This window comes from Chrysemys picta, chromosome 22 (genome assembly GCF_011386835.1).
Source record: "Chrysemys picta bellii isolate R12L10 chromosome 22, ASM1138683v2, whole genome shotgun sequence".
NCBI classification, from domain to species: Eukaryota; Metazoa; Chordata; order Testudines; family Emydidae; genus Chrysemys; species Chrysemys picta.
In genome coordinates this window covers 11,041,527-11,094,710 of record NC_088812.1, presented here as the reverse complement: position 1 = coordinate 11,094,710, position 53,184 = coordinate 11,041,527, and the positions used below count along the sequence as shown (strand labels likewise).

The 53,184-nt window shown below is 43.9% G+C and overlaps 3 protein-coding genes across 3 annotated transcripts; all 3 read left to right on the top strand.

Annotated features, from left to right (window-relative positions):
• Positions 1-23,933: 23,933 nt before the first annotated feature.
• On the top strand, positions 23,934-28,692 carry LOC101931820 (thiol S-methyltransferase TMT1A-like). The gene is made up of 2 exons (XM_008173850.4): positions 23,934-24,559; positions 27,709-28,692. Exons 1-2 carry the CDS (start codon positions 24,065-24,067, stop codon positions 27,943-27,945), a joined length of 732 nt encoding a protein of 243 aa, XP_008172072.4. The 5' UTR covers positions 23,934-24,064; the 3' UTR covers positions 27,946-28,692.
• Positions 28,693-34,979: 6,287 nt separating this feature from the next.
• Positions 34,980-40,114, top strand: LOC101943261 (thiol S-methyltransferase TMT1A-like). The gene is made up of 2 exons (XM_005308382.5): positions 34,980-35,800; positions 37,087-40,114. The coding sequence occupies exons 1-2, from the start codon at positions 35,297-35,299 to the stop codon at positions 37,321-37,323; spliced, it is 741 nt and encodes a 246-aa protein (XP_005308439.1). The 5' UTR covers positions 34,980-35,296; the 3' UTR covers positions 37,324-40,114.
• Positions 40,115-40,661: 547 nt separating this feature from the next.
• On the top strand, positions 40,662-51,952 carry TMPRSS12 (transmembrane serine protease 12). Its single transcript, XM_042857399.2, has 5 exons — positions 40,662-40,779; positions 43,449-43,647; positions 44,968-45,239; positions 47,215-47,357; positions 51,523-51,952. The coding sequence occupies exons 1-5, from the start codon at positions 40,698-40,700 to the stop codon at positions 51,805-51,807; spliced, it is 981 nt and encodes a 326-aa protein (XP_042713333.2). The 5' UTR covers positions 40,662-40,697; the 3' UTR covers positions 51,808-51,952.
• The last annotated feature ends 1,232 nt before the right edge of the window (positions 51,953-53,184 follow it).

Here is a 53,184-nt window from a genome sequence, read left to right as displayed (position 1 = left end):
AAGGCAGGGGACTGGACTCGATTACCTTTCGGGGTCCCTTCCAATTCTATGAGATAGATATATCTATCTATCTCTACCTATATCTATATCTATTATCCCTCGGCCCGCACCGCTTCCCGCAGCTCCCATTGGCCTGGAGCGGCAAACCATGGCCACTGGTAGCTGCGATCTGCCGAAGCGGCAGGTAAACAAACCAGCCCGGCCCACCAGGGGCTTTCCCTGAACAAGCGACGGCCCTAGTTTGAGAACCACTGGTTTAAGTTACTCTCTAAAATTAAAGAGTTAATTTTTCCAAAGCTCCCACATGACTTTTGACCTTATATCCTATTGTATTTCCATTAGACTAAACTTTGAACCTACTAACTTATAAACTGCCATACGTATCACTGTCTATTAACTAGCTACATATATACAGACATCTCTCGTCTATAGAGCAATCTCATAACCAGTAGTGGTGATGGCAATTACGGTCAGTTGGGGAGGATGTTTTTGTGATATTTTTAGTATTACTTAACATTTATATTTGTCTGGAGATGTACTAAATTCATTTTGTTTTGTTCAAGAAAAGAACCAATCCATTCACTAGTATTAGTATTATTATTAAAGATTTCTATAGTGGCGGCACCCAGAAGATGCAGTCAGGAGCTGGGCTCCGTTGTGCTAGGCACTGCACAGACAGAAGTAGACATGATCTCTGCCCTGAAGAGCTTAAAGTTTTCTTTTTTATTATTATTAAACTGCAACTTGATGACAATCTTAAAAGGGAGTCACAAAATATCTAAGGTAATTTGGCACATTAATGATTTGCCATTTTCCCCTCAATTCCACCATAATCCACAAAGAATAACTTTTAGCATCAGTCCTTCAAGATAATTGGATCTAATCAACACCACTGTTGGTCCCAGTGGAGATACCCAAAACTGAATAGACCTGGATGCTAAAATCCCCCACCCACTCCACATACCCCATGGAGATGATTCCAGTTTCAAATCCAGTCCTTTTGCCTCAAGTACATAGAAATTGCAGAGGCTAGCACCAGATGCTTCACAGGAAGGTGCAAGAAACCCCACAGTAGGCATGTGGGATAATCTGCCTCCCAGGAAGGTCTCAGCTTTCCCACCCACCAGAATTTTCAAGATTTCAGCCAAAAAAATTCCCATCCCAAATTGAGATGAAAAGTCAAAATCTCAAAAATTTTCATGAACCTAAAATCTGAAAACATTTTGGATTGGGTCAATCTATAGAATACATATATATACATTGTGTGTTTACTATAAATTAACAAATTTTGAAATGAAGTCAGTTTGAAGAAGGAAAAAATATTTTTAAAGTGTTGAAACAGGATCTTTTGATGATTTCAAAATTTTTGAAAAATTTTTTTGAAATGGGAAATTTGTCAAAATTGCCCCTTTCCCACAGTTTCTGTTTTGACAAATTAGTATTTTCCAACAGAAAATGCATTTCACTGAAAAATTCCTGACCATCTCTAAACCCAATCCTAATAGGTATAAAATTAAATTAAATGGAGACACAGGTGCTAAACTGTTTTTTAAAGGCCTGTTTTTAAAAGGTCCACAATGCACAGGAATGTGGGGTGGCAGGAGAGGAGGGGTTTCTCTAAAAGGTACCAGCATGTCTTTGTCTCTCAGACACAATACCTCTCTGAATCCCAGCCAGTTTAGAGAGAGAAAAATAAACATTGACAATTGTATTATAAAAGTAATGAATCAAAGGGGAACTCCCAACGTGTGAAAGACACCTCTCACCAGCGCTAATAAGTACTGCCAGCTGCCACTGCCAAGCACCCTCAGGCCCTGTCCTGCAAACGCTAGCCTGCTTATCACTGAATTCCATAGGACTACTCATGCGAGTGAAGTTAAGCATGGGCATTTGCAGGGGCAGGGCTTAGGCACCCAAGTCCCCTTTTGAAGGAGGTCCCCAAGTTCAGATACTTCCTGACTAAGAGATCAAGGGTGAAATCCTGGCTCTATTGAAGACTGGCAAAATTCCCATTGACTTAGTAGGGCTAGGATTTCACCTCAAACCTCTAAGGTGTTGAGCACCCACTGACTTCATTGTGAGTTGAAGGGACTCAGCCCCAATAAGGAGGTTCTCAGCACTTGGCAGGATTTGACCCCAAGTCCTCTGGTAGGTTTGTACCTATTCTCGTTGGCCTGTCATCTTAGTGCCAACTTCTCAATCTTGGGTTTGCCTCAAATGAGAGGAGTGGGATCAACAGATTTGGGATTTGTAAGCTTCTACTCCCAATGTGGCCAATGAGATTTTGACTCATTAACTGAGCTTCTCTGTGACTCACTTTGCCCAGTTATAAAACTGACACAATCCTTCCCTCTTCACAGACCTAAGGCAGTTCAGTGTTTACAAGACACCCAGATCCTTGGACGAAAGGTATAAAGCATAGTATATACTGTGATCCAAGGACAAGCTTTCACTCACTAGGATTCTAAGAGTTATGGAATGTATTTGTCTATGTATAATTCAGTGAGTCTTCAAAATAGATTCCACAACCCAATTTCCAACCCAATATATTATTTATGGACATGCCTTTCCAGTGAAGCCCAGTTTCCAAGTATGGCCACAGACACACCAAGCTGTCATCCAGAGAACTACTTCACTACACAGTAATGTCCATCTCAAGGGCATAAGCTTGTGTTAACAGGAGAGGGGTAGAAATTTAGTTGCAAGTACAGCGGTCATCACCAATGGAGCCTTTTTTGTTGTTGTTAACTAGCAAAAACACAATAAATATACTGAAAAAGAAATAAATTATCACACACACACCCATCTGTTTCAGTTATTGGAATCTTAGGTTTTACTTGTAACAGCACATCATACCTATTCAGAAAAGTTTGATTTTAATCTTTTTTCCCCTCCCCACCCTTTGTTGGTCTATTTAGAATATAGTTCTTAAGGACATGGATTATCTCTCATTACATTTCTGTGCAGCACCCAACACAATGGGGCCATGATCTCAGCTGGCACCTGTAGGTGCTGCTGCTGCAATACAAATGTTGTATTGAAAAGTCCAACTCATTGAACATTATTTTAAAGATGTTCTACCTGGTAGTGAAATGGAGACAAGAGGCCTTTCTTTCAGGAAGCAATGCAATGTTTGGGACATGTCTCTAGCCACGGGCTAGCAGCAAAGCCAGAAATAGTAGCACCAACAGGTCAGATTTCAAATCCAGGGGTTGGCTTATTGCTCCTGAGTCCAAGCACAATCCCCAAGAAGCTCAAAAGCGGCCATTGCCAGCAGATCAGACTGAGCATTGATGGGACTCCCAAGAGAGCCTTTTACAAGGTCCTCCAGCAAGGGTTGGGGCAGGAAACGAGAGTGAATTCACTTTTATAAGGCAGTATGGGATTAAAATGCATTCATAAATGCCTGTCGGACTGATGGAGGGATCTGATGGCCTGGCACAGTTCACCATGCTTGAGACAGCGGCCAGGCAGCATGTTTTATGGAGAGGAAATGTGGTCAAGAGGACAAAAAACACTGGCCTGGGAAGCAGGAGCTTTGGGCTCTATTTCTAGCTCTGCTGTGTGACCTTGGACAAATAAATTTCCCTCTTTGTGCTTCTCTTTCCCTCTCCCATCCTTTGTCTCTCTATTTAGATTGAAAGCTCCTCAGGGCAGGGGCCACCTCTTAATATGTGCACGGGCAGTGCCTAGCACAATGGGACCCTGATCTCAATTGCTGCATATAGACACTAATGTGATAGAAATAATTAAAGAATATGTTCAATGAGAGTTATTAGTTTATCCACATGGTGTACTTAACTAATTCTGCATAAAAACTTCATCTATGCCTAGTGTTTCCTTCCTTGACCATGGATGCCACACCATTTCCCTCTCCAACTTCATTTTCCTCCTCAGTACCAACCCTCTTCCTGCAAAGCATCATCCAGGAGTCAATCCCTGCCCCAGAGAATCTGCAATCCAAAAGAATGAGAGAAAACTTGGACTAGGGGATAGAGCACTGAATGGAGAATTGGAAGTCCTGGATTCTGTTCCCAGCTCTGTTATTGACTTGCTGTGTAAATTTGGGCAAGTTGCTTCACTTGCTGTCCCTCTATTCCCCCTCCCATCTTTTATCTGTCTTGTCTATTTTGATTGTAAGTTCTTTGCAGCAGGGACAGTCTCTCACTATGTGTCTGTGCAGAGCCCAGCACAATGGGGCCCTGAGCTTAGACAAGGCCTCTAGGGCCTACTGTAATACAAACAACAAAATACATGCAGTGACTACTTGGAGCTTCATGCAGAGTAAAGACAGAATTTGGATCCTCTTGCTACCAACTCACAGACTCCTGCCACTCAAGCTTATGAAGGATCACCATTACCTGACAGCAGAATAGGGCCTATGACTCATATCTGAGCAACGCTGATTCTACCCACACAACTAGCCAATTCATTACAATACTGATCACATAACACCAGCTTTTTTCCCGCTCCACTATAAAGGGACAGAAGAAAGAGCTACAGCCCGATTAGAAAGAAAGCTAGAACTTTTGTTTTGGACGGGGGCTGGGTGCATGCACAGTGCGGAGGGATTTAAAAAGGGAACATCTTGAAAAGCACAGTAAGATCCAAGATGGCAAAGGTGTATTTATGAGCCGTTCTTCCCAAAATTGCCAATTCAGCATGGACGAGGGACAGATGGCAGCAAGATTTATTGAAGTTTTCAAAGAGCTGTTCTGGGGAAGACAGGTGGGCCCAGCAGAGGAGGTGCAGCCTAGATAGTGGCAGCATGTGAGCAGCATGCTTCCCCCACCAGGTGTGTAGAAAGGAGAACCCTCTCCCTTGGCACAGATAAGTAGGTGCCACAGCTATGCAAGAGCATGCCCACTACACTGAACTTCATTCCTTTATGGCTCACTGAATCCTCATAAACACCTCTGCTCTTGTGGAGTTCAGTCAGCTGCCCAGACTAAGCACATTTCCACAATAAACCCCCATCCAGTTTCTTTTGTCTGCCAGATTAGGTATCTGCAAAGCCCAACAGGCAACATTTTAAGCAAACACCTTCATGCTTTCTCCCATGCTGCCCCTCACACTTTTGAGAAGCTCCCCATTAACACACACAAAGCTACTCAATTGTCCTCCCTCAAATTCCTTCTGAAAACTCTCCTTTGTCATGATGTCTACAAAACACTTTACAAGGGCTAGGCAACTGGCGTGCTGAGACTGCAGTCTACCATGCTGACCAACAGGGTCTCTGTTTCCTTGTGCACCCCCATCTGTCTGTCTGTCTGCACTTTTCCCCTGGCTTATAGTTAGATTGGAAGCTCTTTAGTGCAGAGCCCATCTTTTTGTGTTGGGTTTGTACAGCACCTAGCACAATGGGGTTCTGGTCCATGTTACCTCAATACAGATAATAACTTAGGGGGGTTATGGTAACCCTCCTGACCTGCCCTCCTTGCCTGCTCCATGGGTAGGGAGAGGACATCTGTCTCCAGTGACATCAGCCTGGCACCCTTCCTGGGTGGTGATAAAAAAGAAACCCCTCCATCACATGGGGAAAAATCACTTTGGTAGATTTGTAACCATGCCAGCTGCTAGGCATTTTCTCTCATTCCCTTTTTGAGTATCTAATTAATCAAGGGGCAGAGTGTTTCCTCTTGCTGAAAGTGTGAAGTTCCCATTAGGATTATTGCAAGTGTTATATGCAAGTATCAAGGGAAGAATAAAATCCAAGTATTTGCTAGTGCCTGTTTCTCTGCTGTTAAAATACTTGGCTGCTGCTGATCATTTTGCTGTCTACATATTATACCAGCCACCTAACTTCTCACATCAAATCCCAGCAACATAGTAAATGGATCACCAGAACCACTGCAGGTTTAATCACAAACAAGGACAGCCACTGCTAGTTGTAGAATAATTAAAAAAGACATAAATAAGTAAGCAAGCAAGAAGGTTAGTGGAAGAGAATGTAGGCTGCACATACATATAAATACTAGATTAAAGAAAGTGAATTCAGTAAAGCCTGAGAGAGCTTTTATACATTCCAGAATCTAGTTTCCTCAAGAAAAGTGAACTATAAATGATCTTCAGAAAATATTAATGTTAGCAAGTTTACCACATGCCTTTCAAGTAATGAGGGCTCACTGCCTGAAACGGGAAGCCACGAGCACTGTATATCAGAGATATTTATCCAAGTCTTTTAACTCTGGCACAACGTGTAGCCAGCACAACAGTTTACCACCAGCATTGGTGAGCTGAGTAAAGTGCTTTAGAAGTACTCAACTATTCAGAGGTTTCATGATTCTCTGTAAGGAGTCAAGAACCTTTTTTAAGGAAGGCTGCTAAACCTAGTCAAATATGATACTGAAGACAGTATTACAATGCCAGGTTGCCGTAAGTAATAAAATACTTAAGACAGACACATGAAGAGAACGTGTTAAAAATGCTCAGCAGAGATAGGTCAGTATCATCACCACATTACAGATGGAGAAACTGAGGCAGGGTGGGGTTTCTCAACTCAAATTATACAGGGAGGCAGGGCAGAACTGGGAATAGAACCCAGGACTTCCAGCTCCCATGACCCTATTCAGTGGACCAAATTTAGAGATGGAGAAAAGTCCTCTTTGATCATCAAATAATAATAATAGGGTCCATGGGTTCTCAAACTTAGGGTTGCAATCTCCCTCCCTTTCTTTACTGGATAGGAATGGTGGTGGGGGGAATGATTCTGAAACTTTGGGTTGTAACATGGGGTCACAGTCTGAAAATGTTGAAATCCACTAATATTCCCTATTCACCTGGAAATGCAGGACTGTTTGCTGACGAAAAGCTGCAAGGACAGTGCTTTGTCCAGACGTGAGGATTTTTTTTTTAAATATGCTGATCCAACAAGCTCCCAATGCCAGTACAAAGATGAGAGACAATAGTCAGCTTATTATGTTAAGCTAAATTGACTGTCCATCCCAAAACAGACTCAAAATTATTCCCCCAGCTGAACACAATTAAAGGTGAATGCCTGAATTAATAGACCATGCCACGCAGGCCAAATTGACTTGGAGATTGCTTTCTACACTACAGATACTACTGTATTGGGAGACCCGGTTGTTTCCAGACATTGATAAAAACTTTAATTAATTCCTTCACTGTCAAAAGGACATTACCTTGTTTCAACCATTCCAGTCCAGTATTTATGGTGCCCCCATTACAACGGTATCTGAGTATCATGAACACTGCTGAGGGCCTGAACACGGTTGCACTGCTATAGCCATGAATCCAATGACAAGAGGTTACGTCTTCACTGACATTTTTTTTTTGAACAGCAAGACAGCTAATGGGCATTAGTTAAATCCTACTGAAGATAAGGCACAGGTAGTTTTTATTATGATGTAGCTAGGCAAGGTCAACACTACAACCCGCATCTGAGATTGAGGCCACTTTGTTACATCACGGTAAAAATTACCTGAGCCTTGTCTCCACTAGGATTTTACAGTAAGATAGCTAACATGTTTGCTATCTCACTATAAAGTCTCACCTCTTTTTAGCAGTGAAAACATAAGCACAAGGTCTACGCCTGTTTCTGAAAGGTGTTAAGAGCTTGTCCCCACTGCAAAGTTAACTCTAGTTATAACCTGAATCCTGTCCATACGCAAAAACCCTTAATCTGAGTGTAGTGATGCTTTCCCTTGAGTTGGCTGGTCAATGAGGGGGTACAGGCTACAGCCTGAGTTAGCACAACTCGTCATCTGCTAACACAACTGCTCTGTGTTGCTTGAGTGTTATTTCACAGTACAGAGACTCTCATTTGAGTGAGGCTAACTTAAGAGGAGTTGACTTAAGTGCAGATAACTTGAGCTAGCACATGTCTTAACTGAGGAGCTGAGTTCCCCCAGAATATCAGGAAACCTTAACATTAAATTCTCTAGCTGGAAATATCCTCTTCTTAGAATGGCGTATGCAGCTTTAGGGATGACAGGAATCAGAGTCTTAGTTTAGAAGGTGGAGTAGATTACATTGGGATATGTAACCAAGGGTATGTCTACACTACGGGATTAATCCGAATTTATATAATTCGAATTTTGGAAACAGATTGTATAAAGTCGAATGTATGCGGCCACACTAAGCACATTAATTTGGCGGTGTGCGTCCATGTACCGGGGCTAGCGTCTATTTCCAGAGCGTTGCACTGTGGGTAGCTATCCCATAGTTCCCGCAGTCTCCTCCGCCCATTGGAATTCTGGGTTGAGATCCCAATCCCTGATGGGTCCAAAAACATTGTCGCGGGTGGTTCTGGGTACATCCTCCCCCCTCTCCAGGGAAGCAACGGCAGACAACCATTTCACGCCTTTTTCCTGGGTGAACAGTGCAGACGCCATACCACAGCAAGCATGGAGCCCGCTCAGCTCAAGACAGCAGTCATGAATATTGTAAATACCTAGCGCATTATCATGCAGTTTATGCTGAACCAGAACCTGCCAAACCAGGTGGTGAGGAGTAGGCTACAGCAGCGAGAGTGATGAGGACATGGACATGGAATTCTATCAAATCAGGAGCCCCGGTGCTTTGGAGATCATGCTGTTAATGGGGCAGGTTATAACCGTGGAACGCCGATTCTAGGCAAGGGAAACAAGCACAGACTGGTGGGACCGCATAGTGTTGCAGGTGTGGGACGATTACCTGTGGCTGCGAAACTTTCGCATGCGTAAGGGCACTTTCATGGAACTTTGTGACTTGCTTTCCCCTGCCCTGAAGCGCCAGAATACCAAGATGAGAGCAGCCCTCACAGTTGAGAAGCGAGTGGCGATAGCCCTGTGGAAGCTTGCAACGCCAGACAGCTACCGGTCAGTCAGGAATCAATTTGGAGTGGGCAAATCTACTGTGGGGACTGCTGTGATGCAAGCCAAAGCAATCACTGAGCTGCTGCTACCAAAGGTAGTGACTCTGGGAAATGTGCAGGTCATAGTGGATGGCTTTGCTGCAATGGGATTCCTTAACTGTGGTGGGGCGATAGATGGTGTGACAATGCGGTTCTGGCGGAACCCAACTGAGAGCGCCAACTCAGGACAAATTGCTCAAACAGGGCAGTTACAGCCCAAGGCTGGGGTTTTTCCACCTCTAAGGCAAACCAAACCAGCCAGACTAGGAGGACTTCGGTCTCATCCCACTGGCTAAATGCAAGTCTCACAAGCAATCTCCTTAGACACTCCAGTTTCCCAGTATTACCACCAGTGCCACACGTTATGGGGACAAATGGTTATGAAAACCAATACCCCAGTAAAAGAAAAAAGTTCTCCTGATCCCAAAGGACCAAGCCCCAGACTCAGGTCAATATACAAGTCAGATCTTACCCACAAATCACGCTGCTGCCAATCCTTTAGAATCTAAAATCTAAAGGTTTATTCATAAAAGGAAAAAGATAGAGATGAGAGTTAGAATTGGTTACATGGAATCAATTACATACAGTAATGGCACAGTTCTTGGTTTAGGCTTACAGCAGCGATGGAATAAACTGCAGGTTCAAATCAAGTCTCTGGAATACATCCCCAGCTGGGATGGGTCCTCAGTCCTTTGTTCAGAGCTTCAGCTTGTAGCAGAGTTCCTCCAGAGGTATGAAGCAGGATTGAAGACCAGATGGAGATGAGGCATTAGCCTTATATAGTCTTTTCCAGGTGTAAGAACACCTCTTTGTTCTTACTGTGGAAAATTACAGCAAAATGGAGTCTGGAGTCACATGGGCCAGTCCCTGCATACTTTGCTGAGTTACAAGGCGTACCTGCCTTCTCTCAATGGGTCCATTGTATAGCTGATGGTCCTTAATGGGCCATCAAGCATGCTAGGCAGAGCTAATCTCAGCTTGTCTGGGATGTCACCCAGAAGCATAGCATAAGTTTGCCATACAGACAGTATAGAGCCAACACTCATAACTTCAACCACAAAACTGATACACACACACAGACAGCACAATCATAACCAGTAAACCATAACCTTGTCCTAGACACCCCATTTGACTCCCTTTACACAAGATTTGGGTGCCACTACAGGACCTTGGTTGCAACAATGATCTATACGGTCCCAGTTTATGTCAATAACGTCACAGATGGAACCCATATCCCTATCTTGGCACCGGAGCACCAGGGTACCCAGTACATAAACCGCAAGGGGTACTTTTCAATGGTGCTGCAAGCACTTGTGGATCACAAGGGACATTTCACCAACATCAACGTGGGCTGGCCGGGAAGGGTTCATGACGCTCGCGTCTTCAGGAACACTAGTCTGTTTAAACGGCTGCAGCAAGGGACTTACTTCCCGGACCAGAAAATAACCGTTGGGGATGTTGAAATGCCTATAGTTATCCTTGGGAACCCAGCCTACCCCTTAATGCCATGGCTCATGAAGCCATACGCAGGCAGCCTGGACAGGAGTCAGGAGCTGTTCAACTACAGGCTGAGCAAGTGCAGAATGGTGGTAGAATGTGCATTTGGCCGTTTAAAAGGTCGCTGGCGCTCGGTCAGACCTCAGCCAAACCAATATCCCCATTGTTATTGCTGCTTGCTGTGTGCGCCACAATCTCTGTGAGAGTAAGGGGGAGACCTTTATGGTGGGGTGGGAGGTTGAGGCAAATCGCCTGGCTGCTGATTATGCGTAGCCAGACACCAAGGCAATTAGAAGATCACACCAGGAAGCGCTGCACATCAGAGAAGCTTTGAAAACCAGTTTCATGACTGGCCAGGCTACGGTGTGAAAGTTCTGTTTGTTGAAAACCTGCCCCCTTGATTGACTCATTCCCTGTAAACAAACCACTCTCCCCCCTTAAATCACAGCTTGCTTTTAAAGGAAATAAAGTCACTATCATTTAAAAATCATGTATTCTTTATTAATTGATTATAAACATAGGGAGAGAACCGACAAGGTAACCTGGGTGAGGTTTGGGAGGAGGATAGGAGGGAAGTAAAAGGCCACTGAAAAAATTCAATATAATGACAGACTTTTGGTTAGGCTGTCCACTGGGGCGGAGTGTGAGGGTGCACGGAGCCGGCCCCCCCCCCCCCCGCGTTCTTACACGTCTGGGTGAGGAGGATATGGAACATGGTGAAGGGGGAGGGAGGTTATACAGCAGCTGCAGCGGCAGTCTGTTATCCTGCTGCCGTTCCTGAAGCTCCACCAGATGCCGGAGCATGTCCGTTTGATCACGCAGCAGCCCCAGCATTGCAGCCTGCCACCTCTCATCTCGAGCGTCCCTCATGACCTCACGTTCACTGGCATCTTTCCTGTATTTAGATACCGTGTCCTTCCACTCATTCAAATGAGCTCTTTCATTGCGGGTGCATTCCATTATTTCCAAGAACATCTCATCTCACGTCCTCTTTCTCCACCGCCTTATCTGAGATAGCCTTCGGGACGGAGGAGGGAGGCTTGAAAAATTTGCAACTGCTGAAGGGAGGGTTGAAAAAAAAGGAGAGAAGTTTTTAAAATGATACATTTTACAGAACAATGCTTATACTCTTTCATGGTGAACAACACTATTCACATTACATATCACATGTGATTTCAGTACAAGGTTGCATTTTCCATCTTAATATTGAGTGCCTGTGGCTTTGGTGATAGAGATCACAGACGCAGGTCTGAGCAACAGAATTCAGCTTGCATGCAGCCATGGTAAGCCATTGTCTTTCGGCTTCTGCGCCCTCCTTTCCCACATACCAAGCAAAGCCCGTTGACTGCTGCAGTTTTCCTGTTAACCTTCAGCAGCAGAAAACAAACTAACCCCCCCGCCCCATCCAATTCTCTGGGATGATCGCTTTATCTCCCCCCCCCCCCCCCCCCCGCGTGGCTAGTATCAGGGAAGATCCCTGCAGAAACCAAATTAACTCCTCGCCATGAATTATCTGGGATGATCGCTGTACCCCTCCCCGCACCGCGTGGCTGGTATCAGGGAAGATCCCTGCTAGCCAAAGGCGAAAACCTCAGTGCCAATTCCCTCCCTGCCGCACTTGGCTAACTGCAGGCACAGGCAAACAGCCCAGTAGGAACGGCCACCTCTGTCTCCTTAATTAAATTCCCATATTTCAACCAGGTTACCATGAGCGATATCACACTCCTGAGGATTACACAGCGAGATAAAGAACAGATGTTGCTTGAATGCCAGCAAACACCAGGACCATACGCTACCAGGCTTTGTCATGCAATGATACCAGATTACTTGCTACTAGCATGGCGTGGTCAAGTGTCCTACCATGGAGGACAGAATAAGGCTGCACTGCCCAGAAACCTTCTGCAAAGACTTTTGGAGTACCTCCAGGAGAGCTTCATGGAGATGTCCCTGGAGGATTTCCGCTCCATCCTCAGACATGTTAACAGACTTTTCCAGTAGCTGTACTGGCCACGAATGCATCCCAAGTCCTCAGGGCAAATTAATCATTAAAAAACGCTTGCTTTTAAACCATGTTTTATATTTTAAAAGGTAAACTCACCTGAGGTCCCTTCCATGGGCTCATGGTCTTGGGTACTGGCTTAGGAGTGTACTTCAGTCAGGCTGAGAAAAAGATCCTGGCTGTTGGGGAGAACGGAGTGCTGTGTGCTCTCCGCAAGCTCGTCCTCCTCCTCCTCTTCCCCGTCCACAGAATCCTCAGGTGTGGCTGATGAGATTACCCCCACCTCGGAATCCATGGTCAGAGGTGCGATAGTGGTGGCGGCCCCCACTAGAATTGCATGCAGCTCAGCGTAGAAGCGGCATGTCTGCGGCTCTGACCCGGAGCGACCGTTTGCCTCCTTTGTTTTCTGATAGGCTTGTCTGAGCTCCTTGACTTTGACGCGGCACTGCTCTGAGTCCCTATTGTGGCCTCTCTCCATCATGCCCTTGGAGATTTTTTCAAAAGTTTTGGCATTTCATCTTTTCGAATGAAGTTCTGCTAGCACTGAATCCTCTCCCCATATAGCGATCAGATCCAGTACTTCCTGTACGGTCCATGCTGGTGCTGTTTTTCGATTATCGGCCTGCATGGTTATCTGTGCTGATGAGCTCTCTGTGGTCACCTATGCTCTCCTGTGCTGGGCAAACAGGAAATGAAATTCAAATGTTCACGGGGCTTTTCCTGTCTACCTGGCCAGTGCATCCGAGTTCAGATTGCTGTCCAGAGCGGTCACAATGGTGTACTGTGGGATAGCTCCCAGAGGCCAAAACCATTGAATTGCGGCCAAACTAACCCTAATTCTAAATGACAATATCGATTTTGGCGCTACTCCGCTCGTCAGGGAGGAGTACAGAAACCGATTTTAAGATTTCTTTATTTCAAAATAAACGGCTTCCTTGTGTGGACGGGTGCAGGGTTAATTCGATTTAATGCTGCTAAATTCAAATCGAACTCATAGTGTAGACCAGGCCCAAGGGGCCAGTGCAGAGGCAGAGATCTGATGCCAGTATCAGGATAAAAGAGGTCATCTTGTATTTCTTTCTGTGCCAAAGCTCATTAAGTTTTCTGCCTGACTTTAGCTAACTTGATACACCACAAAAAAATTATGAGGACAACAGCAATGAGCAAAACCAGTCTTGTCCCTAGGAGAGTTCTCCAGCCAGCCATGTTGCTGGTGACCTTTGCTGTGATCCATGCTGAGGATGGCTTTGTTAAAACCTCTCAGAAGAGTTGCCCATCTCTCTGGAGCTTACTCAAGATGCTCTCTGTATAAGTACACTCCATCATAGAACAAGAAATGTCTGACAAAAAACAGAGCTCTTCAACCCCTGGCAGGAGTTCACTGGCCCTTCCTGGGACCCAGCAGTGGTGGATATCAGATATGATGCTGGCGCCAACTTCCAGTTCTCCTCACCAAGCTGCAGAATCACACACATCCATGCTGATCCCAACTTTGAGAAGCTCCCCCACAGGGGCATTACTGCAAATCAGCACCTCCAATTTGAGTGCTTCATGGTAACCTCAGGAAAGAACATACACTAGGATGCAGTCATTGGGGTTTGCACTGTGCAGAAAACAGAGAAAGCTGTGACAGAAAGGCTCAGGCCAGTGAGTATTTTGGAAGAGAAATGAGGAAATGTTTTCAATTCCTGTGCTGTCTATGAGAATTATGTTTTCCCCACAAGATGAGAAAGATACTTTACCCAAATCATGAAAAATCTTTTTACTTATGTGATGGCTAAAGTTCCCTTTGAAATTAACAACAATTTATTACTTGTGAGAAAATAAATCCACCATCCAGAAGTTCTCAAGCTTTGCAGAAAAGCAGCTGAGAAGTTTAGGGAAACTAGGGGCTCAGAGTTCAACTATCAGTGTGAGCTGCAAGCAATGGAGTTTTCAAGCTGCCCCCACTGAGAGCTGCTGAGTGCTGAGAACTTCTCAAATCAAGCCCCAGAAGTTCATCACATGGACTATGATCTAACTCAGGGTTTTGTACTGGGGCCATCACTACCATATACCTCCAGGTGCAGAACTGCATTTCCAAATCAAATAAATGAACCTGAAACAAAGTATCAGAGGGGTAGCCATGTTAGTCTGGATCTGTAAAAAGCAACAGAGAGTCCTGTGGCACCTTTAAGACTAACAGATGTATTGGAGCATAAGCTTTCGTGGGTGAATGCCCACTTTGTCGGAATGCATTCCGACAAAGTGGGCATTCACCCACGAAAGCTTATGCTCCAATACATCCGTTAGTCTTAAAGGTGCCACAGGACTCCCTGAAACAAAGTGAGAGTAATAGTAATTGATCCAAGTTACCCATCTCTATTAAAGAACGTTTTACTCCGATTATTTGAGTTTTTAGCCTAAACCTTAAGATTTTTTGACTTGTGTAAATCCTCAACAGGATTGTGTCTATGGAAAGTACCTGCTGAGACGACAACTTGAAATACCCTTTTATATTACTATTTTTAATATAAAAGTATTATATTACACCTCGCAAAAGTGTCCTCTCCTCAGGATTTTGAATCCTTGTCCTCTGGCTGCAGCTTTAGGAAATCTAGGTGCTGAGCAGACAAGCCACTGGGTCACAGAGTATTACACGTGAAGGCTCATTTATCTTGCTTTGAAACAGACACATGAACTAAATCTGCCATCATGTTACACTGCCGACTTCTGTGGGGCTGCCCTATTGTAACGTAAGGGGAGATTTGGCCTCTAGAATTTAGATGCTTCACTGCAGAAGTATACACCCTCACACTCATTTTAAATAAGCAGTCACCCAAACTAACACCCTGAATGGGAAATGCCCAGATGTTGAGAAAGTTTGAGCTTTTGGAGTTTGGGTCTCTCTCGAGCTTAAATTGTGGGATTTGAAATAAGAGGAAAGGAAGATAGAAAAATATTGATTTAAATGGTTGTAACCTGCCACTCAGTAACAGGCAACAGCTCCCAGAGAAATTTAAAAATTCCCCAAATCAAAGTTTAAACCATCAAATCCTAATGCTGAACAAACAGCCTCTCTGCATTGATAGCAGTGTCCATGACCCTAAATGGTTTGGTATTGTAACCGCCCATTGCAGAGTGGTGCAGCGACTGCTGTGGAGCACCAACCCCATGGCACACCAGTCCTCAGTGGGTATGGTAGTGGGCTGGATGTACCACAGGCTCGGAGGCTAGGGCTGTAGGTGCTTCAAGCACTAAGCCCTTCATGTTCCCCAAAACACTACTCACACACTTTGTGTGACGGAGGATTCCTGTATACGGGCTGCCAGAAACAAATAGTGCAAACACTCTCACAGCACACTAACAGTCACAATCATTCCAGGGACTTGAAATACCAGTGACACCCCTCTGTACAGTCCTCCTGCCTGCAGAATGCCATCTCATGTGCTCCAGCTGCAGCTAGTACTGGCTCCCTGCAGCTACAGGGCATATCATCGTCCTGCTCTCAAGCTCTCCTTTCCACTATGACCTGATACTCCTGACCTCACACAGCCTCTGGCTTCCTCCTGAACCTGGTCCTCTCTGAACCCTGACAGCACTTCCCTCTGCTGTGCTGGAGGGATAATGGAGCCATCTTACCACTGCATGTTGCACTGGGTGGAAAAAGCACCCAGTGATGAGCAAGCATGTCCAGTACAAATCCAATTCTTTCCTAGGGTGGTGCCTCTCTCTTTCTTGGAGCTTGTGGATGCAGATCATAGCCACTGGGACAACTTTTGGCAGTAAGTCTATCATCTGACCAGCAGATGATTGGGAGCTAGGTGCTGCCTGATCAGAGAGGCCTTGAGGAAGCAGAGTTAGGGTACATCGAGAATCAGTTACGCTGAATCCTGTGTGACCTCACAGAAGCATGATTAATTCACTGTCCAGCCCAGCTCAGCTATGACTCCTGACAAGGCCAGTCACTTCATATGCACTTGCCAGCTCTGACGGCAGGCACATATCATCAGTCTAGGTTTTGTATGGGCTACCTATTATCACAGAGGTCGGAAAAAAAACTACCTTGGTAAAATTACGTAGGAAACAGAACAAAGCTAATGCTGTCATTATTGATCTGGTGTAGTAACTGGCTGACGATGCATCATCTCTTTAAGGAACACACAGCTGGGCAGTGCAAACAAATATGCGCAATAGCCCTAACAAACATCTCTTCTGATCTCATTGTTATAACCCTAATTTCCCTTTCCCACACCCTTTGTCCTCTTATGTGGAGTTAAGTCTAATTTAGTTTATGATTTCCTGGAGGCAGGGACATGTCATTTATACCATATGCCTATGGTACTGTAGGAATAATCAGTGTCCAGGTCATAATGATTTGTGACCTTCCTACAAGGAGGACTTGTGGTTAATGAACTGGGCTGGGACTCAGGAGATCTGGGTTCAATTCCTGGCTGAGCCACAGACTCCCTGTGCCACAGTTCCACATCTGCAAAACTGGGATAGTTGCTCTTCCTTTCTGTCAGGTCTACTTAAATTGTAAGGACAGGTACGGTCCTTCACTATATGTACGTACAGCACCCAGAACAACAGGGCCCTGAACTCAGCTGGGGACTCCAGGTACCACTGGAATACAAGTCTTCTCTCTATCCCCAGAATAGGTGTAATGTTGACAGCAGCACTGCAGCCTCCTTCATGTGACCCTGTCATTACTCATATTTTATATTTGTATTATGGTAGGGCCTAGAGGGCTCCTTTGTAATCAATAGGGAACACTCCTCTAGTTAGAGACCGTTTCTGTCACTAAGAGTTTAAAGAGACAAAGCGTGGAAGGGGAAGTAACTTGCTAAAGGTCACATAGCAGGAAGAGATGTGAGTCCCAGACCAGTGCCCTATATAGTGGGCCAAACTGCTGTCCACCTTCTCTAGAGGCAAGTATAGCCCTGGAAGATCATTCCTGAGCCTCCCTGCATGCACAACCATAGAGCAGGGGTGTCAGTATAACGCAGAGTTTAATTTCTTTAGCATCAAGAACCTTTTCAAGAAAGTCATCAGCAGTTAATGATGCCCATTGGAAATGACTGGAGGTCAGGTTTGCATGACCAGGAGATCAACTAAGGAGTACAGTTCTACATGAGAAATCCTTGCTGGAGCTGAATGGAAGTTCACCCTGGCAAAGGAGATCACAGTTGCTCACATTTCTGCATAGGGTCTGAGCGTTACTAGATTCTGACACCTTAAGAAGTTTATGATGACAGCACTCAGCAGGAACCTGCCTCATCATTGGAATCATTCTAACGTGAGCAACTCCTGCAGTACAAGCTGATGGGGGCCATAACCTTCCTCCTTGGAGCATGTATCCAAGTCCCCAGCTGGCCCATATACTTATTGTCTTACCGGGGCTTGTGGGACTCAATACGCAAGAAAACATTAATCTGCTTCATGCAAAGACTAGCCACAAATGGCCCACAAGAAATGGGAGCTCTTCAGTAGCCTGCAGGAGTTGGCAGGTCTCTGGGGGCAGTTAGCGCTGCTGGAGATTGGCTCCAGTACTACAGCCAACCTCCAGTTCTACCTGCTGATGAGCAGGTAGAACTGACCCCAACCTGAACTTTGAAAAGTTTCTTATCAGAAGTATTGCTGAGACTTGGCTCCTCAAGTTCAAGCACTTCTGAGTGATCTGTGCCATGTAGCCAATGGCTCTGTGGTTGCCGTGGTTTGCATCCTGGTGCTGTCCTCAGTGCCAGTGTAGTGAAGGTGCTGAAAGAAATTTTACGAACGCTCAGGCCAGTCAATGTCTTCTTGGAGATAGGTTGTGAGGAGGGGAATATTCTCAGTTCCTCTCTATTCAACCTTGAAAAGTTATTTTAGGGGGATGATAATTCATCTAAAATGGCCAAAAATTTTGCATTTAAGGGCCAGCATTTCCAGACGAGCTCAGCACTCAGCAGCTCCATTCAGAACATGGGAGAGTTCAATGATAACTTAAAACTACCTTTGAAATTCATGGGAATGATTCTGAACAAAAATTTTAGAAGTGACTAGTGATTTGAGGTGCTTCAGTTTTTGGTTGCCCAACTTAAGACACCCTTAATGGCCCAATTTTCAGAATGACAGGTGCTCATTGCTGTCTGCAAAAATCAGGCTCTGGTAAGGTGCCTCTGGCTAAGCAGCCAAAACCCGACACACACACACACACACACACACACACCCCACTTTTGCAAGTTTAAGCCTTCGCCTGTTACAACGAAAGTGCCACAAATGATGCAGACTCAAAACACTGGAACCACATCTCCTGATCACCTGATCAGTATTTTGGCTCCAAAACCAACATCAAAAAGGAAGCCATTCCCTTCAGGGGAGAAAAATATCATCCTGCCTGAGATTCACACATCCCTGTTTAATTTTATTTATTCTAATACATGAAGAATAATGTACTTGTGCTACTTTGTAAGTCTCAATCACAAACTCTAGATCACCTGCACTGAAGGAGTCATGTAACTTTTTGTGTGCAATTATAAAATTTAGCATGAACTACTACAGCTTGAGCTAACCAGCTGACACTCTCTAGCCTGAAATCCAGCCAAATGGGTACCTGTGATATATATTCACCAATGGGTTACAGATGCTCATGGTGACAAGGGTGCCGATGAAGATGAGACGTTAAAGGTACAGCATTGCCAGCCCTGGAGAATGTACTGTAAGTCTTTTCCTTATCCATAACACAAGTCCAATTAGCATATCCAATCTTTGGCCACCAGCAAGGATGCCAGTTTCTTTTAGAGAGAGATGTGGTCTGAGCACAAGCCTGATTCATTGCCCATTGAAATTAAAGGAAATCTTTCCACCAATTTCAGGTCTCAGGAGTACAGAACTTCTGAGTTTCCATGATCGTTCTGACACAGACTCCATTTGTGATCTCTGGCGAGGTACTTCACTTCTGTCTGTTTTCATAGCTTTAAAAATGGAATAACGGTTTCCTGCTTAGCTCTGATGGCTAAACATCACTGTTAAATATTACATATTACTAAGGTCACGTCCCATGACAAATTCTTATATAGTGCATTCACAAGTATGTTGCTCTCATGTACTGCAACTTCCTTGGCCTAAACAGCTTTCTGTCAGGACCAAAAGTGGATTTTGCCATTTTTTTCTGTTTTCTTTTAGATTCCCTTGGGCACGTTTTATATGGTGATGCTACAGACACACAAAATGTGCTTATAAAGTTGGGGGACATAATCAGCACTGCTGCATCATGTGTGTTGTTTTCTCCATTTCCCACGTGGGGGCGCATTTTCCTCAGTTTTTATACTAATGTTCCCTCTAGCAATACAAGCCTGAGTCTAGTTCCTACAAGCTACATTTGTTTAATTCCATAGTTAACCAGGAGGGTGACCTTTACTGCTTTGAGTCTCATTTATGGGAGAACATCAACACATTATCTCTCATCATTTCGAAACTCCTCACTATTGTTATGATTTGTCAAGGGATGGCCGATACCAAACTGTGTTCTTGGAAGGTTAGACATCTCTCCTGCATTACCCCTAAAGATATGAGAGATGTTGAGAAATATGGGGGCACAAACTGAACATCTGATTTTTCTCCACGGGAAGAATGGACACATCAAATTTATACTAATTTACAGCGCTGCAACTTTCTCACTCAGGGGTGTGAAAAAACACAGCCCTGAGCACTGCACGCTTCAGTCCTGTAATGTGCCAGTATAGACAGTGCACCAGTGGAAGTCTGTTCCAGAGCTTTACTACCCTTATAGTTAAAAACTTTTTCTTAATATCTAACCTAGTGAGGAGGGCTTTAAACTAGTTTCACAGGGGGAAGGAGACCAAAGCCCTGAGGTAAGTGAGGAAGTGGGATACCAGGAGGAAGCATGAGCAGGAGAGCGCAAGAGGGGAGGACTCCTGCCTCATACTGAGAAAGCAGGACCATCAGCAAGTTATCTTAAGTGCCTATACACAAATGCAAGAAGCCTGGGAAACAAGCAGGGGGAACTGGAAGTTTTTGGAAAGTGTAGGGGACAATTTCCTGGTGCAAGTGCTGGAGGAACCAACTAGGGTCAGAGCTCTTCTTGACCTGCTGCTCACAAACAGGGAAGAATTAGTAGGGGAAACAAAAGTGGATGGGAACCTGGGAGGCAGTGACCATGAGATGTCAGGATCCTGAACTCGACCAAGGAAAAAAGGAGAGCAGCAGAATATGGACCCTGAACTTCAGAAAAGCAGACTTTGACTCCCTTAGGGAATGAATGGGCAGGATCCCCTGGAGAATAACATGAGGGGGAAAGGAGTCCAGGAGAGCTGGCTGTATTTTAAATAATCCTTATTGAGGTTGCAGGAACAAACCATTCCAATGTGTAGAAAGAATAGTAAATATGGCAGACGACCAGCTTGGCTTAACAGTGAAATCCTTGCTGATCTTAAACACAAAAAAGCAGCTTACAAGAAGTGGAAGATTGGACAAATGACCAGAGAGGAGTATAAAAATATTGCTCAGGCATGCAGGAGTGAAATCAGGAAGGCCAAATCACACTTGGAGTTGCAGTTAGCAAGGGATGTTAAGAGTAACAAGAAGGGATTCTTCAGGTATGTTAGCTACAAGAAGATGATCAAGGAAAGTGTGGGCCCCTTACTGAATGGGGGAGGCAACCTAGTGACAGATGATGTGGAAAAAGCTAATGTACTCAATGCTTTTTTTGCCTCTGTCTTCACAATCAAGGTCAACTCCCAGACTACTGCACTGGGCAGCACAGTATGGGGAGGTGACGACCAGCCCTCTGTGGAGAAAGAAGTGGTTCAGGACTATTTAGAAAAGCTAAACGATCACAAGTCCATGGGGCCGGATGCGCTGCATCTGAGGGTGCTAAAGGAGTTGGCGGATGCGATTGCAGAGCCATTGGCTATTATCTTTGAAAACTCCTGGCGATCAGGGGAGGACCCAAATGACTGGAAAAAGGCTAGTGCCCATCTTTAAAAAAGTAAAGATGTAGTGCCCATCTTTAAAAAAGGGAAGGAGGAGGATCCGGGGAACTACAGGCCAGTCAGCCTCACCTCAGTCCCTGGAAAAATCATGGAGCAGGTCCTCAAGGAATCAATTCTGAAACACTTAGAGAAGAGGAAAGTGATCAGGAACAGTCAGCATGGATTCACCATGGGCAAGTCATGCCTGACTAACCTAATTGCCTTCTATGATAAGGGGGGATATGATTGCTCTCTTTAAATATATCAGAGGGATAAATACCAGGGAGGGAGAGGAATTATTCCAGCTCAGTACTAATGTGGACACGAGAACGAATGGATATAAACTGGCCGTGGGCAAGTTTAGGCTTGAAATTAGACGAAGGTTTCTGACCGTCAGGGGGGTGAAATATTGGAACAGCCTTCCGAGGGAAACGGTGGGGGCGAAGGACCTGTCTGGTTTTAAAATTAAGCTAGATAAGTTTATGGAGGGAATGGTCTAATGGGATAACATGATTTTAGTCACAGGAACAGCGTGCCATCGCTGGTAAATAGTATAATGGCTGATAAGGGTAAGGCTGGAGAATCTTGCCTACGTGCTCGGGGTTTTACTGATCGCCATATTTGGGGTCGGGAAGGAATTTTCCTCCAGGGTAGATTGGCAGAGGCCCTGGAGGTTTTTCGCCTTCCTCCGCAGCATGGGGCATGGATCGCTAGCTGGAGGATTATCTGCTAATTGAAGTCTCTAAACCACAGGATTTGGGGACTTCAACAGCAGAGTCAAGGGTAAGGGTAGGGACAGCTTTGTGGCCTGCATCATGCAGGAGGTCAGACCAGATGATCATAATGGTCCCTTCTGACCTTAAAGTCTATGAGTCTATAAGATAACAGGCTCTGTGGATGGGGGGAAAGCAGTGGACGGGTTATTCCTTGACTTTAGCAAAGCTTTTGATACGGTCTCCCACAGTATTCTTGCCAGCAAGTTAAAGAAGTATGGGCTGGATGAATGGACTATAAGGTGGATAGAAAGCTGGCTAGATCATCAGGCTCAACGGCTCCATGTCTAGCTGGCAGCTGATATCAAGTGGAGTGCCGAAAGGGTCAGTCCTGGGGCCGGTTTTGTTCAATATCTTCATTAATGATCTGGAGGATGGCGTGGATTGCACCTTCAGCAAGTTTGCGATGACACTAAATTGGGGGGAGTGGTAGATACGCTGGAGGGTAGGAATAGGATACAGAGGGACCTAGACAAATTAGAGGATAGCTAGGGGGAGGGATAGCTCAGTGGTTTGAGCATTGGCCTGCTAAACACAGGGTTGTGAACTCAATCCTTGAGGGGGCCACTTAGGAATTTGGGGCAAAATCAGTACTTGGTCCTGCTAGTGAAGGCAGGGGGCTGGACTCAATGACCTTTCAAGGTCCCTTCCAGTTCTAGGAGATGGGATATCTCCATTAATTTAATTTATTTTTAGGATTGGGCCAAAAGAAATCTGATGAGGTTCAACAAGGACAAGTGCAGAGTCCTGCACTTAGGATGGAAGAATCCCATGCACGGCTACAGATTAGGGACCAAGTGGCTAGGCAGCAGTTCTGCAGAAAAGGACCTAGGGGTTACAGTGGATGAGAAGCTGGATATGAGTCAACAGTGTGCCCTTGTTGCCAAGAAGGCTAACAGCATTTTGGGATGTATAAGTAGGAACATTGACAGTAGATCGAGGGATGTGGTCATTCCCCTCTAGATGAGGCATTGGTGAGGCCTCATCTGGAATACTGTGTCCTGTTTTGGGCCCTACACTACAAGAAGGATGTGGAAAAATTGGGAAGAGTCCAGCGGAGGGCAACGAAAATGATTAGGGGGCTGGAGCACATGACTGATGAGGAGAAGCTGAGGGAACTGGGATTATTTAGTCTGCAGAAGAATGAGGGGGGATTTGACTGCTTTCACATACCTGAAAGGAGGTTCCAAAGAGGATGGATCTAGACTGTTCTCAGTGGTACCAGATGAAAACAAGGAGTAATGGTCTCAAGTTGCAGTCCAGGAGGTTTAGGTTGGATATTAGGAAAAACTTTTTCACTAGGAGGATGGCGAAGCACTGGAATGGGTTGCCTAGGTAGGTGGTGGAATCTCCTTCCTTAGGTTTTTAAGGCCCGGCTTGACAAAGTAGAGGACACTATGTTCTCATGCCACAGGGTATCCAATATAATGGTGCTCTAAAAGTAGGCAGTGTTATGACAATACAGCACCCTCCATACAGGCTTGTCCAGAATGTGCTTGAGGTCTGGAATTGCTGCTTCTTAGTGACAATGGGCTCAGTCCTGCAAGCGGTGAGTGCTCTGGCCCACTTGAGCAAAGCACTTAAACCTGTGCTTAGCTTTGAACTCGTGAGTAGTACCATTAGCTTCAATAGAACGACTCCTGTGTTAAAGTTAAGCACATAATTAAGTGCTTTGCTCCACCAAGCCACAGCATCCAGGACCTTGAAGGATTGAGCCCAACATTACGTAAGCAAACAAATCAATTTCTATCCCCGTTGCATCCCACTTCAGTTGTGCTTGTAGAATTATGACTAAACAGTGCTCTGTCTCTTTAAGACAGAATTAGGAAGGCAGCCAGCTGGAGAAACCGGACATAACCAGTTCAGCGTGAGCCAGTTGGCCAGGAGAGCGAGAAGGAAATGCTCAGTGAAGTTGGAACACAGCAGCAGGTTTGGCGTTCTGTTTGCAGCTGGGATTGAGGATTTTTGCATTCTCCTCTTTGCACTGATGGTGCTGATCCCTCTCCTCCAGCGATGCATCCAGCTCCTCAGCCTGCCTGTGTACCTGCTCTCGTATCTGGGCTTATGGGACCCCCTCTGTAAGAAGATCTTCCCATATTTCATGGCCAAGTGCTCCACTATCTACAACCGCAAACTCTTCCAACAGAAAAAGGACCTGTTCAGCAGCCTGGGGGAGTTTGCAGGCACTTCGAGGGAGCTCAGGCTGCTGGAGATAGGCACAGGTTCAGGAGCCAACTTCCAGTTCTACCCACCTGGATGCCGGGTGACATGCACTGATCCCAACCCCAACTTTGAGAGGTTCCTCCTCAAGAGCATTTCTGACAGCCCACACCTCCATTTTGAACGGTTCTTGGTGGCCTCCGGTGAGGACCTGCGTCCAGTGGCTGACGACTCCATGGATGTGGTGGTTTGCACCTTGGTGCTGTGCTCAGTGCGCAGCATCGAGCAGGTCCTGAGAGAAGTCTTGCGAGTGCTCAGGCAGGTGAGTATGAGTACCATTTGGGGATGTGTGTGCTATTTTGGTTATGGGCCAAGCTGTGCTATGCAAAGACTGGTCTAATGGGAGCGTGTGTGGAGCCACCTGTCCCAGAGACGCATCCCTCCCCCGAGTGGCCTAGTGTGCAGGGGTAAACTCCCTTTGGAGACGTGCTGCAGGGACGCAGAGAGGGAGAAGTCCCTGTGTTCTCCTGCGAGCAGAGACTGAAAAATGTCCACAGGATGGGCTAGTCAATATCCAACCCTTCGTCACCTAGAGCATTTATTTGTATGTGTTTGTCTGGAAGCCAGCAGTTTTCTGAACAGAAAGTAGTAAAAGGAAAACAGACGGAACCTGGCCACCTTCATTTCCTTTGCTGTGTCACTTAACACCATTTCAGTATTTATCACACACACTTGTAAGACGGCTATCCCTGTGCTGTCTTGACTTACGTTATGTGGCTAACATCCAAATGAAAGCCAATACAACATTCTCCCTTATTCCTGTAAGGAGACAGACCTGAACAGCTAGTGAGTCGCTTAGCTATGACTGAACCAACTTTAACAAAAAAAAAAAAAAATCACAATGATGCTGATAATGAAAACAGGTTCATCTGCTCCACTCCTGTTAGCAGACAATTCAAATTTTGGTTCACATGCACTAGCACAATGCTGCAATGACTGGAGTGCAAACCCTACATAGCAGGAGGGTGTTTACATTCAAACAGCTGTTCCCTTAGAATTCTTTTAAGCCACAAAAGCATTAGATGGTTTAGCTTAGTTAAAACATCCACATGCAAGCATGCTACAAATTATTCATAAAGCACCTTATCTGAAGCCCAAACTATCTGACTAGATCCCTTAATGGATTTGGTGTCAAATATTCAGAAGCACCTAAGTGCCTTCAGGGCCTAAGTTCCTCTTTTAAAAATGAGACTTAGACACTTACGTTATTTCAGTGCTTCTGAAAATCTTACCCTTGATTTTTCCTCCCCCCTTTAAACTTAAGAATCAAGCATAAATGTGCCATCTTTCTAGTCCATGGATCTCAAAACACATCGCTAAGAAGCGTGCTCATAAAATTGCCATTGTCTGAATGTGGAAGTGAAACTGCAAGTAACTTTCTCATTCAGATGAAAGCTATCCCACTCTTACCCAGCAGGCTGCACGGCAACCGAGGCTGGAATTCTACCTGCCTGAGCCTTTGCTATTTTTCCTAATTAAGGTGAGAGGGAATTAAAAATAAGCCCTTGCCTTTGTAGTTCTAGCAGGTGAATTCTGTCACCATGCAGAGCAGGAGTGGCAGAACCACAGTACAATCTGACAGCTAGAACAGCTGGCAGCCTTGTTACATGAAACCCACTTGTTAGAGGGAAACTGGATGGCTGTTCTGGTGCCCTCCCCAAGCTCACTGTTCATCCAATAGCCCAGAATTTCCAGCACTCCTGTTCTCTGCCAGCCTTTTGCTGAACAAAGGTGCAATCAGGAGGAATTCTGAAGGAACCCATACTTCAAACAGAGCTCATGAGTGTGTGATTTCAGGGACTCTCAAGCAGGCTATAGGGTCTTCATGGCAACATCTGTTGAGAGTAGAGCAATGAATGGAGGGGTGGGTGGCTGTGCATTTTGGAGGGAGTGGAATCCCAGGCTGAGCAGGAAGAGGTTAGTTTGAATTACCCAGCACTTCTCCTCTTTCACTGCCAGCTTTTCTTCTCCCCAAACTCACTCTCTCTCTTTACTAACAATATTGCCTGTCAAACACATGCCTACCAGGTGCTCTGGACCCTGCAGTGTTACTAACATATTTGTAGATCTCCCTTGGACTGCAAAATCGTGCACTATCCTGTGTCCTGTAATATCGATGCCCAACTAAGTTAATGCTTTATATTCACTGATAAACTCATTGCTTTTAGCATCTCACCCTTGGCCCTCATCTACATGAGCAACTTTGTTCACTATAACTTAAGATGTAAATTTAAACAGCTATAGTTATACCAGTATGACACACTTATTCTGGTGTAACAGTGCCTTTTTTGGCTTAACTCATTGGTTTTCTACCTGTGTTCCACAGACCCCTGGGGGTCTACAGACTATGTCTAAAATTTCCAAAGGGGTCCACATCTCCATTCAAAACGTTTTAGGGGTCCACAAATTAAAAAAAGGTTGAAAACCACTGGTTTAGCTTATATCACTTGGGAACAGGTTTAAGCTCAACTGAAAAAAGCTACTAATAAGTGTCCACACCGGGGGGGGGGGGGGGCGGGGGTGTTAACCTGTGTAACTGGTAGAAGTTGCCCCATGTAGACAAGGCCTTAGCCTTGGTTGTGACTATAAAGAACATTCCTTAAGGCAATTCAAAACATTTTGTTTTCATTGTGGAGCTAAATTACAAGGTAGGGCAAAAAACATGTACAGCAACTTCCTCACTAAGGGGTGAAAAATTCAAATCAGAATCCGTAACTCTTTCACCAGCTTCCACTAAAACAGCCTTGAATGTTCTCAATAGGTTTGCTCTCAGCACTAGCTCTGCGACTTATCCAGTGTTTTTAATCACTGGAATATGCTGTGGCAGTGGATTCAGTGAAGCAGTTGTGCAGCTCACAAGACTGCCAATGAAGTGAATGCCCAATCCTTGTCTAGTGGCACCTGCCTCACCATGCTATATAAACATCAGTGAATTAACCCTCACCACTTGGAGGGTATGGTAAGTGTTCTGATCATCCCCATTTTACAGATGGAAAAACTGAATACCGGAAAGTTAAGTGATTTGCTCAAGGGCACACAAAGCAATAGTGGCAGAGCTGCAAACAGAATCCATGAGTCCTGACTCTCAGTCACAAGATCATGCTTTCCCTTCCACATGGAACTCAAACCTTTCTGTAGTCATGTAGCTTCCCCAAATAGTATTTTTTAAGTCTTACAGGAGTGAAATAAGACAGAATGAGAACATGGTGGAATACTGACTGGCCTCCATGGATAATTGATTATGGGTAGCAGTTCCTGAAGACATAATAGTTAGAAGTGAGTCTGAACCAAACATGGCCAGGATGTGGGGAATTTGATCCAAGAGTTGTGTCTCCAAAGCGGAAGGGAGATGTTGGTGATTTTAAGAGCCCTTGTTTGTTCCTGAAGCATTTTGATTGCTTTGTTTCCCAGGGTGGTTCTTTGTATTTCTTGGAGCATGTGGCTGCAGATCATTCCAGCTGGAGCTACTTTTGGCAACAGGTCTACAACCCAACCTGGAGATATTTGGGAGACGGGTGCTGCCTGACCAGAGAGACCTGGAAGGACCTGGAGAAGGCAGGGTTCTCAGAACTGAAGTTGCAACACATACATGCCCCCCTGTCCTGGAACCCTACTCGTCCCCATATCATTGGATATGCTGTGAAATAACTAACTCCATGCACTGAGAAACAAGGTCATGTCAGCACCGTGGTTCCTTCCAATTCCTGGGGGTATTTACTTCTGGCTAGCAGCTTTATAATGTCAGAGAAATACTTAATTAGCAATTAGCTGCCCAACCAAATTGCCTTGTTAGGTTTATGAGAATAACAGGGAAAACATACCAAGCATCCATTGCTTATCCTAACTATGGTGTCAGGTTTGTCCATATGCCTGTCAGGCTCCTCCCAGTTTTCAGACAAAGCACTGGTCAGCATTTTTCACTGACTGTCCTGCTAGTTTTTGTGGATCACATTCTAAGGCACTGATCATATACAGAGCCTCGTTCATCATATACAGAGCCTCGGTGCCTAAGTCAGGCTTTGTGGATCTCAGTGTTGTTCCAGTGACTTTCTGGGCACCGTGTTGCTTGGGGTTGCTTTGGGAATCCGGGCTCATCAATCTAAATCAGATTTGAAACAGCAATCTGCACAACAAAATGCTCCCATTATAGCAGAGTAATTAGCACTAGTTAAGGGCAACAGAGGAGCTTGGGCCCCCCAAGTGGCAGGGAACTCATATCCTACTGAAAGGTAATAGAAGGCCAAACCTAAGCACTAGACATATCCACTCAGACTGCACTGAAAGTACTTTTGATACAATTTCTTTTGTTTTAATTTGTTTGTCTTTTGTAATTGCTACAGAACCACGGTGTTGCTACAGAGACATAGGCTTCTCAATAAAGTTGAAAATATTGTATTTTGATTATATCCTCTGCTTCGTTACCAATAGGGGGAGCAGGTAACTCATTTTTGTAAACACTAACCCCTGTACAGTGTTTTTTCCCCCCAGATTAGTGTAAGGCCAAATTCAGATCTGGTGTAAGCAAATGCAAATCCACTGGAGTTCCACCAAGTCTGAATTTGGCCCATTAAGTCTAACCCAGGAGATGAACACTGGAACAAATGGATTTCACTCAGTAATTGATAGAAAGAAAGGCAACTACCGGAACAAGACCATACATTCAAACTTGAATACATTTCTTTAAATTAAACAAATTTGCATCAAAGTTTCAGGTGAGAAAGACAATATCAATATACTATGCATTTTTATAATACTATGCACTTTGCAACCAAGGATCTCAAAGCATTTTACAAATATTGATCCCACAGACTTCATAGTACTTCTCATTAAGGAGTTAGCAAGATTAATCTTATCCATAGTTCAGAGATGAGAAGTTGAGCACAGACAGATGAAGTGACTCAGCCAAGTTCACACAGGACGACAGTGGCAGGGGTGAGACTAGTACCCCATGAGTCTTGTCTTCCAGTCCCATGATCTAATCACTAGACCTCTTCTACCAGATCAGAAGCGAGGGCAGATTTCCCTTTACACATGCACTCTGATGAAACAGACTATGAACTGCACTCTGGACAATGCAGCTTTTAAAGGCAAGTTCTCATTCCAATACTTATTCATCATCTACTTAATCATGTACAGGGCTCACCAAAAACAGCAATCAAGGCCCAAGGAAGAGATGAAAAAATCCCACCCCTAATCATCTTCCTTTCTGCAGATCACACCTTCCTTGGCTGCAGTTACATAATTCAGCAAATATCAGATGCAAAACTGGCAAATACACAAAGCCAAACACAACCTGTTTCAGGAATGGTTTACATGCATCACCTGTATATACAGAGATGAGAGCCTCTCAGGTGTCCATCTTGCACTTGGGCTCACCGTCCACCACACATAGCTGCAAACTGCTAACACCAACATTATAACTTACTTTGGTACAGGAGTCCTAGGCTAATTCTTGGTTACACTTGGTTCCGTAGCAACAACACCACCCATGCTTCCCATGTCTCTGTTGGAAAACAGCCTAGTACCTGACCAATGAACATCAAGCATATTAACCTACAGCTTCCATTCCATCTCTGGAGCTCTTTCAAACATTCATTGCCATACAATTGCTCTAGCAACACCTCCTTCTTCAAGTAGGCATAGGACTAGACAGAGCTAGTTGCTGAGTACACTTAGACATAAAGTAACCCATCAGTTCATCCCCAAATAATATGAGCCAGATTTTTAAGACCTTTCAGGAAGCTGAGCCCTTTTGAAAACTGGACATAAATGTCACAATGGGAATTGTTGGTGCTCAGATATTTGGGGGGAAGGGGGGAAATCTGGCCTCAAACATCGACTTGAGCATTTGAAAATCTAATCCTGATGAAGTTTGAAAAATCTGACCCATTAGCAAATGTTTTTAACTAGTTTAAGGCTTCTGTTTCAAGTGATATCACGCTGATAACCAAATGCAGGACACCATGTACTGGTAAATATCATTCACTTAAAAGTTAGGTTCATTCCCTCTAGGGCACCTGGTATTGGCCACTGTCGGTAGACAGGATACTGGGCTGGATGGACTGTTGGTCTGACCCAGTATGGCCGTTCTTATGTATACTGAAACTTACAGTTCATGAAAAAGAGCAAAACCTCCACTTTCAGCCTAGATGCAGAGTAGAGTAATATGTACTTTACTGTGTACAAACAAACAAAAAAAGGTACTTTCTTAGGGTATGTCTACACTTGTAGAGTTTTTGCGGTGTTAGTTTCACCAGTGATAGGGAACCAGTGAAAGTAAAGCGTTGGTTTGTGTACTCACCCAATTCTTCAGGCATCAGAGAGTGTTTAAACTAGCAGCACTTCCATAGGGCAGCTATCCCACAGTGCAGCTCTCTCCATAGGTCTTGTGGGAAGGGGTGGGTGAGCAGAAGGCATTCTGGATCCCTGCTCAGTGCCCCATGCTGCCCTGCTTCATGTCCCAGCAGCCCTATTACTTCCTTGTGTCTTTTGTGGCATTTTTTTTTTTTAAAAAAACCCTGCTGTCTAGCTGCTTTCCCTGCCGTATCTACAAGGAAAGGGGGTTTACCTTGTGTCAGAGCAGCGGAGATGCTGGCCAGAGCAGTCACTTTTGGAACTGTGGGATATCCTTCAGAGGCCAAAAGGAATTTACGCTGGTAGAACGTGTCTTCACTTTCACAACAGCGCAAAAAGAACAGCGGTAAGAGCAATATGCCTCTTGTGAAGGTGGTTTTCACTGCAAAAAGTCATTAACAAGTGTAGACGCTCCAGCGGTTTTAGTGCAAAAAAGGGACTTTAAATGGTGAGTGTAGACATAGCCTTTCTCAAAAGATCTGCTCTATGCCTACAGTCAGAGTTACTGACTTTAGTGACAAACCCCCCCCCCCCCATTTTTAGTCCCACAGAACCAGTACAACTAAAGCAACAGATTCTATTCCATCTTGTGTATCAACAACAGAATCGCCAATCAGTTACACCTGTGCAAGCTCATTGGTGACTCATGCATTGCACAGCTGCTGCTGAATGCATGATTGTAAAACACCAGGTTGCAGAGGTGTAATTGAAGGCTCTGTGTGACAGGCCAGCCTTTCTTTATTAGTAACAATGAGGCACAAAGTGCCATTTTGTATTGATTTATCTTTTAGAGCAGACCAACAGTTAAAGGAAAACTAAGCTCAAATGTAAAAGCATGCATTACTTGCTCTGTAAAAGCCATCCTGAATTGACACCCAGCCCTTCCTCCCAGCAGAACAGCTGCTTCCATTTAAAGGGAAGGGCACTGAAAATGGAATCACAAAATCTAGTTCACAGCTATATTGCTACATACACCACAAAAACAAAATTCTTCCCCTTTTCCTCTTGTTCTCACTTGCTGGTTACACCAGTCCCTCTCAGAGAGGTGAGCGTGATGGAACGGACTTGGTGCAAAATCAGGCAGCTACATACACAATTTACTGAAAATATATTTTTCTTTGGCAAATGATCTCTCCCAGGAGACCTAATCAGATTTAATTGGCCATGCTGGATGCTGTGGTATCACTGCTAGAGGGAAAGCCCTGCCATTGCTTCCCCACCCCCTGGACAGGCAGAAAGATCCCCTCTTACAGCATGGCCTCCCTCAATCTATTTAAGAGATTTCACAACTTCAGTTGTGAAATCAGGGCAATGATCTGATTTTCTACCTGCCAGACACCAAAAATTGGCTTCTTGCAGCCTGTATGTTACTAATTTGATGTTCTCCTGGAAGTGAAAAGACTTTGCTTACATTACGTAGCAAGTCTTCATACTGAAGGATTCTGTAAAACCCATATTAACAAAATCCACAGTATCTTAGAACAGTCTAAAGTGTTTCCTGGATCATATGATAAGACCATCTACAAAAAACAACCAACCAACCCTCTGTGTATGGGAATGTAAGTTATCCTGAATTCTCATTTATTTGTCTGTGCAGCTCCAGGCTGTATCTTGTTTCATTGTAGTCTAAAGTCAAGGAAGAGTAAGAAAGGTTATGATTGTTACATAAGATAAACAGGAACTTGTTTTAGTCCAGAGTGTGTATTTAAACAGTACCGAGTTTAAATAAATAATATTCAGGCTGCTGGCATGTGACATAAATATTAGATTTTGGCTCACACTGAGGGAAACTGTTCCAAGTGCTGCTTAAATAAATGTCTGCATATACATGCCAAGATTGGTCTCTGCTCATGAGTTGTTTTAAAAGAGGAAAATGCTGAGACAGTGTGACCCAGCAGAAAGCACTAAGAGCCAGGACTCCTGAATTCTTTGAGCTTTGCACTGATTCACTGCAAGACCTTAAGCCCAATCACTTCACCTCACTGTACCATCATTGGTCCATCTATATACCTCCCTCCTGAGCACTGAGAGAATGAGCTAGTTAATAAAAATGAGGAGTCCTTGTGGCACCTTAGAGACTAACAAATTTAATTGGGCATAAGTTTTCATAGGCTATAAAGTGCTTTGGAAAAAAATTTCAACCTACTAAAAATAACACCCGTTTCCATGCAGGGAAAGGTCATGCTTGATTTTGGGGGCAGCAGCAATATCTTCTGTAGTTTAAGGGGTTGGGATAGCATCTCCTACAGAACAAAAATGGAGCCAAGAAATTTGCATTAGGGCATTATCACAACAGCTGCCTCAAGCTGGATTCCATTGATGTGGGGTAAGTACATTTTGGCACAGCTCCATGACTACAGGTTATAAGAAATGCAAAAGAGAAACAGAACTCCCCCAGCATCCGATGTGACTATTTCTTCCACACCACTGTTAGCTCGGTCAGGTCCAAACTCTCCTCTCCGTTGATAGCAATGCTGCTAATTATGCTCCTACAGCAGTTCCTTGCCCTGCTTGCATATCTGCTTTTGTTCCTGAGACTCTGAAACCTCATCTGCAGCAAGAAGATATTTTTCCCACCTGTCATGGAAAGATTCACCATCATTTACAACAGACAGACGTCTGACCAGAAACAGGAGCTCTGGAGTAGCCTGCAGGAGTTCACAAACACCTCAGAGGAGCTGGTGCTGATGGATATTAGTTGTGGTACTGGAGCCAACTTCCAGTTCTATCTGTTGGGATGCCGAGTGATCTGCACAGACTGCAACTTTGAGAAGTTTCTTTTCAGGAAAATTGCTGAGAATCAGTACCTCCACATCGAGAATTTTGTGGTAGCCCAAGTTCTCTGCTGAATCCTGGTGCAGTGCTTGATGCAAAGTACACCTCTACCTCGATATAATTCTCTCCTCGGGAACCAAAAAATCTTACTGTGTTATACGTGAAACTGCGTTATATTGAACTTGCTTTGATCCACCGGCGTGCGCAGCCCCACCCCCCCAGAGCACTGCTTTACCGTGTTATATCAGAGTTCGTGTTATATCGGGTCACGTTATATCGGGGTAGTGGTGTATAGAGAAGGGGTGGAATCCACAAAGGAATGTAGGTGCCTAAACCCTAAGTCCCAGTTTTGGCTCCACTGTGATCCACAAAACTCTTGCCAAACCCTGTGAAGGCCTGTCTTAACATGAGTAATTAAACATGGGGGTGGGGGAAGCCTCATTTCTTGGAAGACAGGATTAGGAAGGTAACTAGATCAGCAGGCTGAAAACAGAAGATAAGTAAATAGGTGCTAAGATAAGTAAATAGGTCACTAAGCTAAAAGACAGAATGTCTGAGCTAGCTTAAAATAAGAGGGGGAATACCCAGAAAATCATTTACTAAAAACAAGCTAACAATGGATAAGAGAAGACTGGAACACAAGATGCAGTGAAGAGTAAGTTGGGCATGGACAGAACATGCTGTAGAAGAGGGATTGGTTCCTACAAAATGACCAAGTCAACCCCCAAAATGTGATGCACTGTATTGTGTAAATGTATATAAAGGAAGAGGTTTGCTGTGTAACTTTGAATGTGTGGCACACACTATACCCACCTCCTACGTTTGAGCCTGATCAACTCCACATAGCTTTGCTGTATGCCAAATAAAAGCACCTGAGTGTTGAGACTGGAGTCAAACAGGGTTCTCTGGGAACCGAGTGGAAATAGCTCTCAGGGAAACCTCAACACGCTGTAGGTGCTTAAGCTCACTCAGCACCTAAGTTTTCAGAGTAAAAGTTCCCAAGCCACCTAAGTTTCTGCTTCACTCTAAGCATCAGGACATTATTTCCTGCCTAACCCCCAGAGTGATTCACAGACTAGGGAAAAACAGGAATTCAGCCATTTAAATTGTTCAGGGCTCGAACTGGTAGGCATGCTCAGAAACCACCTATCAGATCAGGTCCCATTCAGAAGGAGCCAGCCACCTTATGAATTTTAAATGAATGGTTAGCACAGTCGCATGGGAGTGATGTGGGAGAACCATGTTTAATTCCCCCCTCTGCCAAAAATAGAGAGAGAATTTGAATAGGGGTCTCCCACCTCTCAGGAGAGTGCTCTAACCAATGAGCTATGGCATCTTCTGACATAGGGTTCCCTCAGTCTCTCCTGTTGAAGCTGTTCCTCTGTGGCTAAATAATAAAGAGTAGTTGGAGCATGGGACTGGACCCAGGGTCTCCCACCTTCTAGACAAACTCTTAGCCACAACATTGAAAATGAGACAGGGTTGCTTTAAGAGAGAGGGCGGAAACTGTTATCCGAAATTGCTAAACGTTAAGCTTTAGGGACTGCCAGCACGTTGCATCAGTCAAGTTCCACACTGCAGGATCCAGCCTATATCAGTTCATCATATAACCAACCAGCTTCCAGACTGCCTCAGTTGTTCCTAACAGAGCAGTTAGTCTTTTTTGCTCAAGTTTCAGCCAGGACCTTTACACTGGATTTTGAAATTGGCTGTAGAAGCTGCCTACTAGATCAGTACAAAGAGCAGAAAATAACCCCAAGAGTGAATAGAGCGGCTTCATAGACTCACTCTGCATTCTGCCTAAACTTCAAGGGATCTTATTTTTAAATAAGCAGGCTCTTCTCAGGGCAAGTCCTACTGAGAAGTGGGAATGGCAAAGGCAGTGGTCCTGTTTCTCCGTGTTTGTGTGCAGCTGCTTGCCCTGCCTATATACCTGCTATCATTCCTGGGCATATGGGACCCATTCTGTAAGAAGATATTCTTTCCCTTCTTCATGGAGAAGTTAACTGCAAGTTACAACCGGAGGGTGTCAGGGCACAAACAAGAGCTGTTCTGCAACCTGCAGGAGTTTGCAGGCCCCTCGGGGGAACTGACTTTGCTGGAGATTGGGACTGGCACTGGCGCCAACTTCCAATTCTACCCACCTGGCTGCAAAATTACCTGCACTGACATAACCCTCAACTTCCAGCACGGTCTCTCCAAGAGCATGGCACAGAATCAGCACCTCCAGTTTCAGCCCTTCCTAGTGATCCCAGGGGAGGACTTGAACCAAGTGGCTGACAGCTCTGTGGATGCAGTGGTTTGCACCTTGGTCCTGTGCTCAGTGCAAAGCATAGAGGGTGTCTTGAAAGAAGTTTTGAGAGTACTCAGAGCCGTGAGTATTTAAGAAAAGATATTTCCTATACTATTATTACCTATTCTACAGCCACTGGACCAGATTCTCCAGTGACCTTCAGCTTTTTGCCACTCTGGAGATGCAAAGCTGCCACAAACCTCATTTATTTGGCCAATTAAATTGGACTTATATCCACTTTGCATACCAAAGAGGTGCAAAGCAGTAGGAGCATATTGGTCACTTTGCCCCATTATTCTTAGGCCAACTGTGTTTTGTGCATTCAACTCCCAATAACTTCAGTGGAAATTGGGACACATGCAATTTAAGGCAGAATTTTAATTTTTTTCCCTACAAGGGATTTTTCTTTTAGAAAAAAGCAAATTCTCAGTCTACCATGGTGAAACATCTTGTCGGTTAACACAGGGCCCCACCCAAAAAAAGTATTTAAATTTACATGGGAGATATCAAAAGATTGGTCATTTCTATCTATACCAGATATGGATAAAATATTAAGTCAGTGAAGTTTAAAGTTTTAGGATGTTATAGGTGAAATATTAGAGCTTTCCTAGACAGCATGGTCCAATGGACAGGAGATCTCAGTTCTGCTAGTCAGGAAATCTAGGTTCTACTCCTGCTCTGCCACTGACTCGCTGTGTTATCTTGGACAAATCACTTAACATCTAAAAAGAAGTGCTGATCTCATCCTTGAGGTTGAAATAACCATTCCTTTAACTCCATTCCCCTTATTTGCTCATAACTTTCTGTAAAGAATTCCATCTGGGTTAAAACTCCCTGGTCCTGATTTTCAACTGCTCCATTCCTGAGCAGGAATTTCAACCTTAATGGTGGGATTTTTAAAAGGGACCTAAGTATTCCCAAATCCCAATTCATTTTAATGGGAATTAAGCATCTCTCTCTCTCAGGCTCCTTTGAAAACCACATCCTAGTAGTTTTACTCTTAACAAAAACACAAAGTTCTGATTACTGCGAAAGATAAATAGAGTTAAAGAAACCAGGTACCAGCAAGCACATCTTTTGTCTTTTTAGAACTTATTGATATGGATTTTAAACACCTCTGCAAAAATATGTAATTTTCTGTTTATTTTAAAATGTACAGGATTAAAAGAGCAACTTGGGGGGAGGGGGGAAGTATTTTGATACTGACTGAAATGTATGCAAAGAAAGCCTCAATTCCAAGTGTATAAATTGCTGAGGGAGAAAAGGCAGAACAGAAACTGAGTTTTAAGAGCACAAAGAAAAGTTATGCAAACTGCATATCAGTTCCTTCATGTATAAAATCTTTCTAAATTGTTTTGTTTCCCCAGGGTGGGGCATTTTATTTCTTAGAACATGTAGCTGCAGATCCTACAAGCTGGAGCTATTTTTGGCAGCAAGTCTACTATCCAACTTGGAAACTTGTGTTTGATGGATGCTACCTCACAAGAGAGATCTGGAAAAACCTTGAACAGGCCACGTTTTCAGAAATAAAGTTACGGCACATACAAGTCCCATTATACTGGACTCCAGTTCAGTCTCATATCATCGGATATGCTATAAAATAATTCTCACTGTGCTGCGACGTATGCACTTTTTAATGTTTGCTTCTGTACAAATCATCTACAGTAACTCCTCACTGAACGTTGTGTTGTTCGTTGCTGATCAATTAGAGAACATGCTCATTTAAAGTTGCACAATGCTCCCTTATAACGTTGTTTGGCAGCCACCTGCTTTGTTCACTGCTTGCAGAAAGAGCAGCCTGTTGGAGCTACCTGTTGGGGGCTTGAAACCAGGGTGGACCCGCACCCCCCCTTCAGCTCCCCTAAGTACCCTGTGCAGCAGCCGCCCAGCAGGCTATCAATTGCCAGGTAGTTCAGCTGTCTCTCCCCCCCACTGCCCTATGCTGCTCCTGCCCCTCTGCCTTGGAGCCTCCTGCTTGCTGTGCAGGGGCAGGGGCGAGAAGAAGAGGGGTACTAATGTCAGGGTGTCTCCCTCTCCCCACTCCGGTACCCTATCTCCACAGAGCATGGGGGGGGGACACCACAGGACTCTGGATGGAGGGAGCTTGCTGGCAGCAGCAGCTGCTGTCTCAACTTGCTGATCTACTTAAAAAGACAGTGTATTTAGAGTGGGGTCAGCATATTTAAAGGGGCAATGCAAGTCTCTCTCTCTCTCTCTGCCATGCTGTGTCTCCTCCCTCCATTCGTGCTGCCTTGTAGAGTGTGAGGCTACATTAACAACTTGTTAACCCTTGAGGGATCAGCCAAGTGCTAGTTCATCATTTAGCAGTAAGGCATTCCCTGGGAAATAGCCCACCTTCTGACTCCATCACCTCAACCAAGCTTCACAATCATCATTGCTGGGTACAGTATTAAATTGTTTGTTTAAAACTTATACTGTGTGTGTATATATATATATATATATATATATATAAAATATAGTCTTTTGTCTGGCGAAAATAATTTCCCTGGAACCTAACCATCCTCCCCTGATTTACATTAATTCTTATGTGGAAATTGGATTCGCTTAGCATCGTTTCACTTGAAGTAGCATTTTTCAGGAACATAACTACAACGTTAAGCGAGGAGTTACTGTAGTTAATTTACTCACATGTAATTAATGATCACTCTTAAGCCAAGAGCAAGACATACATTAATCCTGAGATCTCAGTACAAGTAATACTAACATGACTATACTTCTGTCACGTTAAATTTCTAATTCAGAAGTCAATCCCATGAGGAACAAACCCAGTATCTAGACGTCTTTAGACAAATATTCTATGGGTAGGAGGTTGTGTGCAGGTAAATTACTATAATTTGGGACATATTAAGTTCCAGTTTGAATGGAAGTTCCAGAATTCTGCCTGGGCCACGTGTTTCATACCATTGTCCCTTCCACTGTGCATGGCGGACACTAAAAAAAAAAGGAAAATCCTTCTTCTTAGTTTTATCAACAAGGACGTTGCGGAAAACATTGTCTTGGAGAGGCTGTGTCTATACTAGCCTTTTTTGAGAGGTCTATCTCACTGGTGCACTGCCCCACTTACAGCAATAAAGAGGTACATTAGTGTAGATAGGGCACTAGCATTTTTACCACAATCTGTCTCATCTAAACCTGTTGAAAGCAAGTCTAATACAGAGGCAAAAATACTGGTGAAAACTACTGCTTCCACAGCAGTTATCGCCAGTGGAACTGCCCTGGTAACACAACAGTGGGAGATATCACATAAACATCTGGCCAAGAAAACTTATTCTCTAACTATTCAGGGAAATATCTTCCTAAATATGCCGTTTTATCTTGGCAAGTTCCTTCAGATAATCATTAGTTTATTTTCACCACCAAACGACAATTGTGAAACAAGAGTGAAAATAAAGCTTGTGGTGGGAATTGCTTTCTATAAAGTTACATCTTTATTTCCACCCTCTATCTTGCTAGCCCTGCTCCTTTCTCTCCTGCCTTGGTTTTGCACTAATAGTTTGCTTTTACGCACCATAGGTTAGTAGGTAGGTACTTGACCCTAATAACATATAAACTCCATTCAGCTGCAAAAATTTATTGGCTAGAGAATGCAACGTTCTCTAATATTATCCATTCCCTGCTCTTTTCGTAACAGTTATCAAGCTATTTTAATACATCTCATGTCATTCAGATTGCTGAGGTGGTAGTATAATCAATTTAACTATAACTTTGCTACTGCACTGGAATGTTGGAAGATTTTTTAAGCCTGTGCAAAGTCTACCACTTTGTGTGATATTTTTATATTGTTAATTACCCAACCAGTCAAATGAGTCAGAAATTATACTGTGAATCAACGCTGACAAAACTGAGGTCTAAAGGATACAATTTCTCCTTGGGTGAAATCCTAGCCCTAACAAAGTCAATGGTGTTTTTTCCACTGACTTCAGTGGAGCCAAGATTTCACCCCCATCTGCAGCAATAGTACCTTTGTATTATGATTGCAGCAGATCTTCTAGGCAAAACAGGAAGCCTTGCTTAGTATTTGTATGGGAGAATAATCACTGAAACCCCTACAAATGGTGCAGGGCTCTGGCAGCATGTGTCTCACGATCTTGATCTCTGTTAGACTTTTTGCTCTCCTACAATTACTGAGAACATTACTGATAAACACTAACCTGTAGCTAATCTGCCCAGTTCTTGTGATGCATGAATGACTGAAATCCTTATTCCTCTCAGCAGTAGGTATATCTTTGCAAAGAAAAAAGTTGTGGTCCCGTAGCAATGTTATTCTATGATAGAACCATATTGTTTCTCAAAGGGGAAAAAAGTCACTAGAGTAGTTGATAGAAACAATTTCTCGGAGAAATTAAATGAAAACATGGAATTTTCAAACTGAAAGTGTGTGGTTTTGTTTTGTTACTGGAGAATTACACCTGTCTCTTCCTCTCCTGCCCCCAATCCACAGAAATCAATTAAGGGTTGCACCCAATTGCTAAGGCAACCCCCATTCCCTCACACCACCCTTCCCCATAGACCTGCTTTCTCCCAAGCCATCACCACTGCTGCACCTGTTCCCCTTTCCACCAAACCCTGCGCCTTCTCCTTTTGTCCCCCTAGACAGCCCCCGCCCCATAGCCTCTTCCCCTGTTCTCCCCCTACAGACTCAACCCCTCCTTCCCCAAACTGTGCCCCAGGCCCGATCCTATTGTCCACTCCTCTCCTCCAACCCCTCCCTGCCTGCCTGCCTCCCTCACACCTTCTCCCCCCCGCCCCACACTCTGCCCCTTCCCCCTTCTCCGTCCGGGCCTGACATCTCCTCAGGGCCGCTCCCCCCGCCCCCCTTCCACATGGCCGCCACCGCAGCAGCACGCGACCAGGGCATGGCGCCTTTCCCTGGTCACGTGGCCAGGAGCCGCGCGCCGGCGCCCGGGGAATAACCGTTGGACGAGAACCGGCCGCCATTTTGTTTGTTCCCAGGACTATGTGGCCGGGTCTCTGGGCCGCCGCCCTGGTGGTGCTGCTGCTGCTGCGAGCGGGCGGCGGCCCCGGGAGCTCCACGAGCAGTAAGGTTCCGCCGCTGGGAGTTGCGGGAGGCCGGGTGGCGTCGCAGCGGCTTGGGCGGGCAGTGCCTCAGGCACCGCATGGCCCCGGGACCGCGCTGTGCGCGCCCACGCTGCCCATTGTTGGAACCAAATTGCCCCTTGCGCTTTGGTGCGACACGACGGCGCTTGCGCAGAGAGGACTTTCGCCCCCCCCCCCCAAGAATTTCATGGCCCATGAGTCTGTGCGACAACCTTCCCCTGTGTCTCCAGGGCATCCTTGACATACCCCGTGAATCACAACACAATGGCAGGGCATGAGCTGGAAGGGCCTGGGCGCCAGCTGCTGCTGGGGGGGCTGGGGGGTTTCTTGCTGCACCCACCTCCCCTGTGCTGCGTCACGTCGCTCTGGTGCCAGAGTAATACGGGTGCAAATGCATCGGGCCATAAAGTATTCGCCCCTCGGCCCAAGTATCAGGTTGGGTCGCGAGCGTACCATGGTTCAAGTAGGAGACGGTATGTCGAAAGTACTTCACGTGGTTCGGAAAAGGATTTCAGCACTCGTCAAGTCCCCACAAGCAGTGTCTACGTCAGGGGTCGGCAACCTTTCAGAAGCTGGGCCGGCTCTGGCCTTTTGGCCACCCCAAGCAAAAAAAAAAAACCTGCGGCGCGGCAGAGCGTGGGTGCAGGGGGAACGGCTGGGGGAGGAGGGAGGGAGCGGGCGGGAAAGAGAGAGAAGGGGGCGGCCAGGGCTACAGCAGGGGCGCTGCCACGCGGCCCCTCCCGCTGCACCGCCTCCTGCTGCCTGCCAGGAGGGCTCCGCTCCGGTCGGCGGGGAGGGAAGGAAGAGGACTGCCCTGCCGGGCACTCTGGTTCTCCGCGCCGCCGTCCCCTACAGGGCGGCCGGAGCGGAACAAAACAAAAAAAGCAGCCGTGCTGCCCTAGGATTGGGCAGAATGCCGCCTTGAACAATCTGCCGCCCCAAGCACCAGCTTGCTCAGCTGGTGCCTGGAGCCGGCCCTGTTCAGAAGTGGTGTGCCGAGTCTTCATTTATTCAGTCTAATTTAAGGTTTCGCGTGCCAGTAATACATTTTAATGTTTTTAGAAGGTCTCTTTGTCTAAGTCTATAATATATAACTAAACTATTGTTGTATGTAAAGTAAATAAGGTTTTTAAAATGTTTAAGAAGCTTCATTTAAAATTAAATTAAAATGCAGAGCCCCCCGGACCGGTGGCCAGGACCCGGGCAGTGCGAATGCCACTGAAAATCAGCTCGCGTGCCGCCTTCGGCAGGCGTGCCATAGGTTCCCTACCCCTGGCCTACGTGATCAGAGGCATAATTGGGAGGTTAAGTTGCTGATCAACTCAGCCAAGCTTTGCTGCATGCCAAATAAAGGAACCTGAATGATTAAATCCAGAGTCAAACTGTGTGTTTTGGATCCCAGTGATCTGGATGAAGTGTTCTCCCAGAACCGGACAAAGTATTCTCAATAAGCTGAGTTGAAAAGGTCTCGGAGGGAATCCCAACATATGCTAATAGCCCCTTACATTCAGTGGTGTTGGAACAATTTGTGTAGTAGGGGTGCTGAGAGCCATTGAACTAAACTGTAAACCATGTATATGATAGAAAACACTTCAAGTCAGGGGGTGTTGCCACACCCCTAACCCCCTGGTTCCAGGACCTATGCTTTTTACATTTGGTATCTGTATGGAAAAGAAGGGTGGTTTAGTGGTTTGGGTGCTAGCCTGGGCCATTCAAGTCCTAGGTTAAATTCCCTGCTGTGGCACAAGCTTCATGTGTGATCCACAAGTCACTTAGGGAGCGGAGACACAAAGACTAGCTGTAAAATGGGGATAATAGTGCTACCCTATCTCATGGCTGTTGTGATGCTAAATCCATTACGGCGCTCAGATACAATGGTCATGGGGGCCACATAAATACCTAAGATAGATAGGTATCCTGGGTAGCTGACTCCGTAGGCCAAGCTTGAAGTTAACTCCGAATACATGATCAAATGCTTCATCACCAGAGTAAATACTGTGAGTACAGAAGGCAGGAATGTTGGGTTTAGAGTAGGGAACTGGAAATGCAGATAAGCTGGATTCTGGTGCCAATTTTGCTGCTGACCTACTGTGTTATGTTGTTTACCCCACCTCAGATAATACTATCCACCCTTTGTAAAGTTCTTTGAAGACCTTGGACATCAATACAAAGTATAATGTCAAAAGTCACAAACTTCTCACTTTGAAATAATTTCAAAATTCTTGCATAGCTTTAAAGAAGAGTTTGCACTATTTTTATTAATACTTTTTAATTAATTGATGGTACAGTCACATTATATAAGCACAATATCATATAAGACACCACTACGATACATACTTTTGTGCAACTTTCTGTACATATTTTAAAGGCAGTTAGTCCCTGATTCAGCAACCCACTTGAGCACATACTTATCTTCAACCACTTGCTTAAAGTGATCCCTATTCAGCAAAGCACTTAAACATAGATGAAGTGATGGACTTAAGCGCACACACAAGCACTTTGCTGAATCAGGGCTCTAAATGGGAATGCAAAAAATAGTTGTAATAACATTGGTAAACCTTTTGTAAAACCCATGCAGAAAACACTAGAAATGCACAAAATCTTCATATTGCAATCTGAACAATTTAACTGATTGTGTTTTGTTTTATAGCCTGTGGAGAGCGGGTATTGGTGGATATGATATCAGGACCTCGGATCGTAGGTGGACATGATGCACAGCTCGGAGCATGGCCGTGGCAAATTAGTCTCCAAGTTTACCAATATGGTGTAGGATTTAAACATCTGTGCGGTGGATCTTTAGTTAATGAGTATTCAGTGCTGACAGCAGCGCATTGTGTTAGACGACAAATGTATGTATTAAATTCTCATACTCTAATACTCTGTTAAGTTAAGTGCAAGAAAGGTATAATTGACCAGAATTGCATCACCTGTAACTCCTATAGCGTCATTTTAAATCATATCAGCATTATCCTTGAGCAGAATGGAGGACCAGATACTACACTATGGAAATCAGTGGGAGTTTTGCCAGACTCGCATGGATTGGGTTCTAAGATTGTAGAACAATTACTGAGCACTGAACACCTGACTCCTGTGTCACAATATTCCCTAGTGTTGGCAATCCACTCTGGCTCAGAGGAACCACCTAAGACATTCTGTGCAACTTAAGGCCATCAGTTGCCCTCCACCAGAGGGTCTGTAGCTAATGTATTGTGTTTGGAGGTCTCTGCATCCCCAGCCTGGCTGGGGCTGGAGGCTCCACATCAACAGTGCCAACATAGAGGGCAGGCTTACGAGTGGACTGAGGTTTTCTGACAAGATTTTTCAGGTTTGTTACTAAAAGTTTTAATTTTTTCCAGGAATATTTTTTCCCCCCAATCAGCTTCACTGTTCAGTAACCTTATACTGCACTAGCAAAATGTTGCAATATTTGGATAGCAAACATTGCAGGGGATGTTTCAGTTTTTCTAAAGTAAGCACTACTTCATCTCTTTTATTCTACTAGGTTGTAAAACCTTTATTTAGAAAATACTAAAAGACTATCAGAAGCTAAACTTTCATTTTACAGTACAGTAAACGCCTCAAAAGAGGCTTATTAATCTACTGCCACATCCTTAGATAGGCCCCCAGAGCGATCTTAAGTTACAATGCGTACCTCTCCAGCCCCAGAGCAGCCCAGAGTCTAGAAGGTGCAAAGATAGCTTAGTGCCACTTTTGCTTCTCCCTGGCCGTGAGTACTGAGCTGCACCTCTTAGAATCTCACTTCTAGACTTCTTTATTAAAGATCGTTTCCATTATTGTTTCTTTTACTGTCAAGATTCCATGCTTCTTTCACTAAGCATTCCACATATCTATAAAAAATATATGTTTGTATCTTTTCTCCTAAACAACTCACTGCTGAGCTCCACAGGCATAGCCGGGCAGCCAAATCTGAATATTAATTGAAAATATTGATCTGGATTTGCCTTGTCAAATATGAGGCAATCTGTGTTCTCAGTTCAGCTCTCTCTATCATGAACTTGTCCCAAAAATATTTAATATGGGATTTTTAAAGCATGTTGTCAAATGGTGTATAAGCTGCCAACAAAACAAAACAGATTTTAAAGAATGCAAACAAGTAATTTATTTATTGTATTACAGATGTAAGAAATGAATTGTTGATTCTCTTTTAGGGATCCATACTACTGGAAGGTTGTGATTGGCCTTCATGATATTTCCAGACCTGAGAGACATACTGTGAAACGTAGTGTTAGAGAGATTATTGTCCATTCAGAATTCCGGATAGAGACATTTGAAAATGATATTGCATTATTTAAACTATATAAATCTGTAAGCTACAATGACTATATTCAGCCCATCTGCTTACCCTTTGTTCACATTCATCTAAACATCAACAACCGAACAAAGTGCTTCATAAGTGGTTGGGGAAGTATTTCAGAGAAAGGTAAATATTTGCTTGCTTTTTTTTTTTTTATTAAACTAACTGGTGATCCAAGAAATAGCTGATTTCAAGTAATGCAAGCTTACTTGCTGTGAAGGCATTATTTAAATGATGTGGTTTTGTTTTGAGCTTCAAGGGTAGCTTTTTTGAAACCATCTTTTTGGCGTTTCTTTCCTAGATACTGCTGCCATTCATGCTCTCCTTGGCTTTATTCCAAATGCAACCTCCTTTTAATTACAAAAACCATGATGTATTCCTACAGCCTTAATTTTATCCAGAGAAAGAAAGAATTTGATGAAGCATGAAAGTGTTATTACCTGGAATAACAATACCATTAAAACTCTACCTATGGGCCTCATTTTATTAGGATTAGGAATGATTTTTAGAAAAAAAAAAAAAAAAGTCAAAATGAAGACAGAGTATTTTTCAGTGAAACTGAGCCCTCTTAAAGGAATATGCTCTGTTTAGCACAAAACTTGATTGCTTAAAGTGCAGTTCTGCTAACATTGTGAAATTCTGTGTTCAGTGTTTTCATATACAATTTTCAGTTTACAAGTAAAAAGTTATTTTTTCTACCCGTCAGCAGCTCAAACTCACAAAAAGGTCTGAAAGTCAAGCTGGGTTCAAATTTCCATGTACATCAATCACCAGGAAATCATTCTGCAAGTCAAATTCAGTTATACCCCCACCGAAGGCAACCTAGGGCTGAACAAGTGTAACCGAGGGCATAGTTTGGCCTGTAGTCTTTAGTCCAGGGTTAATGTAATAGAAGGAAGAACTGAACTTGACTTTTAGAGTCTCGTTTCAGTTCCCAGACATTAGCACTTAGGAAAAACGTTATACTTAGCAACAGTAAATTAGATATAGAAAGATTGAGGCTATGTAGTTCTCCAAATGAGTAGTGGGGCTGGCCAGTCTGCACAGGATTCTCTCCTCTCCTGTCTAAACACCAGGGAGCACAGACTCAGTATGCACAGGTAGTAACTTTCATAGTGGAGCTATCTCCCTAAGGGAAGATACAAGGGCATCTGGGGTCAGATGAGCCTGTGGGACACAACATGGCCCCTGCACTTTGAAATTGTTCAGGTATAAGTACTAGTATCTCACATGTTTCTTCAGAATCAGAAAGGCAGATGTGTCAAACAACACCTCCACCCCGATCCTGCAATGACTTACGCATGTTGTCACAGCCATGGTAAAAATCCCCCTGCTGGACACACCAGGCAACTGTCTTTGGATTCCAGGCCCATATGCTTTTAAGCTTCCTGAGACTCAGCAGAATCCAGGCCCACACAGGGTATAGATCCTCTGTCTCACATCGTGTCTGAGCTGAACGCCCGGTCTAACTGCATCTCCCCCAGACTCCCGAGTAGCATAGCACACTCTTTTCCAGAGTTCCACCTTGTAGGAAACTCTGGCTTACAGTTTACCTCTTCAGGGACATGATAGTGGAAGCAAATAGACACATTAGATAGCACAAGTCAAGAACTATATAGATCCAGACTAAACAATAGAACGCCTGTACACCATTCCCTGCCTCACGTTAGTTCACTCTGAGTCTCTGTTTTTTTTAAAACCCATCGCTAAAACCTTTTCTTTTTGTTCTGCTTTTGGGGAAATTCCACTCCTTTAGGCCCCAGGCCCCTGCAGAGAAGTTAGAGAAAACTGGTTCGCCTAGCTTCAGCCAGTCCATTGGCCCATTTGAATGGGCAACCATAACGATTTAAAGACTCTCTTCCATTGTGCCTGGTCTGGGAGATATGTGACACAGCCTTGAAACAAATGGTACACAGACATTCAATGATAAAGCAGTTTCTTAAAGCCAAATAGCATTCATAAACTCTGCATAGACAGATTCCCCAAATTGTCAGATGTTCTTAATTTTCAGCATGAGCAGTCCCACTGAACTGAAAAATATTTGCACAAAAATGCTACAATTGTAGTAGCAAAATGTTTCATCTTCTATATTCCATTACAGGTGAAGGCTCACCTATATTACAAGAAGCTCAAGTAGACATTATTCCTTCTGATATTTGTAATGGTTTTGAATGGTATGAAGGAATGGTTAATAATAATATGTTTTGTGCTGGCTTTGAGTCTGGAGGTATCGATAGCTGTCAGGTAAGACTGGAATTTTCTATTTGTAAATGTACTGTCCTAGCCTGCTGCCACGGAAATTTGAAGTCAAAACTCTCATTGGCTTCATTGGGACCAGGATTTGGGCATTAGTACAGTAGGAATAATAAACAGAAAACAAAGGTCAAGTCAGAAGAGAGAAAGGTATCAGAGAAACAAGAGGAAACGAGGATTTTAGAGAAAAATCATCTAAATTTAAAAACAGTGATACAGAGTAGAATGAAAGACCAAGTTGACAGAAAGAAGGAAGAACAGAAACAAGACAAATTGTTTATTTATGCAATGCTTGACACAAAGCTTACAATAAAATACAAAAGGTATTATGTATATATAATATTATATTTAATATTTATAATATTAATATATAATATAATAAATAATATATTTATATATAATATTATATATAATATTAATATTTATATGTATATATATGCCCAAACTGTGCATATATTTATATTATATAAATATATTGTGCATTTAATATAAGTCCATGCTTAGTGTCTGACAAGAAATACCTATACATGTTGGTGAGCAAAGTGGTTTAGTTGCAAGATTTTCAGAAGTACTCAGCATCTCCCATTGAGATCAATGGAGAATCTTCACCTCACCAACCTTCATCACCCTCCCTCATTGAGAACAATAGAAGCTGCTAGGTGTTGAGCTCTTTTGAAAATCTGGCCCTATGCATATATGGGCCCCCGTTTAGTCAATGTGTCTTAGAGAATAAAGGTGAAATACAGCAAAGGCAATAGAGAAAGGAGGAAATGAGACAAAAGTTACTAGTAAAATGAACATCTAAGATTCACTGTTAAGTCACCAGAACCCTATATATATTTTCTTTCTTTCTAATTTACCATTGTTTATAAATAATTTGTGTGTACTATGTGTGTAGTGATGATTTTCACAACGGTATTGCCCTGATGTTTCGAAGTTTTAATACTATGATTTTGGCATCAAACTGATAAAATTTCATAATTGTATGCAGTGTTGTAGCCGTGTTGATCGCAGGATATTAGAGACACAAGGTGAGTGAGGTAATATCTTTTATTGGACCAACTTCTGTTGGTGAGAGAGACAAGCTTTCGAGCTACACAGAGCTCTTAGATGAAGAACTTTGTATAGCTCGAAAGCTCAGCTGTGTCACCAACAGAAGTTGGTGCAATAAAAGATATTCCCTCCCCCACCTTGTCTCTCTAGCATTTCTTAGTGCTGCTAAAACCAAGTCATAACACTATTAAATATCATTACAACAAGAAAATTAAGTATTTCTAACTTCTCCTACTCTTTACTAAGAGATTCTATTGAAATCTCTTACACCATTTACTAACTTCAAAACTATGCACTAAAGCAACAAATAAGAAAATAAGGATAAAAGGCTATTATTACATCTTGTGGTCTGATGATAAGCTGTTGGAGTTCCATTCAATTGTGGAGTCACCAAGACTCCTCATTAGTACTATATAATAAGAACGGCCATACTGGGTCAGACCAGAGATCCATCTAGCCCAGGATCCTGTTTTCCGACAGTGGCCAGTGCCAGGCGCTTCAGAGGGAATGAACAGAACAGGTAATTATCAAGTGATCCATCCCATCACCCATTCCCAGCTTCTGGCAGAGAGGCTAGGGACACTTCAGAGCATGGTTTTGCATCCCTGCCCATCCTGGCTAATAGCCATTGATGGACCTATCCTCCATGAACTTATCTAGTTCTTTTTTGAACCCTGTTATAGTCTTGGCCTTCACAACATCCGCTGGCAAAGAGTTCACAGCAGGGATCGGCAGCCTTTCAGAAGTGGTGTGCCGAGTCTTCATTTATTCACTCTAATTTAAGGTTTTGCATGCCAGTAATACATTTTAACGTTTTTAGAAGGTCTCTTTCTATAAGTCTACAATATATAACTAAACTATTGTTGAATGTAAAGTAAATAAGGTTTTTAAAATGTTTAAGAAGCTTCATTTAAAATTAAATTAAAATGCAGAGCCCCCTGGACCGGTGGCCAGGACCTGGGCAGTGTGAGCGCCACTGAAAATCAGCTCGCGTGCCGCCTTCCGCACACGTGCCATAGGTTGCCTACCCCCCTGGTTCACAAGTTGAGTGTGCCTTTTGTGAAGAAATACTTCCTTTTGTTTGTTTTAAACCAGCTGCCTATTAATTTCATTTGGTGACCCCTAGTTCTTGTGTTATAAGAAAAAGTAAATAACACTTCCTTATTTATAGGGCCCTACTAAATTCACGGTTGATTTTGGTCAATTTCACGGTCATAGGATTTTAAAAATCATAACTTTAATTGTTTCAGATACTTAAATGTGAAATTTCACGGTGTTGTAACCATGGGGGTCAGATCCCAAAAGGAGGTCATGGAGGGATGGGGGTGCCGTGGTATTGCCACCCTTACTTCTGTGCTGGCACTGTCTTCAGAGCTGGGCACCAGAGACCTGCGGCTGCTGGCTGGGCGCTCAGCTCTGAAGGCAACACTATTGCCAGTGCAGAAGTGAGGGTGGCATGGTATGGGGGGATCCTCACTTTTGGGGGGTCAGGCTGGCCTTATGAGCCTTATGGTGGCCCAGGGTGCCGTGGTTGCGGGGGGTTTCCATGGTCACTTCTCCCCCAACACACACACAGCCAGCCCAAGCCGCCTTAACTCCTGAGCACCGGGGCGCTGGGCCCAGAGCCAGGGAGGGGCAGGCCTGGGGGCACCATGGCTGAGGGCTCCTATCATATGTCAGGCTCCTGCTGCTGGTCCTGGAAGGGCTGGTGTGGGATGGGACTTCCTTTTCACCTGCAGGGGTCTCTCCCGGGGCCGGGTCAGACCCACCTCCAGGAACCTCCCCCAGCTGCAAGCAGCAGTGCAGAAATAAGGATGGCATCGTATGGTACTGCTACCTTTACTGCTGTGGCGCTGCCTTCAGAGCTGGGCTCTCAGACAGCAGCCGCCACTTTCCAGCTACCCAGCTCTAAAGGCAACGCAGAAGTAAAGGTGGCAATATCTCAACCCCCCTACAATAGCCTTGAGACCCCCCATGCCCCATTTTTGGTTTGGGACCACCAGTTTGAGCAATGCTGGTCTCCTCTGTGAAATCTGTATAGTATAGGTAAAAGTACACAAAAGACCAGATTTCATGGTCTATGATGTGTTTTTCACAGTTGTGAATTTACTTTCTCCACACCAGTCATGATTTTATAGATCTCTATCATATCCCCCCTTAGTCGTCTCTTTTCCAAGCTGAAAAGTCTTAGTCTTATGGAGGATACTTACTGTACTGGTCTGTTCACACTGCAAGCGTTATGTAACCAGCTCTCCATATGGAATACACAGCATGCAACTTTGTACAATGACAGTACCTCTCCATAGAACAGATTACGATTCAATTCATGCCATAACCGATACAATGGACCTGGAAGACATTAATAGTAAAACTTAACAATCAAAGGAACATGTAAGTAATAAGACGTACCACATATGGTAGAGGCTGAAGAACAGTCTTATTTACTGCTTCAGTGAAGAAGGTGCATTTAACTTGATTTGATTCATGCTAGTTTTACCATCAGTATTCAAGTCAAAGGGCATTAACTTGCAAAAGGACTTCAAGGTTTGGGCCTTAGAGTGTAGATATTGGGCCCATTAATATGAAAGACAAGTAGTTTATTTTCTATAAAGATGCCAGTGTATTCACAAGTATTCTGTCTACCATCCTATCTATCTTCTTCAACAATCTTCCTTTGAACAGGTGATTTGGGAATTGATAGGCAGATTATGAGCCATTACTGTTTATACAGTGGAACAGAGCACTTACTTGCATATATGCATAATTTAGATAGATAACTGAATTTAAATTCAGTTATTAATTTGTAGATATGTAGCTTTAGGGTGATCTGAATGCTAGAATGTAGACCGGTGGAGGAGATAAACGTTTAACAACTTTAGTAATAGAGACTATAAGAAACCTACTGTAGGTATGATAGTCTGGCCTGGTTAAGGTTACCAGATGCAAACTTAACGTGATTCATCCATATATTTTGGATATAAATGTTTTCTTTTTACCATTAGTAAAAGTTAGATAATTATAATCTTAATTCTAATGTCTGTGCCTTAGAATTTCAAAATACTAGAAATAACTATGCAGGGGGGTGTCATTTTTTTCTTGTTAGGGAGATAGCGGTGGACCGTTAGTGTGCTATCACCTAGATACCAGCAAATATTATCTGATAGGGATTACCAGTTTTGGATTTGGATGCGGCCGACCCAAACTTCCTGGGATCTATGTACGTGTGTCTCGATATAAAAGGTGGATAAAAGCTCGTCTTTTGCTGGCTAGCAAAGCCACCAGGACCCTGAGCATTACACGTGCTCTGATTCTCTTGACTGTGGGGTGGACACATACATCATTTGGTTGTACTGGAGACTTCAGAGGCCTCTTTGAGATTGCCACTTGAACTCTGCATGAACAGGCAGCCACTCATGATTTTTATGAATAAGTATCCTTAATGAATGTGTGTAAATGCTACTTGTTTAGTAAAAGGCATGTTTTTTTTCTTTTATCTAGATAACTCACCTATGTACACAGCCTGTAATAAAGCATTTTTTTAACTATCACAGGTATCATAAGTAAAAACTATGCACAATAGAGAAAGATACTGTACAATTGCATTAGTATATTCTGTGGGGCTTGAACTTTACAAGCATGATGAAAACCACCGTTTTAGAGAATGTTGTTATAAGGTTATAGTTGTTGTTCATTAAATAAAGGACCATTAAAGAAAATGTGCATTACAGTGGTTGGCTGGCACAGCATAGCAGTCCCTTGTTTGTTAAGGTAAAGCAGACAATTTATAATTTAAACAAATCATAATGTGTATTCTATTCTAGGCTTAAAGGGACATTGTCATGTAAGTGATTTTTCAATATTGTAACATCTTAGGATCTTTAAAATAAAATGTATTTTCCACCCAGATAGATACAGATTTTGTTTTGTTTGTGGAAAAAACAATTTAACTGTTTCATGTCCTGGCATGTTTGTGCACCAGAATAGTCTGTCAGTAGAGTTCTATAGAAATGGTTTTGAGTTAAAAGGACACTCCCATCAACTTGAAATCTAGCTAATAATTGTTAAAAGTAGTTTCAGGTAAATACATATGTCCAAGTCCCCTAAAAGTGTTTGTGATTTTACAATCATACTTTTCTGTTTTGTTCTCTCTGAGACTGACACAAACGGGGAAATGTTTAACAGACTGCAGTGGGAACAGTCCGACTTCCAAGGGAACTTCACCTGTTTCCCCCCCTGTGTGGTTCACTCCAAGCATGCCCAATCAGGTCTCCAGCTGCCAGCTGTCTCTGGGCAGGGACCCTTGTCCCACCCCCTTCTTATTGGGGGGTTTAGGGCTGCAGACTCCCATCATATACTGTGATATTCCCAGCAAGTCAGTCTGCCTAAAGGCCAGCACCTGGGCTGTGCCTTCTCTCGGAGGACAGTGACAGCATTTTTACCAGGTACTACACAGCTCTTTCTCAGCAGAGTACATTTATTGTAAGAACAAAAGAGCATACAGAGAAAATGTGTACAAACCGATAATAGTTCCTGTATGTATGTTAAAACCTTACCAAAGGTCACCCATCAGTTTTATGGGGCCCTTGTAAGCCAGTCTTTCCAGCTCCTCCATGAGGGTTCTGGCCTCTTTTACACAGAAGGTTCTGTTTGCTGAACCAAAGTGAAGGCCCTGAGTCAGTTCAAACTCAGCTTTTTATACAAAAGCCATTTCTTTCTTTATCTCTCTGGAAAACCCAGTTTTAATCAGTATATCCAAACACCCCAT

What these genes read in the sequence shown, in the direction of transcription:
- LOC101931820 (XM_008173850.4), top strand. Translation starts at nt 24,065, where the DNA reads ATGGTGCTGATCCCTCTCCTCCAGCGATGCATCCAGCTCCTCAGCCTG. An exon ending in TCTTGCGAGTGCTCAGGCAG is followed by an intron (nt 24,560 to 27,708) that starts GTGAGTATGAGT and finishes TTTGTTTCCCAG; the next exon opens with GGTGGTTCTTTGTATTTCTT.
- LOC101943261 (XM_005308382.5), top strand. Translation starts at nt 35,297, where the DNA reads ATGGCAAAGGCAGTGGTCCTGTTTCTCCGTGTTTGTGTGCAGCTGCTT. An exon ending in TTTTGAGAGTACTCAGAGCC is followed by an intron (nt 35,801 to 37,086) that starts GTGAGTATTTAA and finishes TTGTTTCCCCAG; the next exon opens with GGTGGGGCATTTTATTTCTT.
- TMPRSS12 (XM_042857399.2), top strand. Translation starts at nt 40,698, where the DNA reads ATGTGGCCGGGTCTCTGGGCCGCCGCCCTGGTGGTGCTGCTGCTGCTG. An exon ending in CCCCGGGAGCTCCACGAGCA is followed by an intron (nt 40,780 to 43,448) that starts GTAAGGTTCCGC and finishes TTTGTTTTATAG; the next exon opens with CCTGTGGAGAGCGGGTATTG. An exon ending in GGGAAGTATTTCAGAGAAAG is followed by an intron (nt 45,240 to 47,214) that starts GTAAATATTTGC and finishes ATTCCATTACAG; the next exon opens with GTGAAGGCTCACCTATATTA.